We start from the raw sequence: 72089 nt of genomic DNA on the forward strand, positions 1-72089 counted from the left end.
TGAAGCAGTAATGGAGAACAAAATTAGAATTGTAATTCAGTCAAGCCTAGAATCACATAATTGGTGAGCCAGGACACAATGCCTCATCTTGATATTGAACAAAAATAAATCCTTTTTTTTTTGTTTTGGGGTTTTTTGTCAAGTTTTCACAGAAAAGAAACATCTACAAAAAGGGGAATTAATTCACCATATTCTAAGCAAACCGTTACACAAAGAGGCTAGTAACTATTCCCTGAAATAGCATTGCCGCTGTCATCATTAGATGGCATTATTAAAATCAAGGAGACAGTAAGAAATACCCTTGCTGGAAGATTTCGGTACACAAAAAAGGGGAGTTTGTATTATTCTGTACACAGCTCACTATTTTTTCTGGTTCCATTGGGAATATTATTTTGATTCATTGCACAGTTAATATATGCGACAATTAGTAGTCTACATTAATTTATAGTTTGTGTCATGACTACATTTATCAGTACTTCAAGGAAATTTTACCTAAATTACCAGTTTGATTCTTGACCCCAACCAGTAAGTCTCTGTAAATAACAGACTGCATTCCCACTAAAGAGCTGTCTAATAAGAAATGGAAAGAACAATGTCATATAAAGCATAATTTCACCATTATCAGTACAATAATTTTAAGATTATTAACATATTATTTAATTAAATCTACAAATACTTCCTTTACTTTTATAAGTTTCACTTTTTATTACTGGTTCCACTGATTACTAGTTTAGAATAAAGGTTTGTATATTACAGTCATTGACATGTAAGAGGAGAAAGAGGACACAGTGGTTTACTGTTCACTTGCTTTCAGATCTAGACAAAGGAATTATGGCTAAATATGAGAACATACTGGGTGTCAGTTGGCTCAAGAGGCGGAGTTTTTCCCTTTTAGGTCCCCACTTTGAATGCAGCTCATGTTGGTAAGTGACTGAAAGTTGTTAGCATTTGAAGGCCTATGTATAAGTGGTCTGGTTCTTAGTAAGCCACCATCACCACTGTCAATCATCAATGATAAAAGAGTTATAATAATCTGTATCTTTGTTGGCAGTCTCAGATAAGAGGGCAGGAACCAGAGGGCCAAGTCAAATGAATTGGTTTTTCATCCCTAGATGTGGTTCTTCCGGGTTAGTGTTGAGAACTGATGTAGAAAAGCCTTTAACTATGTTATGGATACAGAATTTCATTCCCAAAGACTATCACATTGGCACTTCTCATCAGCACTATATTCACTTAGAAGCTTTTGCTCTTCACTCCCGATTTTCAACCATGCACCTGCACACAGACAGTTTTTCAATTCTGCTACTATCAATTCCACCTCTGCATCTTCCATCGCTGCCACTTGCACATTGGCTAAATTTACAACAAAGCCCAGTTCAGAGACACCAGTGGCAGAACCCTTCCACCTTCCCCTGTTAACCGGGGCGAGGAAGATCTATCAAGGATACCCAACCTGCCTCACAGGGAATTTTAAGAAGTGCCCAGAATAACGTCTGTTTTCAGCTACCTGCCTCGTCCTTGGGTTAGAAGAATTCACCAAGAAAACAAACGTGAAAGAGGCAAAAGGATCTGGACGCCAACCAGAGCTCCTGTCTCTAGGGCAGAACCCCCTGAATTCTTGGCTCTTGCAGCAGTGATGTGAAAGTTTCTGGCTGAGGTAGATGGGAAACCTGTGGCGGCTGACAGAGGAGGGCAGGGACTAAAGACGGTTCTTCACAAGCCGGTGGGCGAGCAGGGCGGCTTTGAAGAGGATCCTAGCAAACCCGCCCGGGAGAAGCCGGTTACCTCCCTCCACGGTCACAGGCCGGGCCGCCCGCGGGTCGGCGGATCAGGGCTGAGGGGGACACTGAGAGCTCTACGGGACGCGACCGTCAGCGCCCGGAGCCGGCTTCAAGCGAGGCTCTCTCCGCTCGGTCCCCCAGGGCTGTGCGCCTCGGCGGGGCGCCCTGAGGGGCTGCACCCGGGCCGCGGGGCGGGTTCCTGTCACCGCCAGCAGAGGTCTGCCTGCGGGGGTCGGGGCAGCAGCGCAGGACGGAACTCCCCGCCTGAAACAGCTCCGCTTCCCCCACCCGGGGCCGGCCGGACCGGACCGGACCGGACCTGGCCCGCCCCGCCGCGACAGCCAAGCCCGCAGCCGCCCCCACCCCTCCGCGGCCCACGCCAGGATCTGCGTCACGCGGCCGCGCGTGGGAGGACGCCGGAGCGCGGCGTATGGAGCCAGAGCGGAATCTCCCCATGTGACCGCGCGGGAGGGGGCGGCGGGGGCGGGAGGCGGCTCCCTCCGTCCCGCCCTCCCCGCGCGCGCGCCCGCCGGCCGAGCCCCGGCCAGGGAAGAGGTGGAGGGGCCCGGCTCGCCCACCCGCCCCACCCATGGGAGAGGAGGAGTCTGGGCCGGCAGCGCGCAGGCAGGGGGGGTCCTTGGCAGTAACTTCGGGGCTGAGTCTGCAGCGGCGGGGCAGGACGGAGGAAACCCCCAGGCCGCCGGCGGCGGCGGCAGCAGCATCCTCCTGCGAAGTATGTATGTTCCCTCCTGCGCGGCGAGTGTGCATGGAGACGGCTAGTGCCCCGCCAGCGTGTGCGCTGCCTGCTGCAAAACTCGGGAGCCGCTGCAAAGTCTGGCCGGGGGTGCGCGTGCCGACAGCCTGTTGCAGAGCGTGCGTGTTAACCCGCTGCATTACCCTGTTGCGGGTCGTGTATCGCCTCGATGTGTACCTGCTTTTTTTGTAAAGCGTGTGTAGCGTGCAGCGCGGGAGTGTGGCTCCCCTTGCAAAGTGCGCTTTATCTTCTGGAAAGTGTGTGAAAATAGACGCTTGCGTGTATGTGTTTATAAATATCTGCTACAGCAAAGGGTCTGTGTGAGCTATTGCAAGGGAAGTGAAAAGTTATTGTTACAGCCTTGCTTAGGTGCTCGGATGCTGCTGCGGATGAGGGGCTGTGTACTGTAGTTGTAGATCCATTAAGGGCGAGAAGGATGGGGTGGGAGGGGGAAGAGAAGGATAAAATGGACTGTAAAAAAGAAAAAATGCTGCTTCTCTGCCCTGTGGGGTGTTTTCGTTGCTGCTGCTGAGGAGTTTATTCCTGCTGCTGCAGATTGCCGGAAGGAGAGGGCGGATTCATGTGTGTGTGTGTGGGTGATTCCCAGAGAAATCCAGTGCAAAAGGGATAAGGGAGTAGGCGGAAAGTACAGAAACATCCTTGCATTGTCTCTTCCTTCGGAGTTGGGGGGAGGGAGTGCAATCGCAACTGTACCAGCTAGGGCATTGGGTGTGAGGTTGTGGGCTCGGTGCCCCAGAGCTCCGGGTAGTAGAAGGATTTTGGAATTGCACAAATTGTTAATGATTTTACTTCATAAAAAGCGTTGTAAATGTTAATTTACTGCTTCGTTAGTTTTGTCTCGTTTGGGTTTGTTGTATCTCATTGCTAAAAGAAACACTAAAAATCTCTCTAGGCATTGAGTCTTCAAAATAATCTGATCTGTAGAAACACAGATTAGGAAGAAATAAGTGCAGTTCTTTTGTGCTTGGGTGTCTGTTTTACTTCGTATCCAGTACATACACCCACATGTGCAGTAATAGTGCATGCTTGTGTACTCACATCATTAATAGAAAATCAAAAGCACCTTAATAAATGGATTTACAAAGGTCACGTGCCTTTGTAGGGGGTCTCCCAAAACCTAGGTGAAACTGTTAGTTTTCTGATTGTAGGTGTCTTGTTTCTCCCAAATTCAGGGATTGTAAAGAGATTTTTTTAAATACAAATTTAAATGTAAAATTGAAAAATATTTTTCTGGTATCTGGTTTTGTTTTTCTTTTCAAGCCAATTCTGTTATGATCCAAGTTGCACCTTAGTTGTGTGAAAGAGTGGACATCTGATCTGTGAATTTGGTTGTAACTAATATCTTGGCAGCCATAAACAAAACTTGATAGATTACCTTGGCATAGCAAGGTTAACTAAAAATGGAGCATCTGTAGTGAATATTTTGTAGTTGGTAAATAAATATTTAGGTTCAGTGGTGTCATTTTTTCCAGTACCCGGTTGTCTTACAGTTTCAAAATATCATGTAGATACACATCTTGTTGTATATGACTATGAAATTTATATTTAATAGACTACACTTGAGAATCACCTTAGAATTTTTTTTTATTTTGGTACAATAATCTTGTCTACCTCTTATCACTTTTTAAGTCTGGCTACTGCAACTTGTTTCCATAGTTAAAAGTCTTTTAGAAAGACTACAAAAATATAACGAATATGCATAGCAGCTAACTCTCAGATCTGAATTTAGTTAGTCTTTAGAGACTTTTCAAAACACCAAGAGTGATCAGAATATATTATGGAATAATCACTTTTTTTATATGCAGGACTTACTTACGGGTACTGTTGTAATAACTTGAGCCTGGAGCCCAGCTACCACAGTAAGAAGGATTGTGACGTGGGAACCTGACACGAATACATCCTGTGACATGCTCTGCACAGCAGACCCCTGTGCCCATGTGAAGCTTCACTGATGTCAGTGGAGCTCCATGTAGGAAGAGGTGTCCACCTGTGCAGAGCAGCTTGCGGAATCAGAGCACTGGAACCTTATTTTTGTCTCCTTTTAGAGAGACTTAAGCAGTTTAGATTATATTTGAAATCTAAAAGATGCAGTGAAGATTTATTGTAATCATTAACTCTTATTGAACCTCCCAACATATGCACACAGTGGTTCATTGAAGATTGGCACTGACATCCAACTCGTAGCACCTAATTTTCAATGCGTGTGAGCTGAGAATGTGGCTGAGAATGTGGCATAGCAGTGGTGGGGAATCAGTAAATTAGCACATTCTGCTCAAACACTTGAAAAGAGTTTCCAAATTTGGACCTGCTAACCTTACTAGTTTCCTTCTAAACGCACTCTTAAGTTTAAGCCTTTTGTTCCATTTCAGGACAGAATGAATTTGATGTCACAGTTCAAAATTCTTCAAAAACACAAGCTGGTAACAAAAACAAAATTGCTTGTCTTACGTTGCAGTGATGCAGAAGTACTGTAGTGCTAACATGCTTTGGCTGTAATAAATTTAACCTTAAAGGTGGTTTAAAAAAAAAAAAGCTAGATGTTTCACTTTTTTTTTTCTTATGCCAAGTCCTATTTTAATTAGTGACAGCTTAATTGAAATACTATCCCTCCTAAACAAAAACTTCTACTAAAAACACTGTTAAAATTGCTCAGCTGCAACAACACAACCATAAAAAAGCTGGGAAATCACTTGCAGCCCACAACCCTGAGTTCTTCTCTGCATGAACTCCCCACATCCATCGCGTACAGCTAGTATGCCTCCTCCCTCTACCTCCACACAAAACGTGCATCCTTTACTCCTACCAGCTGGAATTGCTAGAAATGGTTGCTTTCTGATTGTTCAGGATGTTGGTGTGGCATTGAAGTAAATGATTATGTGTAGCGTAGATGTCTGATACGTTTGTGTGTTAATGGAGGGAATTGCTTGTAATAAAGCTTTAGCATTCTGGGAAGTTATTGTTGAAAGTCTGTAATAATGCTGTGTTTTGTTTTTTCAGTATTTAATATTTGTGGTCAGAGTTAAGATGACGTGGTGTTCAGAGGGAGAACACACACAGTGGGTGGGGAATGGGAGTGAGGAGATGTCAGAAGAAGAATGCAAGGCTGTGGGTTGCAAAGGATGGGTGAAGGTTTAACTAGTGGCTGTATTGTTGATATATGCAACCTTAAATGTATTTTAAAGTGTTCTTGTTTTGGGGAATTTCCTAGGTTGGGTGTTTTGTATGTTTTAAAAAGTCTGCATCAGCGTTATTTGTGCCTATTCACATGAATGTTAATTTGGATTCTTCTCATTGTGTCCCCACCCTGCTCTCTGTTCTGGCTTTCTACACATTTCTTCCCCATATGCCCTCTGTAGAGTCCCATGGTCCTCCATGCCCAGTCTGGGTTGCTCTTTAATTATACACACATACCTGCTCCCCAATGCTCTTCCCTGCCTCTTCCCCCACAGTGAGTTGACAGAAAGAATGTGGCTTGAAGCTGGCACGGAAGGGTTAGCAAGGATAGAGGATGGGGGAGGAGGAAACCATGCTCCCCACAGACTCTATGGAGAGATCTTCACGTTCCCCAGCTGTAATGCTAGTGTACGGGTAGTTCACATCTCCTTCTCATACCATAACAGAGTGCAGAGACTTGCAGTTGGAAGTGTCTGACAGACAGAGCTATTGGCTGCCTCCTGCAGTGTCAGCTTTTTCTGGACACATTCCTGTGTGTTGCCAGAGGAGAGTATGAATCTACCGGACCCAAGCCAGCCATCACACCGGGACTAGAGATTGTGAGGCTGAGATCTCCCAAGAAGGGTATGAGGGAGGGCACATATATAGGCCCCATGCCTCCTTTGGTAAAATCGCCAACTCTTTCCCCTCGGGGGAGCATAAATTAGGGTCCTGGATAGGTGTGCATAGAGGTCTCACTATTGCATTTCTTTATATAGTTGCTTCTCTGATCTCAGCACTGCTGCTTGCTGTACCAGGAAGCTGTGGCAGCAGTGCTGAAGTACTGACGATATATGTCTCGTCTTGACATGCTGCCTCAAGTTCCCTGGCAAAGCAAGCAGCAGTGCCATGAGGAGCCCTGGATGGATGCACTGACGCCTTGACAGTGCTGCCTGACTCCTTCAGCATACCAGGCAACAATGCATCTGGGAGTCCAATCTGTGAGCTTAGATCTAATATCGGCTCCGATAGAGACTCCAGTTCCCTGCACAGCATTCCTCACAGTCCTCCTTCCTGTAACCTTCCTTCCTGCTCAAGCACCATCTCTTTCCCCCATGTTCCTCCTGACCAGCCTGCCTACTCCTGGGTTTTAGTGTGTGTGGGCTGAATGGAGCTGGTAAGTCAGGGAGACAGGCAGCATCAGAAAACGGCAGTATTTGACCGCATAAGGTTATACTTGAGCAAGGGGAATGACAGTTTCTGTTTAATTTTAAAAGTCCAGAGGTGGCCCGTGTCTGAGATGATATTAGTGTGTGTGAGTTTGAACTAGAAGAACCCAGTTAAATGTGAGGGGGGAAAGAAGGCAATGTCTCAAAAAGGAGCATTTGTAAATGTCTCCTCTGCAAATGTTAATAATTACCTTACGTAAAAAATTATATAGAAAATTCACTCCTCCTCTGAAGAGTTGCAATGCTAAATCTGAAAACTAAATTCAGTTTTTAAAGTGCAAGACAGAGGGATTTTAGTCTTGTTCTAAATGCAAATTCAACACAGCCAGTACTGTGGACTCATTACTGATGCCTTCATAGTATATATGAATCCAGTTTTATCTGTCATGAGAAGATGTGTTGGTTAGAACCTCTGGGTAAGGGCTGCTGGGCTGTGGCCATTCTTCCAGCCTATAGACTGGAAAGGCAGCTCCATACCTTGCCTAGGGCTTACGGGCTGGATGTAATTCCACTGCTGCTTCCCCAAAATTTGAATGAAGTCCATTTAGTGTATTGTCATTCTGTTAATGAGAGTTCATAAATTGTTGAATTATGTAGCTTTTAATGAAATATGTCAAATGCATAACTTTTTTTATGAGGATGATGATGATCTATATTGATATCTGCAGTAAGTTAAACTATTTTGCAGCAATATTTAATGTTTATAAATCTATACAATTTCATATTGCATTTCAGAGGTTATACTTGGTTAGGTTCTGGTCTAACCAGTTGTGACACTTAAGGTGGCTTCTCAAAACAGTTAATGCTATCAGTTGTGACTCAGACACACCAGTCGACAAAATTTAATACTACCTGTGCAAGTCCTTTTCTTACCTGAATGTTCACATACATCCTGTCACTACCATATCTAGTTTGTGAAGTTTATATAGCTCTCTTAATTTTCAGTTTCATCGGTAGTATTTAATCAAATCAAAGCTTTTTTAATAGGCATCTAAAAACTAAACCTTTGTTACCAAAAGTTCAGCTCTAACATTATTAGTTCCTGCAATTTTCTTGGGATGTTTAAGGGCTGTTAATGATGGCAAAAGGTCATATAAATGTAAAAATAATTTTTGCTTAATTTTTTACTAGCAATGTCCCTGCGCACACACAGTTATCCATTCTGGTATTAAAGTGTTTTTGAAAGTTATAGCACTGACCAGTAATTTGTAGAATGCATCACATTTTGTCAAATTTTCCCTGTAGGCTTCTAATCTGTCCATTTTACAGTGTTGAGTGAGAGGAGATCAGGAAGAATATTAGCTGTCCTGTTTCATGTTGTAGTCCCAGTACTTCTGTAGCAGACTATAAATTATGCAATCCAGCTTTTCATGACCAATGATTTAACTTAAAATAATAATACTGGAAGCTACCCCACTGAATCTGTAAAACTAACCTTTGAGTTGATATTTATAATTTTAAAAAAATAGAAATTTGCTTGTTATCAGCAGTAACATTCACAGGATTTATGGGTAACAAGGGGCTTTGATGCCCTTTTCCCTATATTGAAATGAATACAAATACTCGTCTGCAGATATGAAAGTAGACCACTTCTTCCATGGAGCACGGACTGCAGCACTGTGCTCTAGGTGGGGCTGCATATTGGGACTATTCAGAATGCAGTAGCCCTCTTACTGAGTGGGGCTTCATGTCAAGGGCATGAACATCAATCAGTATAATATGCATGGGCTGCCTATTAGTTACCAGGCAGAGTTCAAGATGTGGATTTAAGCTGTAAAAACTCTGAATTCTTCAGTACTTTGCTAACCGAGAGAGAGTATCAGTCAGTCTCTCTCTCTCTGTCCCTTTGTGTGATATTGCCAAAATTGAGATGAGAAGAGTCAGGTACTAGGTCCCCCTCTGTTTGAAAATGGGAGGGTCTTCACAAGATGTCTGAGGAACTCTTGATACTTCAGCACCTTCCCATCACAGTCCACCAGAGCACAGATTTGTTAGGTTTTACAGGATGCCTGAAAGGTTATTTTTCCAGCTCTAATCCTGGCATTTGGGGACAGGATGAGTCCAGGGGTAAGAGAAGTCAGAGATGGGGGGGGGGCTGTTTCCTTTATTGTGTCTGCAAGTATTATGTTACCATTGAGGTAGTCTGTTGTATTTTGAATTGAAATAGTTGCAAAGAGCTCCACTAAGCAGCAGCAAAATAAATATGGTGGTGTATTCTTAGGAACAAATCTGAAGGGGGAAACTGAAAATAAGCTAAGTCCATCCTTGAGTTACCTTTTTTCCTTCACAGCTTTCATTGAAATTTCAGCATGGGATCCACTGAGCTTTATTCAGAAATGTTTCAACCATGGACTTTCGTCCCTAAAAATGAAAGTGCCTTATCCAATAGCATGCCTGTTGGTCAAAGGGGAAAATGCAACACCTTTCTTTGTAGCTGTAAAAGATCTTATAACGAGGAAAAATACCCTCCCCTGTGAGTTAATAACCTGAAGTCTGTGCAGTGTTATAGCTGTGTTGGTCCTAGGATATTAGAGACACGAGGTGGTTGAGATATTATCTTGTTGCACCAACTTCTGTTGGTGAGAGAGGCAGGCTTTCGAGCTTACACAGAGCTCTTCTTTGCCCAGACCTGAAGAAGAACTCTGTGTAAGCTTGAAAGCTTCTCTCTCTCACCAACAGAAGTTGGTCCAATAAAAGCTATTACCTCACCCACCTTGTCTGTCTAACATCCTAGGTTTAGGAATATGAGTAAGATTTTATAGTTTAAAGACTATTTTGTAACTAACGTTCTTACTCTTTGCAGGTTCTATCATCTGTGATGGCGTCTGCTTTACCCAGAACCCTTGGGGAGTTGCAACTCTATCGAATATTACAAAAAGCAAATCTCTTATTCTACTTTGATGCCTTCATTCAGCAGGGAGGTGATGATGTGCAGCAGCTATGTGAAGCAGGTGAAGAGGAATTCTTGGAGATAATGGCTCTTGTAGGCATGGCTAGCAAGCCTCTTCATGTCCGAAGACTGCAAAAGGCTTTGAGGGACTGGGTCACAAACCCTGGTCTTTTTAATCAGCCTCTCACTTCCTTACCAGTCAGTAGCATTCCAATCTATAAATTACCAGAAGGGTCCCCTGCTTGGCTGGGAATATCCTGCCCTAGTTATGAAAGGAATAGTAATACCAGGGAGCCTCATTTGAAGATTCCAAAATGCGTTGCCACCACATGTGTGCAAAGCGTGGGTGCGGGCAAATCTGATGTGGTAGGAAACTTACCGCTGCAGAGCAGCAGTGAACCAAGACTCTGGCAAGGTCACCACACTACAGAGAGCGAACACAGCCTTTCCCCTGCTGACCTTGGCTCTCCAGCTTCACCAAAGGAAAACACTGAGACCCTAGATGCTGCGGCTGCTCTGTCAGTTGCCGAATGCGTGGAACGCATGGTTCCCTCCCTGCCCAAAAGTGACTTCAGTGAAGTAAAGGAGTTACTGAAAACGAACAAGAAGCTGGCAAAGATGATTGGTCACATCTTTGAGATGAGTGATGAGGACCCTCGCAAAGAGGAGGAGATTAGGAAATACAGTGCAATATATGGCAGATTTGACTCAAAAAGAAAGGATGGCAAACATCTCACGCTCCACGAGGTAAAAATAACTCAGTCTGGAATGAGCTTTCCCTGTTACCATCCCCCTTTTTAGATGGTAGGATGCAGTTTTCTTATGGACACTTGTTTCACTTCCTATTATATAATGAGAAGAGTGTGTGTGTCTGTGCAAGTCAGCACTGCCACGGAGTTATGGGATGAAATAGGAAACCTTTCCTGTGTTTGTATGTGTTTGCACTAGGGATTTAAAATGCACATCTTTTGAGTTCTAAGTCTCTCTGAAATAGATGACCTGAACAAATAGAAATGAACAGATCAACCCTTTAAACAGCAAATCGTTATTATACAAAGGCTTCTAAACACTGGGCCTCTCTCCAGACTAGTCCTGCCTTTCTGTACCTCTTTCCACTTTTAGAGAGTAAACAAGTCTCCTCTGTATATATTTGAAACAGCTTGTTTCAGGTGACCTTGTTACCTGACTTGATTAATACAGCTCAACTGCCTTCCCCCTGCTCTAGGCCTCTCTGTGTAGCTGGTGTAAGGCAGAGGGAATTCTGAAGACAAGGGCCCACAAGACCTAGTTATTATCTGGATTGGGTTCGAGATTAGTTGTAAAACCTTTACATTTCCTTGGGCACAGTACAGGTAATCTGGGGTGATTACCTGGGCTGTAAAAAGTATGTGTTGATGTCATCTGCAGGGGTGGAGGATAGCCCCAGTGCAGAGTAGGCTCTGACCTGAGGGCTTGTCCTTGGATGCCTGAAGAATGGCAGAGTTGCTTACATACCTTGCTTTAAACATACACACACACGTACTCTTTCATTCTAGCCTTCTTTCTTGAAGCTAGTAACTGTATATGTTGTAATGCAGTAGGGTTGTCTCTGTTGGGAATTGGTGTTTTAGTGCTGAAGTAGGATACTACAGAAGAATAAACATAAACTACAGCAGTGCCAGATAAGTGTTGATATAATCAATGCTGCACCACCACTTGTCAGTTAAGTGATTGCAACATTTCAATCTGATCTGAGATTTGTCATGAGGTGTACTTCCCAAAAGGAAGGGTTAGCTTCACGTTACAGGCGTGCCAAAGAAGCTTACTGGTTTTACACTTGTTTTCATTTCTGTAACTTAAAATGACAATTTAAAAATAAGTTTTTGTCGGTGTGTCATCCATAATGTAAACTAGACCCTCTTGGTGTTTTTGAAAAAACACCAAGCTCAGTTAAAATTACTATTTACTTTTAAGAGGCAATTGCACATTCCCAGTAATTACGTCTCATAGGGATTTTTACTACATATTGATGATACATTTTTGATGGAACTTGTGGCGATTTGGCCATGTGACTAACACACCCATTTAGCAGTGCAATTCCTACTTGTGCACTACGTTGAAAATGAGTAGCTCAGTGTTATGAGGTCATCCAACATACCGATGCAAATCCTGTCCTGTTACTCTATGACTGCAGGCCAAGTGCAGTCTCAGTGCACAGGCAATGGAGGCAGAATTTGAAGAGTCCTTGCTGGGCATGTGCAATCCCTGCCGGCTCTGGGAGATCTGTGTACATTGCTGCACAGTCAGGATTTGGGGCGGGGTGGATCCTCAGTGATCCTTCATTCTCTTCCCTCTCATAGAATAGAGGCATGCACGGCTTGCAGACTCTACTCTAGCCTTCTGTTTGGAGCAGCAGCTGCAGAGAGGCACTGAAGCCTGGGAAGGGAATTCTTCCCGTGGAAAATTTCCCAGCGTCCACCTGAGTTTCTTGGGTTGAATGTTGGGGAGAGGATTTGTCCCTTACTGAACATTAAGTTGTCTTGTTAGTGCATGGCTCTGAAGGAGCTGCTACAATGAATGATGTGGTTGCACATGTTGACACTACAAGCTAAACAGAATGCTGAAGAACTGTGCGAGAGGCAGGATTCACTCCTTTCTGCTAATATGTAATAATAGTGAGACCAGGTGGGTAAGGTGCAATATCTTTTATTGGACCAACTTCTGTTTTGGTCAGAGAGAGAAGCTTTCAAGCTTACACAGAGCTCCTCTTCAGACCTCCCATTCGTTACCATGTCAGGTGCACATAAATACCCCAACTGTCAAAAGTGCTGAGTAGTCAATAGAAGCCAGAGAGAAGTGTGGGTGCTAGGAATTCTTCAAAAACGAGGCTTATTGTGGGTTTTTATCATGAGTATCAACAAAGGAAAAAAGAAAAAAACTAAAACCATCATTGACTTAATGTTAAGGTCTGACACACAACCCTCAGAACAAGGAAGTTCTGAGTTAATATTAAAACGCTGTCTTTAATCTATCCCATTGTCTTAGTATTGCACAGGTTTCCAAATGTGGGGCGTTCTTATGCTGTGAGACTGAGACACAATGGATTGGATTAAAGGAAGATTGTTTTGGCCATACCCTTGAACTTGGTGACTCATAGGTGTTTGATTCAGCTCCGTTTTACAAATGTAACTTTGGGGTATTTTTTGGTGTTTGTATGACTACATGTAAAACACAAGAAAATCATGGGGTGAAAAAGACACAGGAATAGCAAACATGAGTAATAAATGTGGTCTGACTTTACTTAGGTTATTTACTTTTGTTGACTTAAAGGAGCTGGGGGAGAGACTTTGTATTTAGTTTTCTCTGTGTCTGCGTGTGGCAGGAAAATCATCTAACTCTGTGGATGGAAATGTATACTTAATTGTAATTGTTGCTAGAATCCCTGCTTTTTACAATTAGGATTCCCAGGAAGGGATTCTCATTTTGTGGCACACAGCACTGAATTTTTCTACCTGCTAGCTACAGTCTGCTGCCGATTAAAAGGGAAGAAGCCATAACATAACATGTACTTCTGGCTCAGTAAGGCTGGGTTTGCAGTGATCATGAGAAAATGGCTAAGAGAAGAAAGAAAAACAAACTCCCCTCCCCCTCCCAAACAAAAAACCCCCCATCAAATAATTGGCTATCCTTGAGTATTATGATAGAGCACTTGCCAGGCGTAAACAGAAATGTTTGCAATCTTTTTTTATGATTGTAACCTAAGACTATATCCAGTTACGAAGTAATGCAAATTGTTATGCAAATGTACAGTATGAATATCATACTGACGCTGAAGTAGCAAGCATTGTGTGTGAAGAATGATCCTCAAAGGATGTCTAAAACATAGTAAATGAAAAGTAATATACAGACGTTAACACTTGAATACCAATTCTTTTATATGAGTGTTGTATTCATAAATCTCTTGCCTTTGCATTTATTTGTTTTGCTGTATTCTTTCTGTAAAAGAATATATAGGGTGTTTTTTGTTTTTGTTTTAAATCACCCCTTGAGTTTTCTGGTCTGCTAGGTAACTGTCTTATTCATGATTTTAATACAGTCTGTGTTAACAATATATAGTAACTGCATTATAAAATGGGTCTAATCCTGTCACTCTAGTGCATCTGACTTCAGTAAGCGGTTTGGTCTTTCAGTGACTGTAGGATCAAACAATACATGTAGTTCATCTATTAAATGTATGTAGTGCAGTAGCTGCTAGGCCAGAACGCCTTTCCTGAGTCTTCAGGTCTATATTGTAAATAGTGTAGTTTAGTGTAAATTCACATTGAGTACATGAAATATACTTAAGAAATGTCATTATGAACAGTAGTTATTTCTGAGATCTGCTAGACCTGACAGTCTCAGCAATGCCCCTTCATCTCAGCTTCTTAATATTCTTTAAATCCATAAAACAGGCCACGTCACAGACTCTAATTGAATTGAAGATAATTTTTAAGTTATATTTCCAAAGAACTTCCAACTCAAGTCAGTAAACTTGTCCGATGAATAAAAAGTTTGCATGACCAGTTCCATCCTTTAAGGCAAATTTTTTAAAAAGGTCTGCTTACAAGGGGATCTTCATAAGAGATGTGGGGATGGTTTCCCAGATACCAAGGTATAAAGCACTGTTGCGGGGGAGTGGGGGACAAGTTGTTCATAGTTTTTGCCAATGCTTCAGTGTAATTGCAAGCCTACTGTCCTGCTCCCAGACTCTTCCACCTCTGTGCTGCTGCAGGAAGCTGCTAAGTATTGTGCTGATGTGTGTGTGTGTGTGTGTGTGGCCAGCCATGTCCGTGTGCAGTGAACTGCAATTGGTCTGTTGCCCTTAGAACTTCGTACTCCCACAAGGGTATGTATGGCAATTGGAGAACAGCAGAACTTGATTCATAAGGAACATGCTGACTGCATTTGAAAAACATATTTGCTGCAGGTATCCAGTAGCCTGATTAATAGATATCTATGAGGCCTAGGGAGAATGCTCCAGTGAGAAGCCCATCACCCTAAAAATCCAGCTCTGGGAAAGCAGAGGGGTGGTGAGACTTCTAATAGGCGTTGTTCCTGGACCTTTCTTGGAGGATATATCTGTCATATCAGCCTTTGGCTGGTATGCATCTGATAAATACAAAGTGCTTGTCACCCTCTTGGCTGCTGTGACAGGAGGGAGGATCTACAACTTCTCCAGTGTCTGTGTTTTGGGTTGTCTGCCTCCATTAGTAACTTCAGTGTGTGTCTTCGGTGCTGCTGATAGGTTTCTCAAATAGCAACATCATGAAACTGTTATAGTTCTTAACAGTTTCACCACTCCCTACAGCAGTGGTTCTAAACCCGTGGCCCATGGGCAGCTTGTGGCCCAGTCAGCACACAGTTGCGGCCCATGTGACATCCTCAGGGTCAGACAGGTAGTATTGGATGTGGACCATATAACACATTGTGGGCCTCGTCTGTGGCCCAAAATGGTAAGTAGGTTGAGAACTACTGCCCTACAGGATTGCATAGCAGTAGTGAAACTGACTTGAGTCTTGTTAATTTCGTTTTGCTGCTTTTGAAAGCTATGGGCAGCCTCAGACACACCAGGACGGTGTCCCAGCAGGCTCAGGAAGACATTACTGCATTGGTTTAGATTTGATTTGTGTTCAGATATAATCTTCACAAGCATAAGGGTGAGAAACATGCTTTTTTATAAGACAGTTTACGTTCTGCAGAAACTGATGACTTGCATGTCATTCATCAGGGAAATCTTCCTACGCACCACTGTCAAGTAGATTTTTCAAGCCTTGTGCATGTTCTTCTGCACTGGCATTTATTTAAAAAAAAAAAATCTTTGGGAGCCAAATGCTTTGAACATTAGGAGGTGCTGTTTCATATTGGGGTTTAGTTAACATTGGGGTGAGGAAAAGGTAGCTTACATCAGAGAGTGTTATAATAAACACTTTAAAGAATACTAAATGTATCTACCATATTTATGTCTCTTCATAACTGAGGCAAGTATCTGGGAAAGGATGAGTATTCACAATTTGAGGAAATCCTCTGGATTCAATATAAAATAAGTAATGTGACTCAGTGCTGAAATCTGTCATCATTTCACACAATTGGATACTTTTACAAGGGTCAATAGGTTATGTTTTGAGGAAGTCAAGAATATTTTTTTGTGTTTAACTTCCAGCTAACAGTTAATGAAGCAGCCGCTCAGCTGTGTGTAAAAGATAATGCATTGTTAACCAGGAGAGATGAACTCTTTGCGCTGGCTCGGCAGATCTCTCGAGAAGTTACATACAAGTACACTTACAGGACCACCAAGTAAGCTTTTAATAAACTCAGGGGAACTTTATTTTCAATTAAGTAATCCGTTTAACAGAATTTCTTGTGAAGCATTAGAGAAATCTTTCCATTCTTCCGCCTCTGCAGCTAGCAAAATGTTTACATTAGGCGGAGGGAGCACATACATATGGAAAATAGAAATCATCAGTAATACTGTGTAACCCATGGAATCTTTCATATTGTTACAATCACTTTTATTGGCATGTAGCTATTTTAATTCTTTCACCTACGTTTTGGTTCTCCAGATTCAAAAACAGTATATTTCCTTCAATATACCATCTCTAAGAAGCAAGTATTTTAAATTTTGAGTCATGTTATTTCAAGGCTAATATAAATCGTCAGGGCTTAAACAGCATAGCCAGAGCATGTATGAAAGACAACGGTAGTTGAGGGTGGTTTATAAACACCTGTTTTAAAAAATAATAATTTGGGACCAAATTTAAATGTACAGTGTCCCTTTTTAAAATAGTTATATCAAGCAGTGGAAAACAGGATATGTTTTTATATCACGTTATCATCTGTGTATTATAGAATACATGCATTTTACAAAACACGTCCATAGAAATGACTAATATTTTTCATATGTTTTCAGGAATTTTTTAAGAATATTGTCTAATGCACATGCCTGGCTGCGCTAGCATCTTCTCCCATCCTGGGTAACAGAGGCCAAAGGGCATTTTGTCATAAAGATCATGCTGGAACTTTCTGCTTTAAGGTGAAAATCATCTCTGTTCAAAACACCAGCAATAGGCCTATGTACTGCTTTATTGAGGACTTAAGTGGTGCATGGGCCTTGTGCTACTCCTGCACAGGACTGAATTTCACCCTAATTTAGATTAATTTTATTGGGGGGCCTTTTTTAGTCCCACTGCATGATCTTGTCTGGCTTTGCCCTGATTCCATTCCCCTTGTTTTTCTCCAATAATGCCCTTTCTACCTAACAGCTGATCAGCACAAACAGTAGACTTTTCAGCTCCGTCACCTCATCGTGTTGACCAAACTTTCTTGCCCTTAGTTGAGTTTCAACTGCTTTCCTGTCTAAGTGTCCAATACTGCAAATCCTTGCTTGCCGAGTACTCCCAATGATTTCCACTGTATCAGTTGGGTGGTTAAGAGTTGCAGGATGGGACCCTAAATTTATGTTTTCCCCACACTAAGTGGGCCATATTCACCCTTGATTTTAATGGTGTTAAATCTAGTGAGTTATAGCAGAGATAAATTTGTCTCCTTATTTTTTTATGTAAAGACAGGATATTTATATTGTTTATCAATACTGTGTGTGGTTTTTCTTCTAGATCTAAATGTGGAGATAGAGATGAACTGTCACCGAAGAGAATTAAGCTAGAGGTATGATATTGTGGCTCCTACATGCCAAGTTTTACATGCAAAAAATTGATTTGCCCCTAAGTTAGAGAACCTGTTAAAAGAAATAATTTAGAGAGCACCTGATATGCTGATGGCTTACAATTTTGTATAGCAGTATCCATTTTGTTTGTGATAACATTTTTCCTTTTTTGTCCAGGGATCTGTGTGTGGAGAGGGGGAAGATACTAGGTGGATTAGGGAAAGGAGGAATCATAGAATCATAAAATCATAGAATATCAGGGTTGGAAGGGACCCCAGAAGGTCATCTAGTCCAATCCCCTGCTCGAAGCAGGACCAATTCCCAGTTAAATCATCCCAGCCAGGGCTTTGTCAAGCCTGACCTTAAAAACCTCTAAGGAAGGAGATTCTACCACCTCCCTAGGTAACGCATTCCAGTGTTTCACCACCCTCTTAGTGAAAAAGTTTTTCCTAATATCCAATCTAAACCTCCCCCATTGCAACTTGAGACCATTACTCCTCGTTCTGTCATCTGCTACCATTGAGAACAGTCTAGAGCCATCCTCTTTGGAACCCCCTTTCAGGTAGTTGAAAGCAGCTATCAAATCCCCCCTCATTCTTCTCTTCTGCAGACTAAACAATCCCAGCTCCCTCAGCCTCTCCTCATAAGTCATGTGCTCTAGACCCCTAATCATTTTTGTTGCCCTTCGCTGGACTCTCTCCAATTTATCCACATCCTTCTTGTAGTGTGGGGCCCAAAACTGGACACAGTACTCCAGATGAGGCCTCACCAGTGTCGAATAGAGGGGAACGATCACGTCCCTCGATCTGCTCGCTATGCCCCTACTTATATAGCCCAAAATGCCATTGGCCTTCTTGGCAACAAGGGCACACTGCTGACTCATATCCAGCTTCTCGTCCACTGTCACCCCTAGGTCCTTTTCCGCAGAACTGCTGCCTAGCCATTCGGTCCCTAGTCTGTAGCGGTGCATTGGATTCTTCCATCCTAAGTGTAGGACCCTGCACTTATCCTTATTGAACCTCATCAGATTTCTTTTGGCCCAATCCTCCAATTTGTCTAGGTCCTTCTGTATCCTATCCCTCCCCTCCAGCGTATCTACCACTCCTCCCAGTTTAGTATCATCCGCAAATTTGCTGAGAGTGCAATCCACACCATCCTCCAGATCATTTATGAAGATATTGAACAAAACCGGCCCCAGGACTGACCCCTGGGGCACTCCACTTGACACCGGCTGCCAACTAGACATGGAGCCATTGATCACTACCCGTTGAGCCCGACAATCTAGCCAGCTTTCTACCCACCTTATAGTGCATTCATCCAGCCCATACTTCCTTAACTTGCTGACAAGAATACTGTGGGAGACCGTGTCAAAAGCTTTGCTAAAGTCAAGAAACAATACAACCACTGCTTTCCCTTCATCCACAGAACCAGTAATCTCATCATAAAAGGCGATTAGATTAGTCAGGCATGACCTTCCCTTGGTGAATCCATGCTGACTGTTCCTGATCACTTTCCTCTCATGTAAGTGCTTCAGGATTGATTCTTTGAGGACCTGCTCCATGATTTTTCCAGGGACTGAGGTGAGGCTGACTGGCCTGTAGTTCCCAGGATCCTCCTTCTTCCCTTTTTTAAAGATTGGCACTACATTAGCCTTTTTCCAGTCATCCGGGACTTCCCCCGTTCGCCACAAGTTTTCAAAGATAATGGCCAAGGGCTCTGCAATCACAGCCGCCAATTCCTTCAGCACTCTCGGATGCAACTCGTCCGGCCCCATGGACTGGGGAATTGCACTATTGGGGCAGAACTGACATAGATGTATGGCCACCACTGTGCAGTGGGCTTGCTGCAGATCCCAAGGGATCTTCAAGTGTTTCCTGCAGTCTCTCTGACTTGGGCCATGAGATTGGGAGGCAAGTCCTGTCCACCCCTGAGACACCAGTGTGGGGGAAGCTATCAGAGGTTCCTCATGGAGATTTCTTTCCATTGAACTTGATTGTCTTGTATGTTTTTATTTTGTTTTTCTATGGCTCAGGGAAATTCTTATAAGGCTCTGACATAGTTCTGTAAACTTAGAGAAAATAATTTTTACTTTTAATTAGGCACCTCTGTCACAGTATTAATATTAAGTTAGGAAAAATAAACACCGAATAGATGACTCCGATACTTTTTGTATCCTATTTTTAATTTAAAAAAAAAGTTAAATGTATAGAAAGAGCATCAGACTCTGGTTTTCTTTAGATTATGAAAACATAGGCCAGAATTCTGGCCTGTGGAACATCCAGTCCAAGTATTCTGCTTTCCATGTTTGAGTGGGACTCTTCCCATTGGAAAATGTACTGCAAGCTCTAGGCAATATCTTCCCATCAGCTTTATTTCCTATGGGGCCCAATTGCACTGAAGTCAGTGGGAGTCTTTCCATTGCCTTCATTGGGCTTTGGATCAGATCTAAAATGTAGAACTCTCTATTGATTTAATTGAGAGTTTTGCATAGGAATTGATGGCAGGTTATGGGCCATATGTGCCTATAGGTAAATGACCAAAACTGACAATAAGTGAGGAATTAATTGCAAATGAAAACGTATCTATCAGCACATATACGCACATACACATAGAAAGTGTGTGTACTTACACCTGTCTGCATGTATATATATCACACACACTCATGAAATATAAAAATTCACATCTACACACAACTTTAATTAAACATAAGTTCTTTTGGCAATTCCTTGTTAAGAGGAAATATTCTCAAGGTCAGACTGAGAGCATATGCAGTACCTTAAGTATTACTTAATATCTTAAGTTTCTGCTGCTGGAAAGTAAATTCAGTCCATTTTAAATAGCTCATTACATAGATATGCATAAGTATCCAATATGACTGGCTCATCTTCCTTTATGATTTTTTTAACTGATTAGCCTTTTCACTCATGCTTGGGTATCCATCTGATGCAGCTACAATTCTCCTTATATCATCTACTAAAATAAATGATATAGTACATTACGATGTGCTAAGTATGGGGTCTGCATTATAATACCACATACCTCCAAGTTACACGCTATGTTCTTCATCATGTAACCGTAATGTAAGGGTCTGCAATACATTGGAATAGCACTTTTTTCATATTTCATTCCTTCAGTGAGGAATGATATGTCATATGTCAATTCTACTATTTCAAAGTAGTGCAAGTATTTACATTTGTTATCTGTGCAAAGGCCAGTCTCCTGTGGCAAATACTCAACCAGGTGCATTTTTTCCCCTTGAAAATGAGAAGTTTAGTTTGAAAAACCAGATATATAAATAAAACCATTTTTTAAATTTAGTCATTTTGCACTCTGGTCATTTTGTTGTGCAACACTTGGATTACAGCACTGGACAGCACTTACAAATATATAATTTGAATTGTGTAAATGTGTGCTCTGAAGGTTTACTCACAGCTCCCATGCCAGTAATTCTGTGTGTTTGTGTTGAGATTTGACCTGTCTTGGCTTTTTTGTATTATAAACCCAGAATTTAGAGCTAGGAAAAGCCCTATTAAGTCATCTACTCCATCTCTACACCATCACTACCCTTGGCCAATATACAGTACCGTGGTTCCCTATAGATATTCTCCAATGTTTTTTGCCCAGTCTAGTTTTAAATGACTCAAGCAGTGGTGCTTCCACTGCTTCTCTTGCTAGACTATTCCACAGTCTGAGATCTCACCATTAGGAAATTTTTTCCTTTGCTCAGTAGCAGTTAACAATGGTTAAGCAACTGAAATGACAAGCCATGGGTGGGTGATTGATTTTTTTTTTATAGGATTTTTTTTTTCTGGGGAACCATGGAAACATGGGAAAACACAGTAGATTTAAGCTGAGACTTTAGGCTGGGGTGGGCAAACTACGGCTCGGGGGCCACATCTGGCCAGGGAGCGGGATCGGGGGCTTGCCCTGTTTCACACGGTTCCCGGAAGCAGTGGCATGTCCCCCCTCCAGCTCCTACATGTAGGGGCAGCCAAGGGGCTCCGCACGCTGCCCCCGTCCAAGCGCTGCCCCCACAGCTCGCATTGGCCGGGAACCACGGCCAATGGGAGCTGCAGGGGCGGTGCCTGTGGACAGGGCAGCATGCAGAGCCACCTGGCCGCGCCACCACGTAGGAGCTGGAGAATGAATATGCCGCTGATTCTGGGAGCTGCTTGAGGTAAGCGCCTCCTGGAGCCTGCACCCCTGACCCCCTCCTGCACCCAAGTGCCCTGCCCCAGCCTGGATGCTCCTCCCATCCTCCAAACCCCTCGGTCCCAGCCCAAAGCACCCTCCTGCACCCTCAACCCCTTACCCCCAGCCCCACCCCAGAGCCCACACCCCAACCCCCAATTTTGTGAGCATTCATGGCCCGCCATACAATTTTCAAACCCAAATGTGGCCCTCGGGCCAAAAAGTTTGCTCACCCCTGCTTTAGCCTGTTGTTTGGGAAGCTGTTGTTTTGGAGAGGAGACTTATACACCGCTGGAGAAAGTATTCTCGTATTTACGGAGTTGTGAACGTTCAGGCTTTTTGTTCACTGTTTCAGCACCATAGTTCACACTCTTTCTACTTATTTTAAAAGACTAGTAGTTCAATTATGTGATATTTTTCCTTGAAGAACTGAATGTCCTCAGTCTACAAAATGATGTTTTTCTGAATCTTCCTGTTACTGCTGTGCGCTGCACAGATGTACTAAAGCAAAACATTGTTTCATTAAAGAGGACATAATCCCGACTATACAGAATGACTGACAAAGTGGTGACGTGCCCAACTTTACCACCACGTTTGTCTGTATGTTTGGGAGTTCTGTATTATTGTAGATAGCATTTATGTGGCAGGACAGTTATTTCACTTGTGTTAATGAGTTGTGGCTCTAATTTACATTGCAGGTTATATTAATTTTTCAAAAATATATAGTTATATTGTTTCACTACACATTTCCTTTACAGGGTTATTTTCTTGGGGAAACATATCTCACTATTGACTTTTTATTTTTTTGTTAGCAGTATTTTTCTAACAAAAGGTAGAATATGAGAAAACATTGTAGCACATGTTGCAGAATTCACTCGCTCCATACTGGATGGAAATAGTGTCCATCCATGCTTTTGAAAGGTGTACTGCTGCATCTTCTGTCTCTGAATACAGAGAGTGAGGAAGCACAGTGGGTTAGTGTTCTGGCTTTTCACTTGTGGAGACATCAGGCCTGACCTTGGCTTTTCTTTTTAAAAGGTAATTTCACTTATTGCATGAGGCAGGATTGGAACATTGGAGCATGATTTGCCATTGCCTTGCCAATTAGGTAGTCATACCTCTACAAAGTGCAGTGTGAAAGGCCAATATGCTGATTTAGAACTGTTTCGTACCTCACGTTGCATGGATGTAAATGACTGCTTTCGGAAACAGGCAAAGTGACCTTTTAAAAAAAAAAAAATCTGGGATTTTGCAGGTTAGGCTTGATGTAGGTGTACCAGCAGGGCTGTGTGGGCAAAGTTACACATTGCTTGCTTCCAGCCACTCTTGCAAATCCTTCCTCTTCATGAGCACTAAATTCACACAAGCATTACAAAGAAACAAAATACCACGAATTACATCAGATTACCTGTAAGAGCCTTTCTGTTCCTCCGTGTGCCCTTCCCTTTTTGTTGATAGAGTGGGCAGCGAGGCTGTGGGAGTTGAGTGTAGAGAAAAGAGAGTGATTCTAGGAAAATAGCAGGCTAAAGGAATAGAGGGAGTGAGAGAAGGACTGGAATTACTTGGGATGGGAGTTGGGAGTGAATAAAAAGAAAGTGCTGTGGCTCTTAAATTTCTTCTGGATAAACCACAGTAGGGAAGAGCAAAGATGCCAACAGCATTCCGTTCTCCCACGAAGCAGCCATCTCCTTCTGTGACGAGTATGGCGGGGGGGACCCTTATTTTGTCATCTCTGATGAGTCACTGGTAATGCTGCGCAAAGCAATGAGATGCTGTGGCAGCAATTCAGAAAACAAAACAAGTCACAGGTATATTGCGCAAATGGCATAGAGAGAATGGCTACTCATTCTCCTCATTTCTGCCTTTTTAAATTGTGTGTGAAGAGGTTCGCTTTCCACATATAGTATTGACGGCCAGGAGGGGAAAGTAGAGGAGAATTATAAAGTTCTTGCTCTTTCCTGTGCTGGTAATAACAAAGGAATCTTCAAGTGAGTGGCAATGTTAAAACAGAGGCCAGGGAGTGGGAGAGCCTGAGACAGCCAAGTTCAAAAAGCTCAGTGAGAGTAAGAGACCCAGAGGGGAATGAGAGACTAAAGAGGAAGCTCAGAGGAAACATCTGCAGTCAGTGCCGGCTCTGGAGAGAAGAGAGGGAAGGCAGATGCCCACCTACACCATTGCCAGGCAGGTTGAAAAGAGAACCAAGATCAGAGGTGTGGGATTTCTCTTTCTCTCCCGATCAAAAGAACAGAAGCATTAAAATCTGCTGTTCATGTAAGAAAAGTGTTATTGGCGGGGAAAGAAAGTACACATGTGAGACTGAGAATATCTGCTATAAGAAACCACTTTAAAAACAATGCAGCAGCATGGAAGAAACACATGCGCTGTGTGTTGCAGACTCCTAGTATGCAGTAGGGAGGAGGAATGGGGAGAGGCATGCTTAGCTAGGAGTAGGCCATGGACGGATGTCATGCTGAATTGCCTAACCTTCTGCTACCTCTTTCTTAGTCATCCATTCCTATATCATAAGTCTTTGTGAACAAAAGAACAGTGCGGTAGGGACACATCTCAGGAATGGTGATCCAGAATCCAATTGCCTATTGAAGAAATGTATGTGAGGATAACACAAAGCAGCAGCAGAAACCATTCATACTCAGTGGGACTGCTTTTGAAAAACAGACTTCAATTTTACACTGGCATACAAATGCTGGTGTAAATATGTGTAAGCACATTTTATGGCACTAAATTACATCATTGGTGCTGTTGTACGTCCATATTCAAAATTTCAGCTACATGTACATATGAATGTAAGGCATTCACAGGCAGAGTTGAGGCCTCTTCTTAAAAAACAAAACAAAACTCCTACCCCACAATAAACTGAGGTCTAAGTGTAAAAGTAGCTAGTGTTTTCTAGTGGACTTCCAGCATCTTTCTGTTTCCAGGTGAGGTTTTATGGAGAATTTACACTGTTCTAAAGTGGTAAATACTTATTGGATTGTATTTTTCCATTGGGGAAATTGGGGTGGGGTAGAGCTGCATAAAACACGCTGGGCCTGATTCTCCTCTCAAGGAGCGAGAGTAACCTCACTGAAGTGAATGGAGTTGCACTGTGAGGGGGAAGCAGACCTCCTGATGGCATTTAAAGTGACACAGATGTGTCTCAGAGTAGCAGCCGTGTTAGTCTGTATTTGCAAAAAGAAAAGTGGCACCTTAGAGACTAACCAATTTATTTGAGCATAAGCTTTCGTGAGCTACAGCTCACTTCATCGGATGCAGTGAGCTGTAGCTCACGAAAACTTATGCTCAAATAAATTGGTTAGTCTCTAAGGTGCCACAAGTACTCCTTTTCTTTTTACACTTGTGTCTGATCCCTGTTGCGTAGGCCACTGACTGCATAGGCCTCATTGTTCACTAGGTATTTCTGTCTTTTTTCCCTTTCCTTTATTAGTCAGAGGCAGTGTATCATTCTGCAGTTTTTTCTTCTGGGAATGCTACCTTTCCCTTTCTTAGATTATAAACTCTTTGGGCAGGCACTATTTTCCTGTGTGAGAGTACCTAGCATGCTATAGGCCAGGGGTTGGCAACCTTTCAGAAGTGGCGTGCTGAGTCTTCATTTATTCACTTTAATTTAAGGTTTCACGTGCCACTAATACATTTTAATGTTTTTTAGAAAGTCTTTCTCTCTATAAAAGTCCATATAATATATAACTAAACGATTGTTGTACTGTAAAATAAACAAGGTCTTCAAAATGTTTAAGAAGCTTCATTTAAAATTAAATTAAAATGTAGCTCTTAGGCCACCGGCCCACTCAGCCCACTGCTGGTCTGGGGTTCCGTTCACCTAGGCCAGCAGTGGGCTGAGTGGGGCCGGCAGCCAGAACCGCAGACCGGCAGCGGGCTGTGCGGGGCTGGCAGCCAGGACCTCAGACCGGCAGTGGGCTGAGCAGCTCAGCCCGCTGCTGCTCAGAGGTTCCATCCGCTGGCTCCTGCCAGCTGGGATCCCGGCTGCTGGACCTGCTCAGCCCGCTGCCGGTCTGGGGTTCTGGCCCTGCCCACATACAGTGGGTATCTACCTTCTCCCTGGTTCTGGCCCATTCTCTTCCTCTCTCTCTGCACTGAGCTGAGGGTGGGAGTGCACTGAGCACAGGGCTGGGGGTGAAGAAGCAGGCTTGGGGTTGGGGTGTAGGGTCTGGCCAGGAGCTAGAATGAGGGAGGGGGCTCAGGGTTGGAGCAGGAGGTTTGGGTGTGGAGAGCTTACCTAGGCAGCTCCCATTTGGTAGGAGGGTACAGGAGCTTCCGTTTGGTGCTCAGGGTGGGGGTGGGGATGTGGGGGGTGCAAGAGTCAGGATGTGGGGGGTGCATGGGATGTAGGGGGCTGGGTATGTGGGGGGGTACAGGAGTCAGGGCAGAGGGCTGGAGGCCTGTGAGGGGGGTGCAGGTGTCAGGGCATCGGGTGTGGGGGGCCTGGGTATGTGTGGGGGTGCGAGAGTCAGGGCTGGGGTTGTGCGGGGGGGGTGAAGGAGTCAAGCAGAGGGCTGGGTGTGTGTTAGGGGGGTACAGGGCAGGGGCCTGGGAGGTGTGCGGGGCTGCAGGGCTCAAGGCAGAGGGCTGGATGTGTATGAAGGGGGCTCAGGGCAGAGGGCTGGGGGTGTGGGCTGGGGTCGTGGGGTGCTCACGGCAGAGGACTGGAGGAGGTATGCCCTGTTTCTCTCTCACACACACACACACGCCCGCCCGCCCACCCTTCTCCAAGGCCCTGCCCCCGCTTCTTCTCTGCCTCCACCAGGAGCAGCGAGCATGCTGACCCCGCTCCTCCCCCACCCCCTCGCAAGGGCCATCAGCTGATCGGCAGGCAGGGAGGGACGAAGAGGAGGAGGAGAGGCAGGAACCCAGCACACTGCGGGAAGAGGCAGGGGAGTCGGCAGGACCAAGCTTCTGCCCCCTGCCCCTGCGGGAGGGGGTGGGGGGCAGAGAAGAGTGGGCAGGGCAGGATAGGATTTTTAATGGCACACTGCTGCTGCCCCGGCAGGCAGCAGCATGCCATTAAAAATGGGCTCGCATGCCGTCGGCTGCCGACCCCTGCCATAGGCACTGCCTGTAATCCTCCTCAAAATGTTACTTTGGGACAAGAGGCCTATGATCTCCTAGTTATGAATTTCATTGTTTTTAGTTCCTACTTCTTTCTCCAGCCTCCTCCCTTGATTTAGCTCTCTTCCCTGCTGCACTTGCTTGTGAATAATAATGCATCTCCATTGCTTTACATGAGTTTTGCTTGTAAAGCACCTAACTGCATGAATATTTAATCTTGAACCTTGCTACATACAGCAAGTGACTGTAAGGCAACTTGCAATTTTCCCATGCAGAAGAGACTTGGGAGATTTGCAAGTCATAAAAGTTAGAGATGGATAAATAATTTTGGGGGCTTAGCATCCATGCACCTGGCAGAGCAGAACTGTTCCCTGCCGCATACAAAGTCCATGCTACTTTGCTTTTCAGTGGGCAACTTGCCATGCAGAGAACTTGTAAAGATAAGCCACTACCATTTTACAGTGAGATCAGTATAGTTTGTGTGTCTTTGCAGCATGTTGAATTTTGTGGTGGTTTGCCCAGTTTTCTAAGTTACTAAATTCTACTACTGTGTATCTAAGATCAGTCTCAAGGTCTTAGTCTGCATGTACGGCAAGCCTCATGGATGCTACAGATGCAAATGGTCAAAGTTAGAGCAATAGTCTGCATTTATAACATTGATTTCTTTAAAAAATCCAAAAAACCCAAGCTGCTAAATCCAAAAGAAAACCACAAAATACTGGGCCTAATTCTGCTCTGTTATACTGTCTTAGCTCCAGAGTAACTCCATTGACTTCAATGGAGTTACTCTGGATTTATACCTGGATGTGTTAGGTGTGGCACAAGCCTCTGATCTGCAAGTGGTATGAGCCAGATCGTATTTGCTGCAGTATCTTGCACTGCTGAAGCATAGTTTGGTTAACTTGTTTCAGGGTCTTAAATCCCAGTTCAGGTTTTTCACCGGAGTTAAAGAATATTCTCTCTTAAGTCATATGATACATTGCTTTTTCTTTAAAAGCAAAACAAAATCATATGCCCTGTTTGTTTTTGCTCAACAGGATGGTTTTCCTGATTTCCAGGACACAGTCCAAACACTTTATCAACACGAGAAAGTACCACTTGCCTTGGCGAAAGGCAAAAGTGAAGATTTGGCAGCTCTTAATTCCCAGGTAAACAAACCACATGAAACTATCAGGTTTCTACTGAGATGCTGTCCAGAATAGTAACAGTTGCTTTCTAGGCTGATTTTTGTATAATATTTTGATGACTAAAATCATTACCTTCATTTCTCAAAGATCACCTGGGCTAGCTGAGATAATATCACTGCTAATATGGGTTTAACTCTTGAGGTGTTATGACACTCTATAGTTTTATCTTCATTCATTGCAAGGAAGTAAGGATCTCACCTTCTAGGCTTGAGACAAGAGAAGGAATGCACCATCTACTGTTGGGAACGAATGCGATACTGACATTACAGTACGTGCCGCGTAGAAGTGAAACCCTTTTAAAAGTAATGTTTCTGTTTGTAAAATATTAACAGAACCCCCAGGTAGACCATCGATTAAAATACACTTGAAAGTAAAGTGTTAAAAAATTGTTTCTCCCTTTACCTATGTGCCGAGACCTAAAGTCAAGGTTCTATATTTACTCACACCACTTTAGAGATCATCATGTTCTATAGGAGAAACACAGAACAGGTTCCTTCCCTGCTCTAAATGTCATCAGTTTACTGGAGAACCTAGGATGTGGTCTTCTCTTTTACACTGTCAGCTAATTTGTCGTGTTATCTTCTGAGCACACAGATGTCAGTGGGAGTTGAGGTCACTTCACATCTCCCAAGAGACGCTCAGCCCCTTGCAAGAATCAGCTCTTTCTTTTTTAATAGAGACAAGTAGTAATGGTGACACTTATAAAATACCTACAAAGAGAAATCAATGAACTTCACAGTTTGCTAGCATCCGTGGATGCTAATTCTACATATTTTTGCTTCCCTTTCTATTTGTATGCTTCTGTGTGGCTCTTTGAAATGGACATTTTTTTAACTGGTGATTTTTTATTTTTTTTTTATTTTTATTTTCATACGATGTTTAGTCATAGCCTTGGGAACATGATCATTTTGAAAGTTAAAATTCTCTTGGCACTAAAGTTGATGACAAACATTTATACACCATTCCCTCCCACTTTGCTCCACATTGTTTAATTTCACTCTCTAGAGGTGTATAGGTCTTCTTCATCTTCTAGACAGACATTTCACACCTTTATCCCCCACAAACATACTGTCATCCTACACTTTCACAATGGCAGATTTTTAAACTTGTGTACTGTTGTTTCCTAAAATAAAGACTCCAAGATGTCTGGTAAAATCTTGGCATAAGTTTTTAGCAGATGTTGCCATTGCTCTTGGAATATTTTGTAGAGCCATTTATTCCAATAGGGCTAAATTTGATAAGTAAGAGACAGATCTTGCATTTGGGAATTTCTGTAAGTATAGACTGCAGTCCTAAAGTGCAGAAAGTTTGTTCTCCTCAGGTAAGAACTAAGAAGTATCATGTTGACTGGCTAAAACAGAACACATTCTTTTTATGCACTTTGAATGACACTGTCTTCCATGGCTTTAGTGGCTGCAAAAATATTTTGTTTGCTTGATAGTTTTGAGGTAGCTGTAAAGCACACGAGTACATATGAGCCAACAAATAACTATATCTAGACTGCTTGCTTGATTACCTGCTGGTATTATTTTTTTCCTGTAGAGCAACATCCATATATATATATATATATATATATATATATATATATATATATATATATATATATATTCTTGCTTTATTTGCAGTCTGAAAAGGTGATGGCCAAACAGATGGAGTTTCTTTGTAACCAAGCAGGGTTAGAGAGACTGCAACACTCAGAGAGACGCCTTTCCACAGGGTACTACAGACAAAGCTCAGAAGAGCACAGCCCCAATGGCGTGACGTTAGATAATGTGGATGGACAAGGTATAGTAGCTTCCAGGCATGATATTGCTGCCATCCAATTTGTCTGGTGTTACGCAAATATTGTTAGTACTGATGTTATTCATATAGCTTCAGCAGTGTGGAGGATGCTAAGCAGGTAAGTAAAGACAAGATCCCTGCCTGGAAGAGCTTACAGTCACAATCAGTGTTTCTCAACTACAGGTGTATGGGGGTACGCAGGGGTCTTGCAGGGGGTAATCAACTCATCTAGATCAGTGTTTCTCAACCTGGGGGTTGCGACTCCCAGGAGGGTCATGGGATAGGTTTTGAGGGATCACAAGTGCAGGGCTGGTCTGAGGGGGTGGCAAGCAGGGCAGTTGCCTGAGGCCCTATGCCATAGGGGGCCCTGCAAAGCTAAGTTACATGCTTCGGCAGCAGGGCTTGGGTTTCAGCTTCAGCCCTGCCACCCCCGAGACTCCAGCTTCAGACAAGGCTCACAAGTGAAAAACAGGCTCAAGTATCACACAAAAATGTAGGTACAGAATGTATATTCCAATCAGTTTATTTTATAATTATATGGTAAAAATGAGAGAGTAAGCAATTTTTCAGTAATAGTGTGCTGCGACACTTCTTTGTATTTTTAGGTCTCATTTTATAGGCAAATAGTTTTTAAGTGAAGTGAAACTTGGGGGTACACAAGACAAATTAGGCTCCTGGAAGGGGTACAGTAGTCTGGAAAGTTTGAGAACCACTGGTTTAAATGATACAACCAGAGAGAGAGCCAGATTCTGCTCAGTAATTCTGGGGAAACCCCATTGACTTCAGTGGAGATGTTCTGTATGTAGACTTTTGTAACCGGGGCCAGAATTTGGCCCTTGGATTACCTCTATTTAAAACTTTACAAATAGGCAAGAAACCGTGGTTCAGTGTACTGCCATGCAAGAGAGCTGTACTGCAGTCTTGTTCCCTGTCTCTTGCACCTCATCCAGGGGGTGCTGCAGGGGCATCTCACAGTGACTACTCCAGCTGATTTTTAAGGAGGGGCATAGCATTCACAAGGAATCCTAGTACTCTGCTTGAGCTATGATGGTTTCAGAGACGTAGTGTATGGGAGAGGGAAGGGATCCTCTGGGTCTCTGGCAGAGATACAGAAGCCCCTTTCCCAGGAAGAAGACTTTTACTCTTTTGCTTACTAACCTAGAAGGTAAAGCTGGTGACTTGGTGGGTATCACTTCCAGCTAACTATCTCTGTACACAATAGTTGACCGAAAGATGGGGAGCTGGTTACATCAATCCCCAAGAATTAAGAACATTTTAATTACACCTGACAGTCTTTAGTGTTCTAAAAGGATTCCATGGTAATCTCCATAGCGTGTCCAGAGGCTTTTTGTTGGAAGGAGGATTAGATTGGATTCTTGTGTCTGTGTTACGTTTAGAACGTGAGAGGGTTTGTTTTGCTTTAAATGATGTTTTTACTGTGAAATGAAATTAAATATTAGTAATGTAACAAAATATAATATATAAAAAGGTCTTTTTCTTTTTAGAACAAGAACATAATATTTAAGGAGGTAAGGATTAAAAAAAAGAGACAGAGTAGAAGGGGAAGTGAAGGAACTATTTCTTAAGTGACATTACAAATTACGCAGCTTTTTTGTGAGTTTTGGACAAATAATTTTCAGAAGAATGCCATGTAAAGAGAGTACAGCTGTGAAGATTTAAACAGAGTCACAACGTAGCAGGCTTGTTGAACCCTCATGTGGTTTCCCTCAGGTTCTTGACTGGCTGTTTCTTGCTCACATGCTAAGGGTGTGACCAAGTGCCATATGTGGGGTTGGGAAGTAATTTCCCCCCTCAGATTAGCAGTGGCCTTCTTGGGGGGTTTTCAGTTCCTCTGTAGCATGTGGGTGAGGGTCACTTGCCATCTGGGTATGTCTCAATTGTTTCCCGGCTGCTGCAGGAGCCTTGGGCATTGGGGCACTTTGGTCTCTCCTATTTTCTGCTGTGGCACATGATAGTCAAGCCACCTGTGGGCTGTAATACTTTGGTCTAACTTTGATTGTTAGCTTTAGTGTGGTGTTGGCCTGTGGTATGCAGGAGGTCAGATTAGATGAGTTGGTGGTACCTTGTGGCCTTAAATTCTGTGACTAACAAAGCTCAGCATGGAAGGGGAAGTTGGATCTTGACGTGTTTTGGGGCAAAATGAGGGATTGATGCTCAGCCATACCAATCTGTAGCAGCACTAGCAGCCTGGAGAGGAAGAAAGGTCATCTGCAAATCAGCATTTTACGTACTAGAAATCTCTCCTGCATGGTTGAAATCTAGAATGTTTTTCAGTGATCAAATAGTGGTGTCCTTTTTTTAGCCTTAATTTTGATTTCTAGCATTGCTTTGATTCATACTCAATACTGAATATTTCAGTATTGACCTCTTTCAGGTGAGAGGCCCCTGAATCTCCGAATGTCAAATCTGCAAAATAGACAGTTGCAACACATTTCGCTAGATGGAGAGCAGGACGTAGGAAAGCCTCTGTGCAGTGACCTGATCCGACTTTACTCCAGTGGTGAGGCAAAGTCTCTGCCCTCAGGTAAGTGTTATCCATTGTAAAGCACCACAAGCTGCCCCGTAACGTCCTTTGACAGGTGGCTTTCAGAAAGTTTGTGGGGAGCCACACACCTACTTATCCCTTTCAAAGAAGAATTTAGTTCCTAGACACCGTCTGCAGATTGATACCTTGAAACCAAGCTGCAACTGAAACCTCTGAATGACTTGTTAATCTAGAAACATACTGAACATTTGATGAGAGATTTAAGTATTGTCATGTTTTCAGTTATGCTTTGGGCAGGAGATGCAATAACTATTCACACATAAGGCAGGAGTCTTGGGACCCATCTACACAGACAAAACAGCCAAGCAGAACGACTGCTGTTGAGCTCTCTTGTGGCGGAACATGGTTGTAACATGATCTGGCTCAGTCTGTGTGAGTGGGACCAAATGATATTACAAACAGACTTTTTGAAAAGGTGCCTTCAACTCTGTTTATAAAGATTTAGCCCCATCTATCTGGGTTGGACCAAACCATTTTAGAACCTGGTTCAGCCACAGCAGAGTTTCTGTTGTTTTGACTCTGTAGACTTGGCTTTTAAGTGCTTCTGCTAGCCTTTCTATGCAGTGACTTATGGTCACTGTTTCTCCTGTGGTTTAACGCAGGCATACAGAGAAAATCTCGAATGCTGTTAAGAATATTTCTTCCACTATGAAGTCTGAATTGGATGCCTGTGTTTTTTGGCAAAGCATTTTACATATAAAACTGGTGCATTGGCATAATATTAAGAGCAGTCTTGAGACTCTTCTTCCTCAAGGTTTAGGAATAATAACGAGATGTCTCAAGGGTGGGTGTATGGTAGTGGTTCCTCTTGAGACTATTGTGCTGTCTGAGCACTTGGCAGAATGCTTTGTCTATCCTATCCATGCCTATCTTAACCCCTCCCTATTGCAACCTGCTGCCTGTAACAAGGGTCTGTGTGGTTGGAGAACCTTCTAGTCCATGGTCTTCCCACATCCAGGAATATTCCACATGCTCATGCAGAGAGCAGTACTGCTGAGCTCTGCTTCCTGTTGAATGGGGGGTTACAGAGAAGTGATTGTGGAATTGTGATGGTTTTGACATAGTTCAGGGCTCGTATGCCTTGGGAGGAGGGTGGGGCAGAATCTTGTCTTCTGTGAATGTTGATATGTCATCAGCACCCATGTAGTTCAGTGGGCAAAAACAGAAGACATTTATTTCGACACAATATTTCTTAACAGCTCCTCTTCTTCTCCCCCTCCCCCCCCCCCTTTTTTTTTTTTTTTTTTGCAGAAGGCCTTGGTATTTTAAAAGACTTTCCTCACTCAGCTTTTAACAACATAGAAAGGAAGGTCATAAAAACAGAACCTGAAGATACAAGATAGTCATCCTACTCTGGAAAATGGCATCAGAATAAAGAATAAATCTTTAGAAGAGAACAAACAAGCCTTAATAACCAGTGTTGCCTCATTCAAATAAGAGATTTCATAGCCAAAGCCTAAGAACTGGTACAGCAGTCTGTGGAGACTGAAAAACAAGAGACTTTGCAATCCAAAACAGTAATACAGGTGGATACACATTCCTTTAAAGTGGTTTTATAATGTGGAAAGGTTCACAAATTAATATTGTGAGCCTCCTTTATTTAAGAATGTATTATGTGTTTGTATAACTTATCAAAGTAAATCTAGATGTTGGGACGCGTATGGAGTCCAGTAGATGTGGCTACAGTTCATTTTACTTGAAATTTCAATGTCTACTTTACATGTATCTAGCATAGATATGATTGTTATACATTTGAGTTAAAAATCCTTGGAGAAAGTGTAAGAAAACCTAGAGTGACACAACTAACAGCAAGTTTGCAATGGTATTTGTAGGAAAAAATAGCAAATACATAAAATATTTCATGGTTTAAAATGTTATGTGGATATAGCATTTGATAAAGCTGATCCTGTATTATAGCAGACACATTTGACACTTATTAATGTTATTTTAATGGTTTCAGCAGCCTATGTGTAATACATTTACAGTATATACCTATCCACTACATGGGAATGGTGAATAGGAAAATATTAGCCAGAATATGGGAGCATCCTACTTATTGGCTCCAATTTCATTAGACACAACAATCATTTCAGACACTGTGTAGCTAAGCCAGGGCTCCTATGCTCTCATATGGGAGGGAACTCAGAACACTAGACATTATGGACAGGATGGCAAAAGTTGTGCTTCAGACACTTAGAATATTTTGAAGTTCTCTGTGGATGTTAAAGACAAAATGCATCACAAGTGTGGCAAAGATGGAAAATGCAGGATTCATGCATCAGTATTCAAAAGGTTATATTCAATATCCAGGAACAATAAAATAACAGAGAATAGGGGGAAGGGGATACGTTACTGGTAAATGACCCATTATGAGGTGCTTCCCCACCCACGTGATTCTATGAGTATACCATATACTGCATACAGTATGCCAATATGTTCCTCTGTATATGTTAGTTAACATCTGTATTCGTTATTTATTTGACTCTTTTTTTGTATGTTTTTCATTTTTGCAGATGCCATTTTGTCTAAAGACAAGGAATTAGCTTATAACTTAGGGATTTTGGTATTTAATGTGGGGGGGGTGTGTATGTGTGTGTGTAGACATCCATAATGTCAGTGTAACTCCTATTGTATAGTTGCATCTCTGCAGTCAAAATAGCTATACACCTTAGTTTTGAATATAATTTTTACCCACAGTGCTCTCTGAGGCGGGGAAGTAAGTCTCCAAGTAATGGATAAACTTCCACAGTGAGGTGTGCACTTCATCTGCAGTTTTGCTGTGTCCTAGATATGTAATGATTATTCAATCATAATGTATGTTGTACTGAAATTGTCAACAAAATGTGAGCTGGAATGTCTACACTGCAGTCTCTGATCACTGTAAACATGTTTAATTATTTTATCACTTTTGATTTGTGGAACAAAGCTTTATAGTAGAAACACCAGTAAACAACTTTTTATACTATTAAAACGTTTGGGTTTTTTAAATGTTTCTTGAATTGCATTGTACTGTCTCACTACTGAAGAAACTTACTTTGAGTGGAATTTGCAACTTCATTGCTAGAAATAAGAGGTTGAATGTGTTGTTATATTTGCTCCTTTATGTTGAGAGATAATAGAATGGGTAGTAAGTATGTTTCTTCAGTTCGTTATGTTAGTCGTGGCACTGGTTTGTATCTGGGTAGTTTCGTGTACAGTATTACAGTTTGGAAGCTTGTAAAGGCTTGAATTGTACAAGTTTAGTAATAGAATTTAACAAGCAACAAGTTTTTAAAGATTCAGGAAACTTCCTTCTGGTTTGTTTTGTTTTGTTTGTTTTGTCAACATCTAGCATGCCCAAAATCTCTGCTGGACCACATGAAGCTCTTAAATATATTCAGAGTTTACTGGTCTGGTTTACAGTAGGGGGAGGGGAAAATAGCTCATTTCATTCATCATGGTTTCATTAGAATACAACATTTATTTTGTAAACACTAATGTATTAAATTTACTAAAATTAAAGTATATAATCGATATTTTTATTTTGAGTTTGTAAATACAGCATGATTAAGTTGTCATCAGTGGGTTAGCTCTAGGATGGTATTTTGGTTTATAATCCAATGGACCATGTCATTCCCAATATATGAGGCACTTTTTATCATGTTAAATTTGCAGCTGTGTGATAGTTTCAACCTCCCAGGTACAAAACTATTTAAGATGTTCCCAGATCTCACATACACTTGATAATGGCAAATAGTCTATCACTCATTTTTTCCAAGGCAGGGAGTCTTGGCTGACAACAGTCCCCTCTGAGGAGAGATGGGCCGGGCTTATGAGTGGGTACCCTATTGGGCTGCTGATGAAGAAGAGGCACCATTGCAGGTATAGGGGAAGGTTTACTCAGCCTACTGGCTGTGGGGAATTGATGGATTCTGGCTCCCCCCAGGGTACTTTTTGACCAAAGTCCAGCCTGGCAAATGATGCCTGTTAGTTGCTTAAAAATAAATTTCACCAGGACAACTTTCTCCCCCCCTCCCCCTCTTGTTTTTCTTCCTATTTTCCTTTTTTTCCAAAACGAGGGGTTACTTTTCCTGGAAGAGGAGTCGTCCAGAAACCTGCAGTGAGGGAGAAGGAGACACTTCAAGTGCCACAGTTGCTGGCAGAAGCCTCTCCCCTGTGTAGTTCTGCTCATGTACTTTAATCCTCTTTAAAGGTTGGCACCGTGACTCTGAAAACAGGGAATGCCCTGGATGTCTTTCATTTGCTGTAAACTCCGCAGGCCTCAGTCACCTGGGCAAGTCAAATTGCCAGCAGGCCAGCTGCATGCATGTGTGGCACAGGGGTCCTGCAACACAGTCTGCCCTATGTGGCCACCCTGTCCTTCTCTCCCTCCATGCACACACAACTCTGAGAGAGATCTCAAGCCAGCTGTCCCATCTGTTGTTAGACTAGAGCCACGTGGAAGCAGGGACTGTGGCCTTGGCTAGCACTTCAAGTGGTAAGTCTTTATCCCACTCAGCCATTCTGCCACTGTCAGCAGGTGCCTGGGTCAGCAGCCACACTTCACCTCACTTTCGGAAAAGAAGCCTGTTTCTGGGAAGAGACTAAGTGGGAGGTTGGGTGAGATATAGGGTTGGCACAGGAAAGGGGGAGTAGGTTAAGGGATAGGAGGACTGAGAGAAGAGGAACAAGCTAGATAGAAGACTAAAGCATAGAAATATAAAAACAGAAAGGCACCACAGCTGAGAGTTTTCAGCCTGTGGTCTGGCAGGGGTGACAGATTCTTCCTAAAAGTGCAGGGCCACAATGCCCCGGTCCTGCCTCTCCACCTGCCCTGGGGGTAGGGGAGGAGCCCTTGGTCCATGTCCCCATCCCCCAGGACAGATGGAGGGTCCAAGCTGCCTGCGAGGCTCTTACCCAGAACCGGCTTCCGGTCCGGCCTGGGGGCAGGGCCTTGGAGGTTTAAGAGCCACAGCCAGGCCATGGTGGGAGCCACAGACCCTCCATCTGTCCTGGGTGGAGGGCCTGGGGGATGGGGACATGGGCTGGGGGCTGCACTTGGGACCCACCCTTACCCCAGACAGATGGAAAGTCCGTGGCTCCCCACAGCTGTCTGAGCTCCCTGGGCTTGTTCTTACCTGGGCCTGGCAGGGGGGATGGGGCCTCGGGCAGAAAAAAAGCAGGGGGCCAGGCCCGTCCACTTTCAAAAGTGGGAGGGTCATGAGCCTTTGGCCCTCCCTGTTCCAGCACCCGGGCCTGTGGATCCCTAGCGGTCTGCAGACAGTCTAAGATTTCCAAAGGGGTCTGCAAATGAAAAAAAGGTTGAAAACCACTGGTATAGAACAAGAAATCAGGTGCAAGTCAGAGCAGAGAGGAGCATTTCAAAACAGAACTGGTCAGATGGACTCAGGGAGGAAAACACCCTCCTTCACCTCCTCTCACCAAACAAAACAAAACAATGGCCCTGAGAATGGAGAAAATGAGGAGGAGGAGGAGGAGAATGACTGCCAAGGACTAAATATAATTTTCTTCCACCCTATCCTTATCCATGAATGTGGAAAGCTTGGAAGGAGCACATGCTTCACCATTAATTTAGTACTGCTAGGGTCATTACAGACAGAGGAAGGCAAGCGCTACCTCCAGAAGCTCACAATTTAGACAACATACAAACAAGTGGGAGGTTGTTATGAATGAGGAGGACTGTGGGACTGAGACGTTAACCAGGCAGTTTATTCATGGTGTTTGGTTATTTTTAATGTGCACACCAGTCATTAGATGTATTGTTTTCCCCTTGCTAAGAAGCCTGGCCTAGTAGCTAAAGCCCAGATCTGAAAGTCAGGAAATCTAGATGATATTTCCTCTTCTCTCGTGACCTGCAGGTGTGACCTTGGGTAGGTCCTTAACCTCTTGTTCCTCTGTCGGTAATGGGGTTAATATGATATCTAAAGCATCTCAGAAGTGTTGTGAAACTTAACATTGTTTATAAAAGTGCTTCAAGACCCGCAACTGGAAGGTACTACATTTGAAAACAATAAAATGTTTAAAAAAAAAAAAAACCCAACCACCTACCACTGTAGCCTAGCTGCTGGTGTTTATTTAACATGAATCAACATACATTCCAGGATGTGACTATCCTGGTGCAGGCAACAAAGTCATTGTAATGTAAACTTTGGTTATTGGCCACCTGCTTAAAGTGCTGTTTCCTTATCACTGAGGTTCTGAATAGGCAATTTATGTGGCTTGAGGGAAGAGGATCCAATCACAATTTTATTCATAATGAGTATAAACTTTTAACTGCAAAGCCTCATTTCCTTCACCTTTTAAAAATAAAGAAAGCTTGTACTAGAACAGCTGCTCCAGAAATAGTTCCCAGTGCTGAGAAGTTTTCTGGTGACCCAGGGTTAAAAGACACATGTTTGTTAACATAATGATCTGGGAATTAGTAAGCATTTTGGCTACATTCTGGTACCCTTACACTGAATAGTATTTTACTCCAAGAGTAGTTTCACTGAGCTCAGTGGGGCTGCTTATGGAGTAAGGTTACTAAACTGGAGATTGGTTTTGGAATCTGGCCCTTTCTTCATAGCTGGCTATTATGGGATATTTCAGCATTCAGCTAAAATCAGAATAAAAGGTGCCATTGTGACTATAGAAGCAATTCTTTCTTTTACTCATTGTTATCAGCGGCGTGGCATGATAATGCTTTTTAAAAATGCTTATAGGAAGGGTGGGACTGACATGCATGGAATGGAATCCCTGAGTTACAAATGTTTCCTGTTCCTTATATGAGGGTTAAACCTAAGAGACACTCACAAGGTCTGATCGAGAATTAGGTTGGGATGGCTACTGCAGCAGGGCTTTGATAAAGCAGAAAGACCTGTATTGCATCAGCTGATCGGGTCTTGCAGCACCTGTGCATTTCTTAAACTAGGCACAGAAGGGTTGACTGGAGCTTAATGTAGCCAATAAGCAGAAAGAAGCTGGTAGGTTCACTTGATGGCTCAAGCTATAGAGAAGGACTAACCTTTAATTCTTCCTTTAGGCAACACTCCTTACATTGATTGGGAGATACAGTACTAGTCTTTTCTCCATCATTAGCTAGGCTCCAGCGAGACTGCACTGCTGATCTGTCTATTTTCTTACCAGGAAAATAAAGAGAAATAATGTTTGCTTCCATTCTGCTCTGCAGAAGGATTGAAAAGATGGCATGCTGTGGTGATTCAGTGGGGAAAGGATAAAATCTTCACATACACCTACACACCACCGTGAAAAAGAACTCTGTGGGCAGAGAAGGAGAAGAATATTAAAGATGACTATTGTCAAGTCCTTTTGGAGGGGAAAGAATGTATATTCCTAATTGCTTCCTTCATAAGGTATGCTCTCAGGGATCCCTAACCTAACCAATGCAGAAAAAAAGCAAATGAATAGTTAGGGAGTAGAATGAGTATCCTCCAAGGGAAGCTTTCCTATGCAGCCCTGTTTATGAGTCTTAACCCTGACCTGGTGGAAGTTGCTACTGGAAGTCAATGTACTTTCTATGTCCCTTCAATCTTTGTTTTGTCTCCTGAAACTATTAGCATCTTTTTGCTGTGTTTTTTGGGAGGTGTCCTCCTATCTGCTTGGAGCAATACTGTGTCCCCTATGCTTGCTCATGAAAGCCATCAAAGACTCATAATATGGCAAAAACTTCCACTAGTTCCTACGCTAGGTTGTATTTGAACCAAGTGAAGCAAGCAGTGACTTAGACCTGCGGGTCTCAACCAGTGGTCATTACAGTTGGTAAGCAACTGTGTCAGCTTCCATGGGAGTGTTGTGCGCTTGCAAATTGGCGGTGGCCCATGGGACAATCTCTCTAGTAAGATGTGGTCTGTGCTCCGGAGCTTGAGAACTCCTAACCTAGACTATTGCCAAAACCTTGAGCCATCTAGTTTGCAGACAGACAAACTAACAAAACCTCCTATATCTGTACTGGCTTTTTGGTTTTTGTATAGTTACCCCATCAAACATGTCCTGTGTGAAGGATACTGCTTTCCCAGGAGCTGATGCTTTGGTACCAAAATATTTGATGTTTTTGCTTCTCTTAAAAAGACAATTCCAGGGTCTTCAAAATATGAGTTTGCGAAGTCTATCATCTACTACAATATGATGTGGTACATAGTACACTGGGTGACATACATGATTGTATAGCCCCACAGCAGCCAATCAGAAGACACACACATGTAAGTGAAGGTAAACACTGGCCTCTTGTTTCTTAGCCTAGACTGATTTAATTTAAATCACTGTAGCCAGTTCTTATTTAATTATCATGTTTGCTTTCCTAAATATTTAGTATCTACTTATTAGCAATTATGAATTCCTACTGTAGCTTTAAAACCTATGCATAGACAGTTAATTTCTCATTACCTCAGGGATTCTGGATGGCTTTGTTCTCCATGCTATTTAGAAAAATTATAAATAAACACCTTGGAAAAACCTATGCAGACAATCAAACTGAGCTTTTGTTTCTTATTTTTCAACTGTAACCAAATGCTGCAAGAATACAGCACTATTGGATCATAAAAATCACAAGTTGTCAGTGAAAAATCACTGCCAAAAAGAATAGGAAAATCCTGACTCTTCACAAACCATATCAAGAATGCAAAGGCAGGGAATATTTTTCATCATAGGACACGGCAGGGATTTCCAAGGTTTGTGCACAGCCTGGTAAACCAAACAAATTAGCAGGAAGCCACTGGTGATGAGCTGAATTAGAATATGCATCATAGTTACGCATTTTGAAACCCTGTAATGACTCATCTATATGCCATTAAAAGTTTACACTTCATAAATTTGTGTTTAGCTGCTTAAAAAGTGCCATGTTAAACACCCACAGAATCCTAAGCAAGCTAGGCCTTTCTCCTATTACTGTTGTATGCACTGACAGATAGGTCACTCAGGCATGAGTACGTAGGATGATACTCAGTGGTGAGTACGTAGGTGGAATCTCATCGTTCCCTGCATTTGGGATGGATGTTTTACAAGAGACACAAAATGGCTATTGAGAGAGCTTGTGGGTTGAATACAGTTGCACTTGAAAAAGATGCATAGACATGAACCCCCATTACAAAATATTAATGTTGGGGGGGATTCTCTTAGGTGTTCAAGGTGTTTTTAAAATTACTGATCATTGTTACTGTATAACCAGAGAGTTGTTAGGCACATAGTGTATCTGCAAAGGGGACGATGTACAAAATGTCTCAACCACTGAAAAGCAAATAAAATTAAACTGCTTTCATGAAATCCACACAGAATATTATAGGCATTCTCAAATAGTTAGGAAGGAGACAAGTTTTGTCCTCAGCTACACAGTGGAATGGGGATTCAGCAGTCCCTTATTTGCTGATTCTCATAACATTCCTGTACTCCTCTACCTTACTTGGCTTTCTACCAGTTCCAGTTATCTTTCCACAAAATTGACCTTTTTTGGTTAGTATTGTGGCTTATCTAAATCTTAGAAGTTAGGTCCTTTTTCTTGAGATTGGACATTAATTTAAATTGCATCAGCTCTAATCTTTCTAGAACAGATTTCAACTCCCAGTCAACTTGTGGAACTTATTGCCAAAACTGTGAAGGCCAAAACTAACAGAGTTCAAAAAAGAATTATGGTAGTTATGTCTATAAATGACTATCTTCCATGAACTTATTAGCCAAGATGGCCTGGGATGCAACCCCATGCTCTGGATGTCCCTAGCCTCTGATTGCTGGAAGCTGGGAATGGACAATGGGTTGGATCATTCAGTGACTGCCTGTTTTGTTCATTCCTTCTGAAATACTTGGCGCTGGCCACTTTTGGAAAACAATATAATGTGCTTGATGGATCATTGGTATGACCCAGTATGGCTGATCTTACATTCTTATGAAGAGTCATTGGGTTTACTATCGGGTTGTTCATGAAGTCCTTACTCATGTCAGTAGGCCTTACTCACATAAGTAAATATAATGCATTTGGGCCCTAAGGTCCTGATCCTGAAATTGGCCCTGTGTGAGCTGACCCTTATGCCCTGGCTGAGTTAGCTACAGGATCAGGGCCTAAATTAGTAACCTGAGCAGACATGTTACTGAGTTTGGTTTCTTCCACACCGTTTTGCTTCCACAGCCAATGTAGATGGCTGCAATAAGAAACAAAAGCTCAGTTTGTTGGTGTGCATAGGTTTTTTATTTGTCTTCTGCAAGTCTCTCATTTATTTTTCCCAGGTCATGTTTGTCATTCTCATGGTCCATTTCCTTTGAAAGCAGCTGTCTGCTGTAGTGGGTTAACAAATGTAATGTGAAAAGTGTGTGTTTTGAAGAGTTGTCTTCTCCCCTAGATAGCTTGTCCTGCAATTTTCATCTTTCGGGGCCTCCAACTATGTCTAGCCTACCAGTGCTCCTGTTAGAACTCAAAGCCGTGTGCCATAGCAGGCAGCATCCATCAGGAACTCCAAGGAGGCATATCTGTGCTCTCCCAACTCATTTCTCCATGACCCAAAAGCCCAATTAGAAATCGTCTTAAAAATAAGAAACCAGACCTGATCACTGTATTCAAAATGAATGTAAGGCTACTGTTGGCCCCTTACTTAAACTTAGTAGGGGGGTTTTGGTTGGCCATCTCTCAGTACCAAAAGAAAGGGGGAAGGGCTGATGGGAAATCAAGATCCTGAGACTGACAGTTCCCAGGGCCAGTGGGGTGAGGTCAGTGCTCCAGATGAGTCTGATTGACAAGGCAGGCAGGCTAATGAGGGAGTCAGGAGCGTGGGGTCTCATCCTCTGTGTGAGCTGGAGCTGCCTGGCCAGAGGGGTTGAACTAAGGAGAGAGCAGAGCCAGCCAGAGAAGCAGCTCAGGGGCCAGCGCCATGTTGGGAGCAGAGGCAGGGGAGCAGAGCTGTGCTGGGAGCAGAGCCACAGCAGCAGGCCGAGGAGCCAGAGGAGCAACCTAGGGAGCTGTGCTGGAGGCAGAGCAGCAGCAGCCCTGGAGCTGAGGCAGGAGCTGGAGCTGGAGTTGGGTGCGGTGAGCAGCTGGGGAGAGCGAGAGGGACCCTGGGCGGAGGGACCAGTGCAGGGAGACGCCGAGACGCCTTGCAGGCCGGACTTGGAGGGGGATCGTAATCCTGACGGGAGAGGGGGGTGACGCTGGGAAGAAGGGTCCTGCCACCTAGCTCCTGAGGGCGTGTGGCCACTGCCAGAGCAAGTGGCCGACCTGCTGCACCCCTGCAGTACAGCCAGGGCCTGAGCAGGAGGCCTGGGACTTGTGAGGAGCAGACTGAACTTCCCTGACATTCCAGAGACGCTGGTTGTGATCTCCCCGGGCCACAGAGCAGGGCTAAATGTTTTCCTGTAACCTTTCCCATTTTTTCCTTATTTTTTAAAAATAGTTGCTGTTTAATAAATTGTATTTGCTTTGAACTGTACGTAATGATCAGTGTGTCAGGGAAGCGTGGAGAGCAGAGAGAGTACCCTGGAGTTGGGACGTACTAGCCTCTGTCCTAAGTGACCACAACAAGTTTGGGGGTTGAGCCCCAGGAATCCTGGGCCCCAGCCTTGTCAGGGTTACAAGGATTTAGCCACACAGGAGAGTGGAAGGGGAGTCCTTGAGGTCAGGCAGGCCTCTGGGTAAAGGGAATGGGAGTGAGGACTTAGATCCTTTCACTAGCCATATCCACTGGGGTAGTGTGTAAGCCAGGAAAGTTCCCCACAATAGTGGGACCTTTCCCTCACTTACATGAAGTTTCCCAAGAACATAAGATCCATGGCTAAAATTCTCTGTTACATGGGTGTTTATATTAAAAAAAAAAAAAAAAAAAAAAAAAAGGAAAAAACAACCACCCTGAAGTAATTTAATTCATTTCAGTGGGCATGTGCTAGACTTATACCAGTATTACCAAGATCAGAAGCTGGCTGTTTCTTATGCTGTTTACAAATTCTGGAATGCTAGGAACTTTTACATTGTTTTTATTAAAGTTGTATTGAATCATTCTTAGTATCTCCCCTTCCTGGATCAGTTCCAGTCTTTTTTTGAATATATATGGTTATTACTTTAGCATCCAGTATGTTTTACTTCATATTCATTTCTTTTGCACACATCAGCCCACTCACATATTAGATCCAAATCTTTTTCATTTTTGCTTGTTGCTTGATTAAGCAGTGAGACACGACACGCTGCATGTTGTGACAGATACTGACAGGCCTCGGATGCATTGTGAGGCAAGAGGAGCAGCCAGGTTCCTCCAAAAGCCCAGAAGTACAGATACTCACCATGGTGTCTGAATGTGATTGTAACATGTTTATGTATTGGAGAATATTTTTTTTTAGTGTATGGCTAAAACAACTTTTTATTTTTTATTTTTTTTAGGTGGTAAATCCTTCTTGAATTCTGGGAGGAGTGAGTAAAATGCTTTGAATCATGATGTTAACTGTGGTTGTCTCAACTTTTAATATAACTGATATTAAGCAAGTCATGCCCTGCTTGTTCTTCTATTAATTTCTTTTGTCTATGAAGCTTAGTGGCATTTTTATCTGCAGTATGTTCTTGCTCTTCTGACCCAGTTATTGCATACAGCAGTTGTTAGGGTTGCCAGGTGCCAGTTTTCGACAGAAACACCTGGTCAAAAAGAGACCCTGGCAGCTCTGGTCAGCTTCCTGGAAGCGGCAACATGTCCCTTGTCTCATAAGCGGAGGGACAGCCATGGGGGCTCTGTGTTCTGCCCCCCACCCCACCCTGAGTGCCAGCTCCACAGCTCCCATTGAGATCCGAGGCCACTGGGCACTGTGGAGGTAGCACCTGTGGGTGGAGGCAGTGTGCAGAGCCACCTGGCCGCGCCTCTGCCTAGGAACTGAGGGACATGTTGCTGCTTCTGGGGAGCCGCCTGAGGTGAGCGCTGCCTGGAGCCTGCACTCCAAAACCCCTTGCTGCAGCCCTGAGCCCCCTCCCACTCTCAAACTCCCTCCCACACCCCTGCCTCAGCCCTGAGCCCCTCCTGCGCCCAAACTCCTTCCCGGAGCCTGCACCTCAAACCTCCTCCTGCACCCCTGCCCCAGCTCAGAACCCCCTACCACACTCCAAACCCCTCGGCCCCAGCCTTGAGCCCCCTCCTACACCCTAACCTCCTCATCCGCGGCCCCACCCCAGAGTCCGCACTCCCAGCCGACACCCTCACCCCCTCCAGTGCCCCTGCCCCAGCCGGGTGAAAATGAGTGAGTGAGGGTGGAGGAGAGCAAGCTACTGTGGGAGGGGGGATGGAGTGAGTAGGGTGTGAAGCCTCAGAGAAGAGGTGGGTCAGGGCCTTGGGGAAGGGGCGGGGCAAGGGTTTTCAGTTTTGTGCAATTAGAAAGTTGGCAACCCTACCAGGGGATGTGTACCTCTGGGGGTGCACTGGGGTCTTCCAGGGGGTACATTCACTCATCTAGATATTTGCCTAGTTTTACAACAGTCTACATAAAAAGCACTAGCAAAGTCAGTATCAACTAAAATTTCATCCAGACAACGACTGGTTTACACTGCTCTATATACTATACACTGAAATGTAAGTACGATGTTTATATTCCAATTGATTTCTTTTATAATTATACGGTAAAATGAGAAAGTAAACAATTTTTCAGTAATACTGTGTTGTGATACTTGTATTTTTATGTCTGATTTTGTAAGCAAGTAGTTTTTAAGTGAGGTGAAACTTGGGGTATGCAAGACAAATCAGACTCCTGAAAAGGGGTACAGTAGTCTGGAAAGGTTGCTAGCCACTGGTATACTGTAGTGGTCTTTGGGGGAAAAAATGCTAGTTTAACCTAAGACAACTAGAGAAGGGTAACTCAATGTTTCATGTGCCATATGCTGGGAAATAACATGAGTATTCCATGTTCCTGAAACCAAATGGACTCTTTATTAAGAGAATATTTACAGAGGTGGTGCGGTTGCCATTCTAACCCTAGGCACAAAGCCTGGCTTCCTGGTGCCTCCTCCAAACTCTACCCTTTTGCAACCTGTGCTCCTCCCTCCTAGCTCCATGCAGGTTGCTATGCCTAGGGCTTGTCTAGACTTGCAGTAGGGCAACTGCACCTCTGCCGCTTTGTGAAGATGCTACCTATGCTGATCGCAGAGCTTCTCCCATCAGCATAGGTACTTCAGCTTCCTGAGAGGTGGTGACTATGTTGATGGGAGAAGTCCTCCCATCGACATAGCACTGTCTACACTGGGACTTAATGTATAACTCTTTGCTCAAGGATGTGGAAAATCCACACTCCTGAATTACCGTAGCTATACCGACACAAGTTTGTAGTGTAGACCAGGGCTGCTTATATGCAAAATTCTTCAGTGTATGCAGGATGCCCTTGTATGTTCCTAGAGCTACAATAGAAAATGTTTTGAATAGTGCAAATGCTCAGGTTTTCACACCGCAAATTCTTTAGTTATATGAGGCATTTGCCCTTTAAAAACTTGCCTATTGCTGTACTTTGCACAAGACTATAAAAAACTTTTAAAATGTTTTCTTTACTTAAAAAACAATGAATTGTTACTTCATAGAAATAGATAAAAGATGGGGGGGAGAGTTATAAATCTTACTACCAAGAATTTTGGATGATTGCTGAGTCACAGAGCCCTGAATGAATACTGAAGTCTTTCCAAACTTGCAATAAAAGCTTTAAAGTATACCACACCATCACATTTGGCTTATGCTTATGTGTGTTGCAATGTTTTCTCTCTCTTTTTTTTTATCATATTTTTATAATTGTCTTTGCTTTTTCTCCCTTTCAGGTGACTCAGGGCTAACAACATTCCGTGGTCTGGTAGAAAGTGATTGATTTTTTTTTTTTTATTTAAAGGGGAGGAAAAAGGAGTGGGGAAGATGGACCTGAAAATCTTGGGTAATAGCTCAGTGGCCATTTTGAGGCGAGCATCAATTGCAGAAGATCCTTAATATAACTTTTACTGAGTTAGCTATTAGCTATTGAAATTCGGTTGCGGGAGGAATTTAGCAACCTCTTAAAGTGTAATATAAAGTCGGTTCATATAACTTTGTAATGTTTATACCAGGATTTTGACACACGTGTGTTTATGTGGTTGGCTTGCATAGCCATCTATGTGGTATAAACATACAATATGTGTGTAATATTATTCAGCATTATGATACCATGGGGAAGGATGTGTAATACTGAATGCAAATGCTACACATCAGGTTGCCCCATAAGTGTAGGTGGGGGAGTAATTGAGATGGTCTGAAAGAGACCCTAATTTATGCAACGGGTAGGAGAAAGTCAAAGTTGCTGGTATAAGAACGTGGTGGGCTAGAGAGCAGAAGATGTAGCTGGTTGTAGTAACTGTTGAGATTTATGTAAGACCAACGAGAATTAATCCAGGAAGCTGCAGATAGGAGGAGGCGACTGATTTTATCGTTCCATCTCAAAAAAGTTCTTATAGGAATGACCAGTTTCCTACTATTGGGTCTGAAAGTAATGATAACCAACCATAGGCGGTCTGGACACCTGGAGAAAGTGGACCTACTCTTCATTAGAGACCACTGAAAAGCCAGGAGACATTTAAGTAAATTCAGCCTCAGTTACATAGAGATGAAAACTGGAGCAATAAAGTGGGATGGGTAGATATGACAATGGCATAGATTCTAGGATTGTAAATGGACTGGCCAGTGGCATTAAGTGATGCATCTGATTATCTTCTAAGGGCATCAGAATCAGGAACCAGTGGGTTTGTGGCATGTGATATAGGTATGGTCATTCAGGTCCTATATGGCTTAGGCCAGTTTAATTTGTATTATAGTTATCTGGATTTTATGAAGCCTTTCCATAGGAATTTTACTGTGTGCATTATGCTGACCAAACTGAGCTCTCCACATGCACAAAGGCTTAGTACACCAGACATAATAGCGGGCAACTCTCAAGTTACATAAGTATCCTCTGAACTACGTGAAAGTATGTGCCTGACAGTACAAGAAAAACTCAAGTCAATTCTGTGCTCATGTGAGTCCATGTATGACTCCTACTATCTAGATAGGACCCCATCCATGTACATTGTGGGCAGAATTTGTCCCCAGATAAACTGCATTGTCTTGCTTAGAACATACAGTAATAGATCTTAAGGTCAGAAGGGACCATTATGATTGTCTCATCTGACCTCCTGCATAAGACAGGCCATAGACTTTCACTTAGTATTTCTTGCATTTAACTGAACGACTTTTATCTGAAAGCTGTTCAATCTCAATTTAAAGATTTGAAAGGTGGAGAATTTACCACATCCCTTTGGTAATCTGTTCCCATGAAGTGCCTGGGAATTAATGCAAACCTATGTATGCACATAACTGCTATGAAGGGATTGAGCTGATTTGTTGCAAACATAGCACAAAAAATTTTCTACTAACCGCACCCCTGTCAGAAGTGTACCATAATGTTGTACCTGTCTTGTTGGCTTTCATGACAGTATTTCATATGGCTCTCCTTAAACCATGCGGCGGTTTTGGCGCACACATTCCTGTAGCCTTCCATATGCATTTTGGGGGAAATCAAAAATATTTGAAGGGAATTACATGTTTGAGGAATTAGGAATGATGTGCTACATCATTCCGGAACAGAATCCTGCGCAACAGATGGCAAAACTTGTGCTAAGTGCCGGGAAAAAAAAGCTGCAAACCAAACTATAAGTCTTTTAATTAAAATAAAAGATTAAATCAACAAAGGATTACAATAGGTGGTTAAATCCTATGGCTAAATAGAACTTGCTTTGTTCTCATTTTCTGATGTGTGAAAAGAGACTTTTTACAGGGCAAACAAGGAATCCTGAATATATGGTATTAAAATTCTAGCAGCAAATTAAGTGTTAGTGAGCACTTCATGATTGGCATATGCAGCTTAACACTTTCAAACGGATAAAAAGCAGATCTAGAAACATTGGATTCAGGTATTCATGTGAAATTTGTCTGACTATTTTTACTAGATATGAAACAAATAATTTTTTTGGGGGGGACTCAGAATTTAAGATACCTCTGATACTCTTTCTTGCACCCATTAGAGGGTACAAATGTGCTTGTTATCTAGTAGTTAAAGGCAGAGTAATGGTCTCTAGGTTCTCTTCGCGGTTCTGCCATTGACTCATGGTGTGATTTTTTTGGGGGGGTTTAATCATGTATTTGTGCCTCAGTTTCCTCATTTGTAAAGTGGGTATAAAATAATTGCTTATCTCAGAGAGATATTGTGAAGGAAACTTAGTATTTGTAAGCACTCTGAAACACTCACACATCCATGTGCTGGAGAAGGCTTCTGGGAGGTTCTGCCATCAAATTAAGGGAGACCTAGGGAGATTTCCCTTCCTCTGATGGAGCTTCCCCTCACCCAGTCTGGATACTGCTAAATCATATCTGCTGGAGATTATCACTGGTCCCTTCTGGACACTTCTGAAGACTGAGGCCTACATTTTCAAAAAGGCTAGTGATTTTTGGGTTCTTCAATTTTTGGATGCCCAACTTGAGACACCCAAAACGGGCCTTGTTTTCAAAGCTTGGGTGCTCAACACTTTTTGAAAATCAGGCCCTCTACTGTGTCTTGGGATAGGCACTCCAAATCACTAGTCACTTTAGGAAGCTGAGGCCCAAATATTTTGTACTTGGACTAGATCGCATTGCACCAAATGGCAGGGTTTTTTTTTAAATATCCTTGGAAGGAATGGTCCCTATCACCACTGTGGATTTGCACTACAGGATATTCACTCCCCTTTGCCAAATACGTTGTAAATTATACCGCTGAAGCACTTTGCCATTAGGGTGACCAGATAGAAAGTGTGAAAAATTGGGACAGGGGGTAGGAGGTAATAGGTGTCTAAATAAGAAAAAGCCTGGAATATTGGGACTGTCCATGTAAAATCGGGATATCTGGTTACCCTATTTGCCGTATTCCTAATATGCTCAGTGGATGAAATCAGTGCCAACATTCCCATTGACTTCAGTGGGGCCATCATTTCACCCCAAATATTTGTCAGGAACAAAGAAGCATTTCCAGCCAATGCGCTTGATCCTAAGTTGCCAAGTGGTGCCGCCTCTCCTCTTGTGCATATGAGGCAGCAGTTTTGTTTAAACAACAACAACAAAAAAAAGACTAGAACTTCCATTCCCTCTTTTCTCCTGTCTGTGAGCACCGGGACCAGTACAAAGGATTTATCATAGGCCAAGGGGGAAAACATTGGGGCAGAGCCTTATTAAAATAGTGACAGACCATCACTAGCATTATGTAAGGTCAAAATAGAACATTTATCTAGCAATTTATTTTTTGTTTCCACAATCTTCCTAATTATAAAGGAGTGAAGCCAGCTTTCTGTTTGCTAATGAATTAATATCAATATGCAACATTTGATGTAAAAAGGTTAAGTGGGAACCAAAAAAGTAACTCTTGTAAGGTATGAAAAATAAAGGGCTAGTTCTGGATCCGTCTCTCTCTCACAAACTATAAATAGGTGCACTGTCAGCAAGTCATAGGTGTATTGAAAATAAGGGGGAAATCATGTAACTATGAGAGAGACTAACGATCGGAGTCCAAAATACGTTTGTCCGAGGGTGTGTTTGTGCATCTGTTACTGTTTATATTTGGTTGTTTGTTAGTTTCAGTGGTAAACAAGCAGGTACCCAAACCTGCATGCATTCCTTTGCTGATATTCCCTCCTCCTCCATTATAGTCAGTGAAACATATACAGAGTGAATATACGTAGCTAATCTTCTGTGTATGTAGTACAGTGTATGTAGAATAAGGGCATGGAGCTGCCAACTATTACTACTGGGACTTATTTTAGTAAGTGCTATTTATGGTAGGATTTGTAGGACCATGCCCTAAAGGCATTTCCAACAGTACATAATTACTTTGGAATAATTACCACTCATTCCGGTGATGTTTGACTTTCAATATTTGTGAAAAATTGTCTTGTGCATGTCGCTTATGACTAGAACTGTTGAGGAAATTATTCTTTTCCCCTGTGAAAATTACATTTCAGTGAGATTGTGACCAAACCCCCGGCATTTTGAAGATGTTTTTCCAAAGCAAAACTTTTCCAGTTTTTGACCAACACTTGACCACTTTCAGCATCACTGGATGTATTTTCACCAAACATTTCCCTTTTCCAACCCCCTCCCTCAACCCCCCATTTAAACAGAAGATATTTGGCCATCTTACTTATAACTTTTACGGCTCTTTCTATGTGCAATGCCTTTAGATTTCTAAAGCATCTACCAGGCTGCCACTAGTGAGGCAGAACTGGTGTGGCAAGACACAGAGGTGAGACTCTGCTCTCCCATGTGCTGGATAAAACCAGACAAGATTTAGGTCTGCAGTTAACTGCAATACTCCAATGTGAAAGTTTTCTGTTTTCATACTGTATCCCCATTCCTCACTGTGCTGTTTGCACTTGCATGAAGCTGTTGAAACAGGAACTCTATAGAATGTGGTATTTTTGAGGCTTAGTACTGTTGGTTTTTTTCCCTGTAGGGAAAGAGTTGGACCCAAGGGCTCCTTCCCCATAGGGCAGAAATGATGGTCTCCTGGTTAAAGCATAGGACTGGAAGTTGGGAGTCTGGATTCTTTTCCTGCTGCGTCACATACTTGCTAGATGGCACTGTCTACATCTCTGACTGCATTTCCTCCTTCTCTTGCTCTCTCCCACCCTATGTTTCCCAGACCTTTCCCTATACTCCTTTCATCTTTTTCACACACTCAGTCCCAAGCCTTTTATGGTGCTATCCCTCACACCTGTACCAGACCTCCATTTCCTGACTGTGCATCTCTTTTCTTCTTCCTTCAAATCCCTCGTTTAATAGCCCATTTTCCCCCCAGGAATTCTTCCTACACTCTCCTCTTCCCCAATAATCTCTCCTTAACCGTCTGCGTCCTGCATTATGGCTCGGCACCTTTTCTATAATAATACAGAGGTCCAGCTGACGAATAAGTTCTTGCTGTACTTTTTGGAGTCTACAGTCGTCCTTTTAGCTACCAGCAGGTTCTCTGCATGTAAGATGATTGCAGAGAGGCCTCCGTCCTGGGCAGTGTAAGTAGGAAATCAGTAGGAGTTGAGGATGCTCAGAACTTGTCAGGATTTAGCCTGTGAAGAGGCAGCTATGATGGCTTGAGCAATGTCAGGAGATCTCAGTCTGACTCCCAGGCTGTGAGGATGTGCTGAGATCTCAGTCTCAGTCTGACTCCCAGGCTGTGAGGATGTGCTGAGTGTTCAGGCTCTGGGTCTATAAATGCATGGTGGGGTGGGGGAGAAAGGAGGGAAGGACAGCAGCAGCAGCATTGTATGTACGTGTCAGTTGGAGTTAAATGACTCCAGTATCTTCAAGCTCCAAGTGTGTATTTTTGATAGAATGGTTATGCTGTATTTGTAACTCTTTGCAAACTGGACAGTGCAGAAGGGCAACAGATGCAACTCTACTGTCCCCAAAATGTCTGTCTTGGGGCTTTGGAGTTTGCTTAATATTTTCTGCCTTTTTAAGAATATTCTTTTCTATTTTGCCTTGATCTGGGTTACGCAGAGGAAGAGGCTGCCTGACTAATAAACTTTGGACCAGCCATTTTACTTCTGAAAGATAATCTGTGTGAATTAATGCTAACAAACATTTCCCTAGTGTTATTGGTAAACCTCTTGCTTTTCGTGCTGTATCTAGGCTGTAACTGTCAGTGTCAATTGATTTAAGGACTAATAACAGCATTTCAGTTATTTATTATTGCCTTCACTGCCTTAAAAGAATAAGACACCCACCACAACTCAAAAACATCTACAAAATTTTACAAATCTTATCCGTGTGCCTTGTCTGTGTCTGTGCTACTGGGTGTCGAATGCACATCGGAGTGGGATGAAGGCAAAAAGTCAAGGTTAACCTTGCTGGTGTCAAATATTTCAGAAGCATCCACTGAAGCTACTACCCCTCTTTATTACAACTAATAAAGATAACCCGGCAAGACAAGGAAGTTCATTTTCAGGGTTGCCTGACTCAGTGAATCAAGCCAGTTGTATTGCGGTTCTAAAGGCAAAGAGTCAGACAAGGGGTTTGGAAGTGCGCATTTTCCCAAACTCACATTAATTTTCAGATTTGAATTTTAGATCAAATACCTGAATACACACAATGTTGCCCCTTTGGCCTGAGTGGTTAGTCAATATTTGGGACCTTTCAGGGCTGTTTCTGTTTGGATGAGAGATGTAATCTCTCATTTGGTGTAATCTTTTTTTATTTACAAAAAAAAGTACAGAAAGTCCCATTTTCTAAGACGCAGTAGAAACAACTAGCAGGCAGTTTCCCTGCTCAGAAATCCCCAAGTATGCCATTCCAGTGAGCTCTGTTCCCAAGAATCTCTGTCTCTTAGCTTCCTTTCAGGGTCATACTCGCCCCACTTTCTGCCTCTAACACAGGAGCTGTGATATTGGTTACAGACTGAGTGGACAACCAGAAGACCCCTGCTAATCTACCTGACTTAGCTCTGCTCAGACAGGCTATAAGGCTTAGTGCCTTGGGCAGTAGCCTCCCGTGTCTGCAGCTCTCTCACTACATAAATTGCTCCTTCTGTTGAGCCTGAAAGGGAATGCTTGGCACACCCATTAACTTTAGAGGTCACTTTTTGGCTTTGGATCCAAGACCACCTTGATGGCAGCCATTAGCACCTTTCAGCATAACAGTATGAATATCAGCCTTTGTGGACAGCGTTGCTATTGTAACCTATTCCATTTTTAGTAGAGAAGAGGTTGGAGGTAAACATCCCCAAACTATGGGAAAAGAAGTGAGACTTTCAGTGTATGTATTATTTATTGGTAGGATTTTTCTATGGAGCTTACCTCTTACCACAGCCAAACACATCTGAAGAAGGGAAGCATTATTATTCCCATTTTATAGATGGGGAAAGCAGGGAGTGATAGTTTAAGAAATTTGCCTATGGTCACATAGGGTGCCTGGCAGCTCTGGAAACAGAACCCAGCTCTCATGATTCCCAGTCCAGTGCCTTTACTACACGACCATCTTTTCTCTCTCTAATGGACTAACTTGAAATGTCAGTTTTGAATTATCCCCTTTTTCTCTATAGCGGGCTAGACCAAAATTCTGCGTTTGACCAAACTTGTCTTTTGGGAAATCTGCATTCAAATCTGAATTTTGTGGCTTGAGCCCTAGCTCTAATTTGTAATAACAGATCTAAAAATGCAAACAGGTACAGGATGCAAATAGAGGCTCTGAAGTTGGAGCTGCTCAGGACTTTTACTCTGTAAGAGTGTTCATAATATAGCAGCCTTTAGAAGTGTACCTAAGCAAAAGGTGAATAATAGAATTGGTGCAAAATATAGTCCCTCTTCATAACCCAGTAACGCATTCTGTAAATTTTGGTGCCCGATTCTGTTCCCAGTGCCATCAACAGGATTTTTGCCATTGACTGCAAGAGAGGGGGCAGAATCAGACCCTAGACTGGAACTAAATATTCAACAGGAGAACAAAATCTAAGAACTAATTTAAATTAAATCTTATTTAATACTAGGTTTAATTTTATTATAATAATTAAAGAAGTCTCCTTGCTATTATCTGGTACAATGTTAATTAAGAAATAAATACCCAGACTAGTTATGATGCCAAGGTACTCTGGCTTACAGCTGTTGTGCTTTACATATGCTGCAGTGTTGCTTGAGGGCTTCCATTTAAATGACATATGTAACTTTAACGTGGGATACATAAGAACAAAACTGATTTCAGGGGTGTGGGCCAGGAGGGCAGACAAAGGAGCAGGCATGCTGAATTGATGCCCCATGATCTATGGATGAGGGCCAGGATTTCGCACTGAACCTTGAGCTCCCAATAACTACAAGTCCACATCCCTTTGCCCTTTCTATGCTGCCACTATGCCCTCCTGGAAGGAGAATTCAGTGCCGTTTCCTCACAGTGAACCATGTGAAGATGGTGGAGAATACCCCCAATATACACACTTTCCGCATTTGTATGGCCATTAGAGCTGACCAAAACCCACAATTTTCATCCCACATGAAATGATGAGATTTGAAATTTGGCTTCATCCCAAATGGAGAAGAAAAGTTCCAAGTCTCTGAATGTTTTGCAAAACTGTATTCTGAAATATTTCACTTTGATTTTTGTTATGTTACATAATTTATTATGAATATTTTTTTCTAGTATATAAAAGCAAACATTTTGATTTTCTGTTTGAAAATTTTTGACATTGAAATGTTCTCCTTAAACATTTTCAATTCTGTCAAATGAGCATTTTCAGATGGAAAACTATTCTGGTGGAAAGTTTTCAGCCAGCTCAAGTGACAATAGATCCCTAAGCAATTTGGGCTTTAGCAGAAGTGGTTTGCAGGTAATATTTTAAAAGGTCCCTTAGTGACTCATTGAAAGTCAGTGGGACTTAGGCACCTCAGAGCCTAAGTCATTTTGAAAAATTGACCCCACATTCATTTGTATGATACTTCTGGAGATGTTTTCTCTGCCAGAAAACCCAAGGGGGATAACCCAGTCCCGCTATCCCTGCCACAATCCATTATATCATCCAAGCAGAACATTAAGAAATAGAGGACCTATAGGTATTTCTACCCCTCTGTATTCAGCCTTTCTCCCACTATCAAATTATTACTTGAGGATTCCAGCAATATATTTTGCTTGATATTAGATGAGTTATTCACTGGGATTTGGACAGATACACCCTGCCCATTTACTTTTGCTTTGGCTCTAGTTCTAATGTAGATGAATGGGGAAGGAGGGAACATTGTGACTGTGTTAACAGAAAACACACAAACTGTCAAACCTGTAAAAAGTTGTCAAGTTTTTGGTGTATAGTGCCCCATCTTCACCACAGGTACGTTAATTGCACTATCACTGAATTTTTCCAAAGACACATCTCTCTATGCCCTAACAGGGGCACACACATCTGGGTCAGTTTCAGCATCTTCTGGTGGAGGGAGTGACTAAGGGAAATTAATTCCAGTACCTATTACAGTTAACCTTAATAGATCTCATCTGGTTTCAGAGTAACAGCCGTGTTAGTCTGTATTCGCAAAAAGAAAAGGAGTACTTGTGGCACCTTAGAGACTAACCAATTTATTTGAGCATAAGCTTTCGTGAGCTACAGCTCACTTCATCGGATGCATACTGTGGAAAATACAGAAGATGTTTTTATACATATAAACCATGAAAAAATGGGTGTTTACCACTACAAAAGGTTTTCTCTCCCCCCACCCCACTCTCCTGCTGGTAATAGCTTATCTAAAGTGATCACTCTCCTTACAATGTGTATGATAATCAAGGTGGGCCATTTCCAGCGCAAATCCAGGGTTTAACAAGAACGTCTGAGGAAACGGGGGGGGGGGGTTAGGAAAAAACAAGGGGAAATAGGTTACCTTGCATAATGACTTAGCCACTCCCAGTCTCTATTCAAGCCTAAGTTAATTGTATCCAATTTGCAACTGAATTCCAATTCAGCAGTCTCTCGCTGGAGTCTGGATTTGAAGTTTTTCTGTTGTAATATCGCAACTGTCATGTCTGTAATCGCGTGACCAGAGAGATTGAAGTGTTCTCCGACTGGTTTATGAATGTTATAATTCTTGACATCTGATTTGTGTCCATTTATTCTTTTACGTAGAGACTGTCCAGTTTGACCAATGTACATGGCAGAGGGGCATTGCTGGCACATGATGGCATATATCACATTGGTAGATGTGCAGGTGAACGAGCCTCTGATAGTGTGGCTGATGTTATCTCATCTGGAATACTGTGTGCAATTCTGGTCTCCCATGTTTAAGAAAGATGAATTCAAACTGGAACAGGTGTAGAAAAGAGTTAGTAGGATGCTCAGAGGAATGGAACGCCTACCTTACGAGAGGCGACTCAGAGCTTGACTTGTTTAGCCTAACCAAAAGAAGGCTGAAGAGACATATGATTGCTGTCTCTAAACACATCAGAGGGATAACCCCCAGGGAGGGAGAGGAGTTAAGCGCCAATGCTGGCACAAAAACAAATGGCTGTAAATTGGCCATCAACAAGTTTAGGCTTGAAATTAGACACAGATTTCTAACCATCAGAGGAGTGAAGTTCTGGAATGGACTTCTATGGGGAGTAGTGGGGGCAAAAAACCTAACTTGTTTTAAGACTGAGTTTGAGTTTGATAAGTTTATGGAGGGGATGGGATGATGAGGTTGCCTGTAATGGCCTATTATCCATCCTCTTCTGCTGTTAGCAAATACCTGCAATGGCTGGTGATGGGACACTAGTAACTCAGAGCCCTCCCATCTACAAAGAATTATTTCTCAGGTGTCTGGCTGGTGGGTCTTGCTTACATGCTCTGGGTCAGGAAGGAATTTTCCCCCAATTCAGATTGGCAGAGACCTTGGGTTGGCAAAACTTGGAGAAAAATCAAAAACAAAATATTTCCATCAAAATCAGAAATATTTTGATTCAGAAATGATTCTGCAGTGCCTATTGGGAGTTGTAGTTTGGGTGCTTCATCTCCTATTTTCCTCTCTGAGTTAGGGTGACCAGACAGCAAACGTGAGAAATCGGGACAGGGGGTGGGAGGTAATAGGAGCCTATATAAGAAAAAGACCCAAAAATTGGGACTGTCCCTATAAAATTGGGACATCTGGTCACCCTACTCTAAGTCTCCCATAATGCACTATGGTCTCTCCTTGTTGAGCCACCCACAGCATGAAGGATAGAACTCTGGCAGGCAAGGCCAGCCCATAAAGAAGAATGAGAACAGGAGATGCCCATACTATAACTCCCCTGAAGCACTGTGGTGCCATTTCTGAACTGAAATATTTGGGGGTTTGGCTGGAAACTAAAAAGTTTTCAGATGTTCTGGTTTTTCAACTAAAAGTCAAAGTTTTCTTGGGGTGGGGGGTGGGGGTGGGGTCACAAACAAACAACCCCAAATACATCTAATTAAAAACCCAATTTTCCTTTGAGAGAGAGATTCATCAAAAATTTTGAGCAGCCCTAGCTTTAGGTACTGTCAAGGTTCCTCCCCCACTCTGAACTCTAGGGTACAGATGCGGGGACCTGCATGAAAAACCTCCTAAGCTTATCTTTACCAGCTTAGGTCAAAACTTCCCCAAGGTACAAAATATTCCACCCTTTTGTCCTTGGATTGGCCGCTACCACCACCAAACAAATACTGGTTACTGGGGAAGAGCTGTTTGGACACGTCTTTCCCCCCCCCCCCCAAAATACTTCCCAAAACCTTGCACCCCACTTCCTGGACAAGGTTTGGTAAAAAGCCTCACCAATTTGCCTAGGTGACTACAGACCCAGACCCTTGGATCTTAAGAACAATGAACAATCCTCCCAACACTTGCACCCCCCCTTTCCAGGGAAATGTTGGATAAAAAGCCTCACCAATTTGCATAGGTGACCACAGACCCAAACCCTTGGATCTGAGAACAATGAAAAAGCATTCAGTTTTCTTACAAAAAGACTTTTAATAGAAATAGAAGTAAATAGAAATACAAAAAAAATCCCCCCTGTAAAGTCAGGATGGTAGATACCTTACAGGGTAATTAGATTCAAAATATAGAGAACCCCTCTAGGCAAAAACCTTAAGTTACAAAAAAGATACACAGACAGAAATAGTTATTCTATTCAGCACAATTCTTTTCTCAGCCATTTAAAGAAATCATAATCTAACACGTACCTAGCTAGATTACTTACTAAAAGTTCTAAGGCTTCATTCCTGGTCTATCCCCGGCAAAGACGAAATATAGACAGACCCACATACCCTTTGTTTCTCTCCCTCCTCCCAGCTTTTGAAAGTATCTTGTCTCCTCATTGGTCATTTTGGTCAGGTGCCAGCGAGGTTACCTTTAGCTTCTTAACCCTTTACAGGTGAGAGGAGATTTCCTCTGGCCAGGAGGGATTTTAAAGGGGTTTACCCTTCCCTTTATATTTATGACAGGTACTATAGTCATAATTAAACACTTATTTGGTGCTTATCCGAGCACTCCAACGGACATTTCAAAGGAGCATTTGGCAGCTACAATGAGTATTTGGCTGCCCGTGTATCCAGGGGCTAAAGTTAGCAGGTACAGTATGTAAATGGGGATAGGAGGAGGGGAAACACAGCTCCCACATCTCTTATAAGCTCCCATTTATCTTCCTGGCTTGGAAGAGCAGCACTCCCTTTTCCGCCTAGCATGGGGCGAGTTTACCCACTCTTTTTACCCATTGGCAGAACTTGGAAGCTGAATTTGGATGCCGACATTTGACATGGAGGGCCAGAGTCTGTGTTTGTAAGGCTACTAAGTAATTTGGCTGCCCGCTAATCCATATCCAACTCTGACTTTCCTCCCTTATTACTGTTAGGAGACAGCTATAATAATGGGAATAAGCAAGTCATTGTTCAGCACTTGAGTAGTCAAATCTCTCATTGCTGAGCTACTGTGACATTGGGGTATGCTCACTCTTTGCTTGAGCCCAGTCCCTACAGCTTTAGAACAGCTGGTGCTTTGAATGTTCTTTTACTGATGTTCTTTCTGCCTTCAGAGCCAACGACCTTTGTGACAACTGATGTAACTAAGGTCCACAGCAAAACATAAACCACAGTACTATCGGGGTGGCGGGGGGGGGGATTGCAGCCTGTCTTGGGAAGGTGGACTGGGGGCAGGAGAGAAGAGACAGCAGAGCCCTCTTCACCCCTAGCACAACCACACAGGAAGAGGGCACGATATGGAATTAGAACTCTCTCAGCATTAGGCTGTTGTGTCCAGTGACTCTGCTGGCGGTTTGGCTAAGCCCAAAGTGCCCCTGCATGTGTGCTGCTAGAGCAATGCGTCCTATTTTCGCTGGCTCCCTGAGCCAGCCTGCTAGGGTAGAAGGCCTCCTGAATCCTCCACTCAGCCACTAGGAGTCTGCTCCCCAGTTGAGAGTGCCCCATGTTCAAAGGGGCAGAATTTTGGCCTATGAAGAAAAGAAAAATTAGTGTGTCTGAGGAGAGAGAGAGATGCCCTCTGTTCCATGCAATAACCCTACAACTGCAGTCAGCAGAGGCACTCAAGCTAGCGGTCCCCTTGATATATTGCAGAGAGGGGCTGCTGGCATGATGTTCTCCCTTCCAGTCTGGAATATGATTAATTTGCCTACCCCACACCACCACCAGAATGTCCTGGCTTGGTCCAAAATAGCCCAGATGTATTGACCTTCAAGTCATTGTGCAAAGTCCACCTGTTTTTCTGAGCAGTTAAGAAGAGTGTGACTTCTGAGGGGCAGGGTCCAAGGCCCTGGGTTGCTTGTTGATAATTTGGTTGCAGCTGTATTCTGTAGGGGGTGAGGCTGCCTGGGGTTTGGCTGATGCTGTGCGTGTGTCTTTAAATAATGGCAGTGCGCCCAGAACTTTTGGATGGGCACCTCTTTGTTGTTGTAGAAATCCAAAGAAATAAATAGCAAATAACTATAGCATGCAATCTTCGCTTGTTACTTCTGTTCATGGCTGATTAATCTTTATGTATGAACTTTATCCCATAACTAGAGTAATTCACAATCCATTCAAGCAAATCTGTAATGGCAGTCCTTGGGTATGAATCAATAAGATGTTTAAGCAGTGAGCGTGCAACAGATATGCATCTCCACATATTAGAGGCGCTCTGCCTTGCTTACACAACCTTTCATAGCTGGAAGCCTGTAATGCTTCTGGAAGCTGACACAACTAAGAAAAAACGAGGGTGGGCGTCCTGAAGTCCGTGCTTAAATTGTGGGCAAGCATATTTAGCTGGTGGCCATAGTCCCCCACTTAACCACTGCTGATGGTGGTGAGTGGTAGTAGATGGAGGAGGGGGGAGAAAGAGGTGCAACAATTGAGAGAGTTGGGTCATACCACTGCTTTGAACTGCATGCCTAAATGCATCTGCATCCACCACATTGCTCAAAATAGGAATTAATGAGTGTACAGTAGTCCCTGAATATTAAGGCTAGAGTGAAAAAGAAAAAACTTGACAAAGTAAAGAATAACTCAACACAGGGATAAATCCTACCTAAATTAGGTAGCCAGGAGTATCATTTGCTATGGGGCAAGGGGCATAGTGCCCTCAACTTTGGTTTGCCCCATGGACTTTTCATAGGTTAATATTCTCTTCTCATTATTTGTGGTTCCTCCTCCCCCTGTCTTTGCAGGATTATAATATAATGTTCTCTATGCTTACACTTTGACCTCTGCCCCAGTTTTTTTTAAAAAGACACCTTGCATGTAGCCCTTTTCATTTCAGTGGGGCTACTTCCAGGAATACAGCAAGACAGATCTGGCCCAGGCATCTGAGAGGGGTGCATTTTTCAACTTTCCATTTCCTCTTTAAACAGTTTTGAAGTCTCTGAGCTTGGACAGAGAAACTAGACTAGTTAATTTTGCTGTTATTAACAGTTACTTAAATTTTCACTGTCTGCCCTTATACATAAGACCCCAAGGAATGGGTTGCAAACATGAAAGAAGAATGGGGGGAAAGGGCCTTTTTGGGGAGGCGGGGTTAAACCCTGTTTCCACTGGAATTACCTTATTTCTTCTCATGCTCAATAAATACATACACTTAAAAAAAAAAACAACAGCCCTCCTCCCCCACCTTTCTCCTGGACGTAAGTTCTGTGGTAGTTTTATTTTTACAAAGCTTAAATGTTAAGCCACATGTGACCTGACAGTCTCCTTAAATTTTACCGGTGTTTAGGATGAAGTGCAAACCAAAGGCCTGATCCTACAAACATGTGCACATTTACTCGTGTGTGTAAGTGTCTGCAGAATCAGTGTAGCGACTGGAATGATACTGCTTTTCTAGAAATTATCGCTAAGATCTAACTCTAGCAATGGTATCATAACTTCTCCACTTCAAAAGAGAAAATGCAGAGGGGAAAGTACTGCAAAGATGAACAGATGTGGCATGAACAGACTGTGATTGTGCAGGGTGCTGCCCCACTTTGAGGGTAATACTGAGCTCATGTAAATAAAACCTTTACAACACTGCTCATCAAACAGTCTTTTTTATTCACATATTTAAAAATGTGAGGGCCAAACTCCACCTTGGGGATGCTCATGCAGCTTGGCTTGATGGCTAGAGCATGGGAGTGAAAATGGGGAAACCTGGGTTCTAATCCTGACTCTGCTACTGGCTTGCTTGGGTAAATCACTTCATCGCTTTTTGTTTCTCAGCTTTGTCTTCTGTAAATTGGGGATAATTGCACTGTGGATTTCAGCCATCAATGACCAACCCCCAATATAGCTGCTCCAGTGCAAAACCTTGGTTTAGATGGGCAAAGTCAGAATTTGCATCACTGCAGTTTACTCCTATTTCCTGAAGGTTGTGAACAGATGCCAGGCACTGTGTCCATCCTGACTTACCAGATATAATGGGCGGAGCTACAGCCCTGGATCTGAACACCCGTATGCACTGGGCAATTCACATTTGAATTTGGATTTTAACTTTCCATGTAGACAGAAAGGATGGTCTAGTGGATAGAACACTGGACTGGACTTGAGATCTGGGTTTATGTGCTAGCTCAGCCACACCTTAGGCAAATCACTTAATCTGCCCTGTATCTCAATTCCCCATCAGTAAAATAGGGGCAGCACTTCCCTACTTCACAAGGGTGTTGTGAGGAAAAAATCCTTTAATGGTTGCGAGGTGTTTAATGCTACAGTGATGAGAGCCATATAAGTACTTAATAATCATGTTTATTACTGTAGTGCTAGTGGCCAACCAAGACTGGGCCCCATTGTGACAGGCACTGTACAAATATATACGGATGTTTCCCATATATTTATAATGAGATTAAACAATGAGTGACCCTCCCTCTCCCCCAGCACACATACAGACACACCTCCCCATGGTCTGCAACCCTTGAAGCTTCAGCTCATTTCTTGGTAGCTAATTTTTGTGGCCCAGTTAATTTTTATTCTTGAAAATAGGGGTTCACAATAGAAACACCAACAGACCTGTGAGCTAGTGCTAGTAAACTCACACTATTTCATTGCAGGAAGGTTGCCAATGCAAACCTTTCTGCCTGTTAAAGTCTATCCTGGCATTTTATTGTTGGCATAACTTCAAATTGAACAGAAAATCCTCCAGTGGGTGGAGGACTCCCTTGCATGTTTGCTTTCCTTTCTAGTGTGGGTTTTTCATTAGCGGGCAGCCAAAGCCTGACCTTAACACTTCTGTTTACCAGTGGAGACAGGAAATCACAAGGATCAAAGTCTGAATGACTGTACTGAAAAGGGGAGGGGAGAAAAATCTTAGTATGCAAGGTGTCTTTAACTAGATTGGTACAGTATTTCATGATTAACCATGTCTGAGGCCATTAGATACCAGCTGAATATAGTGATGACCGCCACCACTTGGAAGTGCATTAGGTGACTTACAGAAAGAGCTAGGCATAGTCCCTGCTCCAAAGAGCAGACTGTCTAAAATTAGGCATGATGCACCAACTGAGGGTAACAAACAATACAGATGTGGGGTAAGGAAGGAGGAGTGTCAAAGTTATAAGATCACGTGATTACTGATTATGGTATGAGCAAAGCCTAATGACTCCATTAAGGTTAACTTTCCTTTTAATAGCAAGTTAATTCACTCCATGTACAAGTAGGCTATAGTAAGAGAGCTAGTTCTTCAGTGCTGTCTGATGAGGACAGATTTCTCTGGAGGGTTTCCAGCCTAATACGCATGATGCAAAAGCTTTGTTACTAACTGATCAGGAATCCCCATGCATGGCCTATCCTGGAATAAAATACGTAGTTTATGATGTTATCCTTACCTTTGAGTGCTTAGGGCTGGCAAAGCTCGATCTGTGGGAAATTTTGAATTTAAATAACATCTAGAACATAGGGTCCAATTCTCCCAATGGGAGCAAGCCTGACCCTTTGTTTAGAGGATGCAGTTCCCCCAAAGTCAGGGCAGCTGCATCTACCTGCACCAGAACTGAATTCAGCCCATAGACTTTACTACATATTTTCCCTACCTCCATGAGAGTGTTGTGAGGATAAAAAGATTAAAGATCTGAGGTGCTCAATGCTAGGATGATAGAGGCCATACAAGTACCTGAGTACTTTTAGGAGTACAATAAAACAGGTTTTACTTGCCAGCGAGCTAACCCTTAGAAATCAGAGGAATCAGAGAATATAGTGCCCGGATCATTATAGGCTTTCTGTATCATTTAGGTCCTTCGGGGTTAGTAAAATTGGGAACACCAGGATTGACTACCACCAGCTGCCACCAATGTTCTAAGCACTGTGTTGGTTAGTCTTACTCTCGACAGGATTAGATGGCACTAGCTGCAATTAGAGGAGCACTAGCCCCTCAAACGGTGTATTTCCATTGATATGTGAGCTATGGGCTTGTCTGCATGCAGATTTACACTGATTTAACTTAAGGCGTGATTTTTTTTTTAAAAACAGACTGAGTTGGACTGGTTCAAAAGACACTCTTTTATTTTGGTTTAAACCAGGCTTATTTCAGTTTGACACAAATTGACTAGGAACAGGTTTAATCGAAACTGAAGTAAGTGTCTACAGAGGGCTTTAAATAAACTGGTGCAAGTACGTGTGTAGACAAAGCCTAAGTCCATGTATTGGTAGCACATTAGATCAAGTTACTGTAGGTTATGTCCTGTAGGGTATTCTCCATAATGTTCAGATACATATTTTTCAAATGCTATATGAAGCTTGAGCTGCAATAAATTTGGGTGAATGCTAAACAGTAGTACCTGTAGCTGAGCATGGAAGCTAAAACTGAAGCCCAGTCCTCTGTCTATGGGGTGGCTGCTATCCAATTCACTGCCTATGCTGTGCAGTGCTATGGTTAATAAGGCCACTGCCTTGGCAGCCTGCCTGTTTTTAAAATAGCAGCAGCTTTGATTTCTTATATTCTGGAAACTGAAAAAGCCTACAGCGTTCTGAGCCCTAGATACTGTGTGGTGAGTGCCCTGTAAAATGTATACTATAGACAGGTTCTATAGTATGCCACTATATTTTCACTCCTTAGAATTCTGTTAATTCCTAAACTGAGATTTGCCAGCTGTACTTGTTTTTAATGTGTATATATAGTATTGTGTGTGTGTGTGTGTGTATATATATATAGTCTATTTATTTGTGCATGTTGTATCTACATTACTGTATGACATATAGCACAATCCATGTGTAGTAGATGCGATAACTGCAAAGTGGAAACAAAAACATTCCCTGTTCCAAACACATTCAACACCCATGAGCATTTGGCTACTTTATTAGTGATCTGAAAAGGAAGAAGAGGGCTCATGGTGGAGAGTGGTCAAGTGCCCAAAGACAGCAGGTATTGCACCCAGAGAAGTCTTAAAATAGGTATTCAGAGACCCCAAAAGCTGTGGGAGCTTTCCCTGAAGTTAAACAAATATCCCAAACTCTTCTAGTTGTAGGTTCAGTAGAATAGTCATGATGTTAGATGTCCAGCCCTGAGGGCTTGATTGCAAAACAATCAATCAATTAAAGAGAATGCAAACAAAATTGTTGTGCAAGACCTTGAGCAAGGCTCTGATTTTTAACATGTATTCTTGCTCACACCAGTCCTCTACTCCCACACGCAAACAGGCAGAGGCACAAACACACACCCACACACCTGCCTACGCTCACAGCCATGTACTCACCCACACACACGGCTGTCACGTTTGTTCTGCTTCTTGCATGAAGCAGCCCTGGGGGTGAGAAATGACTGAATATCAGGAGCACACATGTATCAGATATAACCGTGTGCAGGGTATAGATAGCATTTGTCTTTATAGCTGTTATCAGTTAAACACTAACAGGAATATTTTAACTTCACTTCAACTACTTAAGGATACCCCATTAAAAACCAACAGTAATAGGAATGAAAAGGGAAATTGGGCAATTTCTAGATGCTTTTACAATGCATTTATATTCCAGTAAAATACTGAAAAGAGTTTAAGATCTGCACAGAAGAAATTTTCACTCTCAAGCTCTGATTATTCCACTAGATTCTTATAATTCTATTGAAAAGGGGAAGAAGGATCATTCTGCTTTTTGACAGAAGGTTGTGCCTCATTCTCAGTGCTATGGAGATGCATCCAATGCTTTGAAAATATTTGAGGTAGGGTTTGTATGGCCACAGAGAGTCTTTTTTTTTTAATCCCTTAATATTCAGATCCTGCATAAATTACTACATAAACAACGGGGTGCTTTTTTAGCTGTAGATTTAAAAGGACCTTATCCAACTCTCACTGGAAGTAGTGGAAAGCCTCCCACAGGTTGAACTGGAAGTTGGATTGAGCCCAATTATATTCTTCAGGCAAGCAAACCATAAAACTCCTTTTGATTTTATTAGGTCTGCCTAATGGGATCAGGCCCAATGAATTTGAGGTAAAGGTAACCTAACAGAAAATGCAGCTTGCAATAATTTTCCATTCCCATCCCCACTCTCCATCCTCCCAAACAAGTAAGAAAATAGGGAGAAGGGACTGTTTGTTACAAAATATATACTTTTCTCAACAGAATATCAAGTGCCGTGCTATCCTCACCATGATCATGAACTGAAAACGTGTAGTGATGACTACTCCTCTAATCTGTCAGTCTATCTTTGATGTTACTAACGTGGCTATCCGAATAGCAGCTAGATCCAAATGTAATCATTGCCTCTGTTTTTCAGTGTAAAGATTGGTCACTACAAAGATAGTCAGCAATGGAATTAGTTTCTGTAAATTAAGCAACGGCAAATTATATGATGGAAGTTCATGTCTCACTACTACAAAATGTTTAAAATGATAATCAGCCCACTCCACCCAGACAGAATCTTTGCCATGACGCATAGTGAAGTTCCCTGCCGTGCAGAAACAGCCTTGCTTTTTAAGGGCTAGTGTCTCTGCAGCTAACAATATTGCCCTTTCACGTGCTAGGAATAAGACTTAAGTTATGTGAAATCAAACGTAACACTTTGAATTGGTGGCATGGTTTAAACAAACAGCCACCTCCCAAAGGCTCTCTACTCTTGTACATTTATGCTCTGCTTGGTAGTAGGAGAGCAATGTGCATCATTTCTCCCTGCTCACTGACATCTTTCAGCTGTTGCTGAACATGATAATGATGGGACCCATTACACAAATGGGAATAAAAAGCCGATTGTGCCAGAGCACCTAGGAAGCTTGGAACCCCGTAGCAGGATTCTGCTTTCAGTTACAGTTAGGGTGACCAGATGTCCCAATTTTTATAGGGACAGTCCTGATATTTGGGGCTTTGTCTCATATAGGCGCCTGTTACCCTCCACCCTCTGTCCTCATTATTCACACTTGCTATCTGGTCACTCTAGTTACATTAGTAAAAGTCCACTAAATAAAAAGGAGTTATTCTAGTTTTAAGCATGTGTAACTGAAAGGAGAATCTGGCCCTGTGTGGCCCTTCTCCACTGATATGCCTGAAGCACAGAATCTCAGGCCTGACCTTGCTTGCAGAGAAACCAGTGGGAGTTTTGCCATTGCCTTTGGTGAGAGCAGGAGTAGGCCCTAGAATTGCAAGGCTTTCAAGTCTCTATTTTTTGTGGTAGTGGTTATTACTGGTTCTCATCATATTTAGTATCCTCGGCATGACTCACAATAATCTTTTGATAACCCCTGCTGGCTCCTTTTTATTTTTAAATTCTAAGATGCATCTACACAGTGTACAAATAGAAACTCCCCAATACACTTGGTACTTAACAACACTAGGTGCAAACTCACCATGAAAGGTATTTTAAAATGTACACTTAATTGTTCTGAACACGTAAGTCGAGCACCAAAGCATTCATAGCTTATAGAAGCACCCACGACATGCTAGATGCCTTCCAAACGTTCAAGAAGGGTGCTCTCTGCCCAAGATATTTATAGTAAAAGAACAGTTAGGCAAGTACAGGTTATGGGAAGGAACACAACAAAATTGGATCTTGTGATACACGTCATCTATATTTGCATCTGGATGAAGACAGAGGTATTTCATAGAATACTGAATCATGAACATGTTACAACCCATGAGCTCTGTCAGGAAGGTGGCTCAACAAATGATCCATGTCTGCAGACAGATCATAGACACAATCAGAATATTGCATATGCAGCCATGGATGTCCCTGTTCGTGGGGAATCGCTGCACATCCCAAGCCCTATCACGAATGGCAATCAATGGATTATCCAAATGAGGACAGATGATAACAAGTGACAGAAAATCTGTCCCAGTATAGCAGGAAGGATGGTCTTGTTGTGGGGCAGACCTAGGTGCCAGGGCTATAGACTGGATGCTACCACACACTTTCTTGGCAACTGTGGGTAAGTTCTATAGGGCCTGATCCTGAGGTGGTAAGTGGCCTGGATTGCCTTTGACTTAAAACCATTTAAGTCAATAGTAATAAAATAGCTTGTTACGTCATTGAAGTGTGCTTTTAATCATATGGTGCTTCCATTTCCCCATTGCAAAATGAGGACGATAATACTTAGGGTGTTAAGAAGCTATATATTAACAATTATAACACACGTGGGGATTCTTTGATGGAAAGTGCCTATAAGCATTATTATGATTTTTATTTCTGAAGGATGATAATATCCCTGGTATATTTCCCTGTGGTTTCTAGAGCATGAATAGTACTTCTAACTGGAAGTAATTGCTCTTATTTTGGCTAAATCAGCTATTAGTTTATGGCAAAGGTTGCCAGCAATTTTCTGATCTTGCATGCCTGCTTACCATAGTGTGGTCACCCAAGCAGCTCTCGATTTCAAGTCAAATGCATGCAAAACATCACACATGTAGGCTCTAGTCTACTGGGTTTAGATCAGAGACAGATCAGATGACTCACAGAAATACATGGAAATAGATCAAAGAAGCAGCACAAGAGTGTTTGCGTTAGGCAGGGAGTGGGGTTTTTGACAACCATTCTGAGCATGAGTCAGAGTGTAGGCTTGCGTGGGCGGACGTGTGGGTGGGTGCATCTGTGGGTGTCGGAGTGAGACAGACGCAGATAGATGGCTACAATTAAGTAGTTAGTGAAATGACTGTAATAGTAAAATGAATTTAAAGGCACAGATTTCAAATGGAGCACTTTAAAATAGCTCCTTTTAGACAGCTCTGAAGACAGTAGACATTTCCTACTTGAAATTCTACTTAAGGGTGTCAGTTACCAGTTGTTATACACGAGGTTACTCCATGTGCTTCTTACTTAAAATTGGCTAGAAATAACTTAAACTAAACTCTATCTTAATGTGCCTGCCAAAGAGGGGCACTGCTTAGCAATGAGGCAAGATCCCTTTGAGACCTCCACACATGCATGCACGCAAGCGCACACACACACTGGCTGTTTCTGGGAAAAGAAAACCAGGAAGTAGGGAAGAGAGGCGTGCGAAGCAGCAAGGATAAGGAGCCAAAGATATGGGAACAGATCCTACTTCCGTTGGAGTCAATTGCAAAACTCCCATTCATTTTCATGGGACCAGCATCATGGCCGGAGTTCATAGGCAACTATTGGACTAAGGTTTTCCTATAGCATTCATCACCCGACTATCTAAGCACTGGAACTGGATCTCTTTCCTGCTGAAATCAATAGGACTTTTTCCACTGACTTCCATGAGAATAGGACTCAACCCATAATTAGTTGACTCAGGATAGATCTCCCTGTTTAAAGTACCTGGAGAATACTTGGTATTAGTCACAGTTAATGCCAATAGAGTTAGCTCCTTTGATGTTTGTCCTTCACTGCTTCAGTAATTATGGTATCATTTGAATTGTACTTTTATAGCTTGTGCTGAACACAAGGTCCACTGACTAGATCCTCAAAATTCACACCACAGCTTATTACCATAAGAGCCCTGCTGGCTTGTAGGGCTTCCCTAAAAAGAATCCATGTGAAAAGCACCGCCTAGGTTTAAATTGCCAAGCTTTCTGTGCACTGATTGGGGTGATCAGTCCCAGAAGGGGTTGAAGTTCCCCTCCTGTGTTATCCTGGGTTCAAGGGATGGAGAGAGATGGGGGTCACTCCTGCTTGCTTCTCCTTTTCATCTTGTTGCACGATACTTTCCATAGTCAAGTTCCTCTAATGGCACCTTTGGGAAGTGTAGAGACACTTTAGTTAGCAATTTTTAAAAATAGTAGCAACTTCACACTTGGCCAAACAGAGTTTTCTGGTCCTCTGGATAATTTCGTAAAACTAGCAGATCTAGTAAGCACTGAAGAAAATGGGAATGTTGTGGCTATAAACCTGCCCTGCCAGCCAGCTTCCCTTCATAACATAGGCAGGAAATAGGCAGTATTAGATTCCTGCTTTGGATTGACATAACCTTTTCTCTTTGACAAAGACATTCATAACAACTAGAGGCCAAATGTTGACTTCAGATATGCAGGAGCAACTCCAGCTAACCTCAGTATGACTCTAGCATACAAATCTGAAGGCAGAATTTATTCCTTCTGCCCCTGTCCTCTTCATAAGAAGGCTGGTCTGGGATAAAGTGTCCTGTTCATTCTGGTTTTATCACTGTAGTTGCATACGATCTTACTGACTGCACTTTGCTTAATTTTGTTTAAATGTAGCAGTGGAGCAGATGTAATTGGTAACATCACATTTATTTTATTCTATTTAAATTCATGTTTAGTGATTTGGGGAGGGGGGGAGGCGGGAAATCATATCCCTAATGGTCCATTCTGAAAAATTGTTGGGGTGGAGGGGAAGAAACTTTCCGCTGAAGTCCTCACTTTTATCCCAATGTCTGTCTTATCTATTTTTTATAATGATTCAAAATTATATTTTCTATGCATCTGATGTGCTAGGGTTCTTCCTGATCATCTGCTGTTGGAACTAGGTAGTTTCTGCCCATGGTTCTATGTGTCAATGGTAGCAAAGTGCATGGCATCAAACCAGCTCCTAGGATCAAAGATCTGTGGATAAATATTTTAGGCAACCAAAGAACCAAATCAATGACATCCTGGCAAATTTTAACAAGTGGTTCCAGTGAAGTCCCCCTCCTTTCCCAGTTCATAATACCCACTGTTGAACACATGAAAGTGTGCTGGAAGAGGGGAATGGTGAGATGTTGGGGAATCCTATTCATTCTTTCCCCTCCCCCCACATTATCCCTGATTCAGAGATTATAAAGACAGAAGGGGCCACTGTGATTATCTCATTTGAAGGGAATGCAACAACCTGTGGCAAACAAAACTTCCCTGAAGTGCACTTGCTGGACATACGGTTTTTATACTTTTTTACTTTTATACTTTTGTTCTTGAAGAGTTCCGATACACATGCTCAGCACCATGCGGTGCTATTTTCAAATGGGTGGGATGGGTAAGGACCTTGGAGAGAGGTCTGTGGTTATCATGCCCCTGAAAATTATTTTTAAAATATTTGACACTTGGAAAATTCCAATTGTAAAATAAAATTGTTCTTCAGTAGTAATGTTAGAAGCACCAGGGGTGAATTACCAGATTCCAGAGAGGGAGTGAGCTCCTCCAGGCAAGACAATCAACTCAGCCTTCCCTTCAATTTGCTGTTGGAATTTTAACAAAGGTCTTCCGTTAATTTCTTCCAGCATGTCACTTGGCAAAACATCTCCCAGGCCCAGCTTGTCCTGCTCAGATTGGTGCACCTGCATCTTTTCCTGCCTTTCAGCAGGAGGCTAGTTTGTGAAGGGGATGGATTTTCTAATGTAGTATTTTTCTTAGAGAAGTTCAATGCAAAAAGGGGAGATTTGGATTATTCCAGATGTGGATTAACAAACCCAGCGCACTTTTGCAAACAGAGAAAGTTGTTGATTTTGAAAATATCTTGAAGCAGCATGTAGGTGACTTAAAAAAAATTAAT

The 72089-nt window shown here is 42.7% G+C and overlaps 1 protein-coding gene across 2 annotated transcripts; it reads left to right on the top strand.

The window, feature by feature from the left end:
- The first annotated feature begins 2408 nt into the window (after window positions 1-2408).
- Window positions 2409-35643, top strand: NAB1 (NGFI-A binding protein 1). 2 transcript variants are annotated; one of them, XM_074967780.1, is made up of 8 exons: window positions 2409-2514; window positions 9742-10575; window positions 16007-16140; window positions 17457-17508; window positions 27820-27930; window positions 29595-29754; window positions 32147-32296; window positions 33569-35640. In XM_074967780.1, the coding sequence occupies exons 2-8, from the start codon at window positions 9757-9759 to the stop codon at window positions 33658-33660; spliced, it is 1518 nt and encodes a 505-aa protein (XP_074823881.1). In that variant the 5' UTR covers window positions 2409-2514; window positions 9742-9756; the 3' UTR covers window positions 33661-35640. The 2 variants fall into 2 exon arrangements, with proteins under 2 accessions (XP_074823881.1, XP_074823882.1); XM_074967781.1 differs by lacking the exons at window positions 16007-16140; window positions 17457-17508 and having other exon boundaries at window positions 2410-2514; window positions 33569-35643.
- The last annotated feature ends 36446 nt before the right edge of the window (window positions 35644-72089 follow it).

This window comes from Natator depressus, chromosome 11 (genome assembly GCF_965152275.1).
Source record: "Natator depressus isolate rNatDep1 chromosome 11, rNatDep2.hap1, whole genome shotgun sequence".
In the NCBI taxonomy this organism is placed as follows: domain Eukaryota; kingdom Metazoa; phylum Chordata; order Testudines; family Cheloniidae; genus Natator; species Natator depressus.

Coding starts and splice junctions, on each gene's coding strand:
- NAB1 (XM_074967780.1), top strand. CDS start 9,757: ATGGCGTCTGCTTTACCCAGAACCCTTGGGGAGTTGCAACTCTATCGA. Junction 17,509..27,819: donor CGAAGAGAATTAAGCTAGAG/GTATGATATTGT, acceptor TTTGCTCAACAG/GATGGTTTTCCTGATTTCCA. Junction 27,931..29,594: donor TGGCAGCTCTTAATTCCCAG/GTAAACAAACCA, acceptor CTTTATTTGCAG/TCTGAAAAGGTGATGGCCAA.